Genomic DNA, 72,089 nt, shown 5'->3' with positions numbered 1-72,089 from the left:
TTGATCCACTTTTCAAGAAGACAATCTCTAACTTTATAAATTGATCCGAGAAACATCTTTCCTAAGCTTTTCGAAATGGGACAATTATGGAGAAGGAATATTAATTACAACATACTTTAAAGAGTAATGGATTAATAAATAAATTTAACATTCAGACAAATCATTTATGTTTTCTTTGTATATTTTTTAGTCTGATTTTAAACCATGACATGAGTTATCATCATGAACATACAGTATGTAGCATAACATATTACCTACTGTAGAAGTGACATGGGAGAGTAGATCAAACATTGGTTTTAAGAACAGTTAAATCTCAGTTCTACCATTTATAAGCTGTGTGACTTTGAGTGAGGCTTAACTATTATGAGTTTGAGTTTTCTCATATATAAAATAGGGATTATACATATCCCAGAATTACTCTGGTGGTTAAATGAAATGACATAAATAAAGATATGTAAAGTGACACAAGTACTGGCACAGAGTAGACTTTCGATGTATTGTAATTTATTTTCTTCTTTATCCTTTAAGTGGTATACTTGTTTGTCCAGACAAAAACAAAACAAAATGAAACAAAACAAATAAACAAAAACGTTAAGCCATGCCACCATATAGAGTTTTCAGGAACTCAGGCCAATGCTATACATATCATTTTAAATTTTAATGTTTTGAAAGTTTGAATTCTAGAACTCATCTGGAAAAAAATGTTTACAATGTACCTTTTTGCAAACCAGAGGAAAAATAAATAAATGATAATAAAATAGCATCCTGTAACGTAATACATGAAGCACAAACATAATGTTTGCTTTCTGAAGAAATCCAGAGAATAAGGAAGTCAAACAGTCAGAGGGGCCAACCAGAGACAACTATTTGAAAACACAGATTCTTTAGCCCATCTCAAACATATCAAAACAGCGTATTAGAGAATCAGTACCAGTACCAGTATGTTTTTAAAGATCTCTAAATTATTTTGATGACTAGCTTGGTTGGAAGCCACTGAAATAGGAATGCACTATAGTTAAATCTCTATACTGTAGCTCTCTATCAAATCAGATTGTCAGATGACTATATATTTAAATAATAGAAATACAGTTCCTCATGGGAAAGCCTCAATAAATACTGAGTTTCATATTTCACTTCTACTCTTATCCATGGTCACTATTGAAAGCTTATAATGATTGTTCTTGTACTTTTATTTTTTTAAATTATCTAAGGCAATGTTTTGTTGCCTAGTACTTCTTAATATGAAGAATCACACCAATACTTTACTACAAAGATGAAGGTTTAAACAGATAGTTTATCTTATCTGAAATTCTGTATTGCTTCTTTTAACTAGAGAATGGAAAGTTAATTCATTATTATTATTATTATTATTTACTTTTACTGCCAGGAAGCTAAATATCTTTCTCCCGTATCCACATCAACCTCAATCTATTATTGGTTGTTGCCTATTTTCCCTTGCTGTGATGATGATAATGCATCTGCAGCTCTTGCTTAAAGCCTACTAAAATATTTCTGAGGGAAAAATAGCAGAAATGAAATATAAATTAACTTTTTGGCACTGCAAACATCATAGACCTCACTAACTGAATTTTGCTGTATAAAGTCATGCTATGGTATTAACTTTTTGTGCTTCACTTATTTTTCTATAGAGATTGCTTGTAAACAAATGTCCTGATGGAATTTTCTGAAATTTAGAATTTCTGATACCACAATGTTATAGAACATGTTTAACAGAAGCCTATTTTTGTTTGCTCTAAAAGCCTCTTTATTAGCAATGCCATTTTTTTTAAAGAGCTTTATGACTTACTTAAAGAAATTGCCTTTGGTATATTATGATGCTATCAAGTATGCAACCAAAGAAAACTTTGGGAAATTTTGTTAAATTAAAAAAATACATATTGGTATGTTAAATACTTTTGTATATGTAATCACAGAAGTCATTTAACTTTGCTCTATATCAAAACTCCTTGACTACTTTGAGAAGAATAAACATGATATTATTTAACAGCTTAGGCCATGCCTACTTATTACCTTACACTTCAAGAATGTCATTGCTACTCTACCATTCCTTCCCTCTTCTCTCCTCTTCCCTCCCCTCAATTCTCTTCTCTCTTTTCCCCTACCACCATCTTTCTATTGTCACTCTCTCACTGCTGTTCATTCCCCTTTCTTTTTCCATTATATTCCACAATGACACTTATATTCTTTAATGAGGCTTAATACAAACTTAAGGATCAAGAGGTTTCTAACACTAACTCTAAAAGAATAATTACAAATTGAAAGTAAGCATTCTCAGGGACCTCAAATTTCCCAAAAGCAGTACTGGCCCTCTCTTGGATGTTGGGCCATTGATGTTTCTTTTCATTGTTATATTAAATATTTATACTGGAGAAATTTTGTCAAGTTCCTAATAAGCACAAAAGAAAATAAATACATTATGCTCAGGGCGATTAGTTTTACCACAAAGTCTACTACAGGGCAGCTGTTTAAGTGATCATTTTCTTGGATCGGTAAGGTAGACAGCTGTTTTTAGGGCATTTCTGTTCATTTATGTTCCTTTAAATTTTAAATATATTGCGCCATTTTCTTTTAAAATTTCAGCCTGGAGCCCACAATTCTATCATTAGAAAATTCTTCAGATCACTAGTTCAAAAAAGTATGTGTTCAAAATATGTATAACTACATATTCTAGGTATTTAAAACACATGAAAAACTACACACAATAAATTACCTTAATTCATCAGAGCTTAGGTAAGACAATTTTCAGCTCTATGTGACTGCAGTATATCCTCATAATTCCTGTGCAAGATAAATTATGGCTATTGACATACCATCATAAAACTATACAGTGTGCTTCACTTTATGCAAAATGTATATTAATGCCTGAATAGATGTGGCTAGGCATGTGAATTTCCACCCTCTGATACAATCATTAGATAGTAAGTATTAAAACATCTGGCCAACTCAATGGGAAAATTTTAAACTGGTAATTTTGTGTCATGTAGCTTAAACAGTGGGTTGATTTGACTTTCCGTTTTGCTATGGGTTGTTTGACTTTGTGTAGACAGAATTAGAAGCAATACAAGAAACACTTAAGCTTTTTTTAAATTAGATGATATGAAGCGTATTATTTTAACTAAATCAGCCAGTAAATTTAATAAACTGTTATAAGGTTAGCTCAGAACATAGCCCCTCCACATTCTCAAGAGACTGATAGCTGCCCAGCCAAAGAAGGCAGTATACAAAGAGCTTTAAGCAATGCCTACTCCCAAGGATGTTTTCTGCTGCTTCCATGGACGTTATCTGCTCCTGTAACCAAGCAGCACATCTTTCTGCCATTTGTCAGAGAAGGCAGTTTCTCCCCAATGAGAAAACCTCTCTCTCTGCTTGTATGCCTAAAAAAACTTTGCTTGCTCTTGGGCAACCCCTTTATTTCTGCAGCTTCGACCAACCACTGCTGAAACTTACCTGCCTTATGAGTAATAGATGGTTTTTCTCAACCCTCTGATCCTTTGGATGTTCTTCTGGAATATCTAAACTCAGGTGCAAGTTCCAGGCCTGGGGCTCTTGTGTTACAACTGTTAAAATAACTTACATAATGTAAATCTCAATGGATATGTGGTGATTGTTTTATAAATTTTTGTTTGTTATTTATTTTATTTTTACTTTTTACTGAAGACGATGATATTGGCATTGCTATAAAAATAACTTGTTTTTTTTCCAGGAGAAAGAGCTGGGAAAGAATTTCAACTAAGCCCTGAGAAAAAAATGGCATAGATGATAGAGGATCTGTTCACTTTCTAGAGACAAAATTAAAGTTGTGACAGAAACAAGGAGCAAACAGTAAGGAAAATCACTTGAGATCTAGATGAACAAGCCATACGACTAAAGAGAGAACTAAGAAATCACCCTGGAATGGCTGAAAGTAGGACAGGGTGAGGATGTAAGGTTGCATATTCCCAAGCGGCTGAGTAGGACAGAGGCCCTAGCAGCAGCAGCCAGCAACTGCAGATGACTCTTAAAGGGGCCATGTCTGGGAGCGGACTTTCATGGTGATGGGACTGTTTCCTCTGAGCACTAGTACTGGTTTGGCTGTGCAAGGGGCACCAAGGACTTACAGGGGGACACTGAGTTGTCTGAGGGAGGGCCAAGGCAAGACTTGCTCTGTACAGAAGTGCCAGCTGTATCCATTGTTCTTCTGCTGAGCCCTCCCTCCTCCCAGTGTGCTGACTGCATAGCAGAGACATCATCAAACTGGATAACAGAGGTAGCTCTGCCCAGAGGATTCCCTAAAGCTCCAACTCTCCCTTCTTGTAGGCCCAACCAAACCATATCCAGGTGTGTCCTCACTTAGTCAGGTGCCCCTTGTTGAGTAACACCTAGACTCACATTGGTGGCAGCTGGCCTCAGTTTCTTGTGTGGCCACTTGGGGCAACTATAAGTGCTGCATATGTGGATTGCTTGCTGAATCTTAACAGGTGTCTTCAGAGGGGTACAGGCTGGGGCTAAATTTGGCCTGCAGCTGAACCCCTCTCAGAACTGTGCCAGTAGACACCTACCATACAAAGCCACATTAATAAGACCAGGAGACTTAAGAGCTTTGCTTAGAACCTAGAAACAGTCACAGAAAGGCAACTAAAATGGGAAGACAAAAAAGCAGAAAACATATGAGAGAACACACTTGAAATCCAGATATAATGGAGTCAAGCAATCTAACAGATGCAGAGTTGAAAACACTGGTTATAAAGATGCTCAACGAACTTAGGGGAGCTGTAGAGAAATTAAGTGAGAACTATAACAAAGAGATAAACAACATAAAAATGGAAATTAAAATTATAAAAAGGAACCAGTCAGAAATGAAGAACACATTATCTGAGATGAGAAGTATATTAGATGGCATAAACAAAGTGAATAAAGAAGAGGATCAAATTACCTAAATAGAGGATGGAGAAGCCAAGGATACACAATAACAATGGCAAGAAAAAAAGAAGCCAAGGCTGTAATGATAATTTAAGGAGCCTATAGGACCCTATTAAATGTAAAAATATCCATGTCATAGGAGTACTGGAAAAAAAATAAGATTTCGAAGAGCTATTTGAATAAATAACGATGGAAAACTTCCCTAAGAAATAGACATAAGATATAGAAATGGAAATAGGAAGAAATAGACATAAAACGGCAGGAAGCTCAGAGAGTCCCCAAAACCAGGAACCAAAAGTGGCCCACGCAAAGACACATCATAATTAAAATGCCAAAGGATAAATACAAAAAAAGAATCATAAAAGCAGCAAGAGAAAGGAAGATAGTTACCTACAAGGGAGCACCCATAACACTGGCAGCTGATTTCTTAAAAGAAACTGTACAGGATAGAAGGGCTTGGCACAAAATATTCAAAGTGATGAAAATCCAGGATCTGCAACCAAGAATACTTTATCCAGCAAAGCTTTCATTTAGAATTAAAGGACAGATAAAGAGCTTCCCAGACAAAAATAAGTTTAGGGAATTTATCAACACCGAGTCGGTATTACAAGAAATGTTGGATGGACTTCTTTAAGAACAAAAGACATGTATCAAACACAAGAACAAAGAATGGTAATAACTACATTCTTATCAACAAATACCAAAAATGGAAAAGAATTAAGTGCTTTAACCAAAAGATAGGGTAGCTGAATTGATAAGAAAACTAGACCTGTACATATTCTGCCTACAGGAGACTCACTTCAGATTAAATGACATACACAGACTAAAAGGAAGGGGATGAAAAAGATATTGCCTTGATGGACCTAAAGTGTATTGTACTAAGCAAAATGTGTTGGATAGAGAAAGACAAATATTGCATGATTTCACATGCATGTGGAATCTAAAGAACAAAATCAACAATAACAATAGCAACAAAAACAGTAGTAAACTCATAGATACAGAAAAGATTTTGACAGTTACTAGATGGGATTGGGGTTTGGGGGGACAAAAAAGGCAAAGGGATTTAGAGGTCCAAATAGATAGTTGCAGAATATACATGGAGATGTAGAGTGTACCATGGGGAAGATGGTTAATGATGTTGTAATAAATATGTAAAGGGGAAGAGAGGTACTAGATTTAGTGATCTAGTGATCACTTTGTGAGTTACGTGGATCTCTGATCACTATGCTATACAATTGAAACTGGTATATGATTGTATGCTAACTATAATTGAAAAAAAACTCATTGAATTATACAATGTAAATACAAGCAACTAATTTTCTATTATCTTTCAACAAAATAAATAAAAAAGAATTTCAACAAAACTGCTCACACTTTCTTAGGAAGGTTAAAAAGCAGAAAATTAACTTTTTTAGGTATCTGATGTCTCTCTTTGTGACAGACAAAACAACTGCTGAATGGAATTCATCATTTGCCCCTTGTTATCATCATATAAACACTCACAGTTTAGGAAACAGTCACTAGAAGTGTCAACCTTAAAAAATAAAATTATTCTGTGTGTTAAAGTTCAGGTATTTCTTGTCTTATGACAACATATGATTTAAATTTAATATGTAATCATAATTTTGCTATAATATTTTGCAAATATTGGATATTTGCTCATTGTTTTCTCATAGCCAGTGGTGTTTGTTTATTATTTTTGGAAGATTAGTCTATTTTCATTAAAAGAAAGGAAATGAAAATAATATGTAATATAAAACTCCATTTCCCATAGTAGGCATATGATAAATATTTGTTAAGTATATTAATTATTCAGAATTTTGCTCAAATGTGGACTATTAATAAAATATTTCAGGAAAATACTATTGTAAATCATATTTAACAAATATGTTGATGTCTCAAGCCAAATAGTAAATTTTATACTCAAGAAAAATTCAAAGGAAAATTAATATGTGGGGCATATTAATGATGTTTTATTTGTCTTTGTTGAGTGAGTATTCTCATTTGGAGAAAAAAATAGATCAGTTATATAATTCTATTAAAAACAAATATATCTAAGCCTGTCAAACCAATATTTTCTAGAATAAAAATATATTTTGAACTATTCAGCAAAGTCTTAGTTGACTCTGTGCTTAATAAAGACAAAGAAAGTATCCCTAATCACTTTAATCTCTTACTAATGAACACATTATTGGAATGGAAGTACCATAATAGTTAATTTCAGAAATAAAATATAGAGTTTCAAATAAGTCTTTTATATTTTATTTATTAGTCATATTTTGCCTTTATCATTGATGTTAAATAATGGTTTACTGTATTTTATTATCATCTGTTTTAGGTGTGTAAGCCAGAATCCCTAGCTGGTTCATTCTCCTGGAGAGCACGATACCATCTTTTGTTTCTTCTACACATGCAAAATTTATAAAGTTTAATAAATATTGCTGAATTGAATGGCAAAAAGATGAATATTTACAAAATGTTCTCTGATTTGTACTATTGAAAGAGCACACTAGCAAATATATAAGCTCAAAAACACTAGATTTAGTTTTGTCAATAATAAAGTTGATTATTTTTCTGATGCATAGGCATCAGCTAAGACTGAGATAATCCAAAATATCCATTTAAAAATTAATTTTTAATCTCTTCAGTTGCTTTTTGAGATACGGTGATGAATAAAAAAATAATCTGATTTGTTTCAACTTATTTTCCTTGCGATTCTTGTACACTATCTTATAGATATGTTACTGAACAGTGAAATTGCCAAAGAGTGAACAATAGCAGGAAAATAAAATAGAATACATGAATAAATTTAAAAAAAAGCAAGGAGGATAGATACCTAAGAAATATTATTACCATATGAATGGGTATTATGCAGTAATGGATTTTAATTCTATAAGTTTGGCCCTATCTTTCAGTTTTCTGAAATAAAAATGCTCAGGGAAAGATTTGACCATATTTTCATCAAATAAAAAATCCATGTAGTTTTGTAAATGGAAATAACAGTTGCTTTATAACCAATGATAGTAATGTTATCTATGATTAAAACTTTATTTTTATATTAAAAATTGCAAACATAAAAAAGATAAATTTTTGGAATCAGAGAACTATTAAATTTACAAACACCATTTAATACATTGTCCTTGAAGTGAGTACAATGCCAAAACAAATATGGACAAATTCTTTCTTAGGTACCATAAGCACTACAATTAGAGATATACCAGTTTCACTATACAGAGCCCCGTATAAACACTCTTGTCAAGGTCATTTACTGCCTCCATATTAGATAAATGCAACTTCCTTCCTTCCTTCCTTCCTACCTTCCTTCCTTTCCTTCCTTCCTTCCTCTCCCTTCCCTCCCCTCCCTCCCCTCCCTCCCTCCCTCCCTCCTCCCTCCCTCCCTCCTTTCTTTCTTTCTTTCTTTCTTTCTTTCTTTCTTTCTTTCTTTCTTTCTTTCTCATCTTTTTTATTCCTCATCTTGATAAGACCCCTTGGTTGACTTTAATGGTTGGATAAAATTCTTCCTGAAATTCAACGTACTCTGGCTTAACACTATTCAAAGGTTTTACATGATGTTTAAAATAAAATCCATAATCCGTCATAAAGTCTATAAGGAATATGATTGGCCTTTGCTTACCACTAACACCTAATCTTGTGTTTCTTTCTCCCTTACTCACTATACGAGAGTCATTCTGGCCTTCTATTTTCTGAAATACAACAAGCAGGGCCTTTGTATATGATAATACATGTAGTACATCTTATTTCTACTCAGCACAGAATCTAGCACATAATGAGGTCTCAATAAAATATTTACATTTTTATTTATACTTCTTATTTATTAATATTTAATCCTCAAGTATTCTAGTCAAAATGATAAAATGAATAAATAAAGGCTGTGCATGTCTCCTCCCACAACCACATTAAAATTGCAACTAAATTATGGAACAGTGACCTTAGATAAATATATGAAGACTAGCTGGACAAACTATAACTGAGGAGATTAAGAGAAGGCCAGATCAAGACAAGGGAAACAGAAGAAAAAATAAATGAGATTACATCCAAATAAAAAGTTTTTGCAAAACTAAAATACCATCAAGAAAACAAAAAAGTAAACTACTGAATGGGAGAAGATATTTGCCATTTACACATCTGATAAGGAGTTAATATCTAAAATTTACAAATGACTCATACAACTTAATACAGATAAAAACAAGCAATCCAATTTAAAATGTGGGCAAAAGATCTGGATCGGTATTTCTCCAAAGAGAACCTAAAGATGGCCAATAGTCATATGAAAAGATGCTCAATGTCACTAATCATCATAGAAATGCAAATCAAAACCACATTGAAATATCACCTCACACTTTTCAGAATGGCTATCATCAATAAAAAAATGTGTTGGCAAGAATATATAGAAAAGAAAACCCTTGTGCACTGTTAATGTGATTGCAAATTGGTGCAGCCACTATGGAGAACAGTTTGGGGGTTCCTTCCAAAAATTAAAACTAGAACTATTTTATGACCTAGAAATTCCATTCTTGGGTATCTATTTGAGGAAAATGAAAACATTAATTCAAAAAGATATATGCACCCTTAAGTTCACGGCGGAGCTATTTATAATAGCCAAGATATGGAGTCTACTTCAGTGTCCATGAATGAAAGAATGGATAAAGAAGTGGTATGTGTTGTGTGTGTGTGTGTGTGTATATGCAAGAAAATATCAGTCAATAAAAAAAAATCTTACTATTTGCAACAACATGGATAAACCTAGAGGGTATTATGCTAAGTGAAATAAGGCAGACATGGAAAGAGTAATGCCATATGACTTCAGTTATATGTAGCATCTGAAGAACAAAAAACAAAGAAACAAAGTGGAAATAGATTTATAGATACAGAGAAGAAACTGGTGATTGCTATATGGGAGGGGGGATTTGGGAGATGGATGAAAAAGGTGAAGGGATTAAAAAGTACACATTGGTAGTTACAAAATAGTCATAGGGATATGAAATTCAGCATTGGAAATATTGTCAATGATATTGTAATAACTATATATAGTGTCAGGTTGTTACTAGAGTGATCAGAGGTATTATTTCATAAATTCTATCGATGTCTAACCATTATGTTGTATACCTGAAAATAATATAAAATAATATTGAATGTCAACTTTAATTGAAAAATAAAAATAAGAAAAAAACTTAAAAATATAAAAGCTTGTTAATAGCTAAAATAATATTTTATCTTCATAAAATTCTATGAAGTGAGTCATATTATTATTTTATTTAACAGCTAAGGAAAACTGGTGTAAAGACAGAGTGTGTAACTTCTCAGATCAAATAGCTAAGACATTAAGTCATGGGACTGGAATATAAACCCTGCAAGTGTGGCTTCAAATCCCAAACACTTAATCACCAGCCTATAATATTAGATAATATATTGATCCCTCTTTGTAGACTAAAATTATACAAGGCCACATAGCTAATAAACAACAGATAATAGTTATATTTGATTCTAAAACTTATTCTTCTTACTGGAAAAGAAAATGATGAATAATATTTATCAGCAAGAAAAATCTGTGTGGGCTAGCTTAATTTCACAAATGGACCTTAGCTAAGTAGAGAGTTTATTGAATGAATATCTATGTGATAGCTCTAAAGTTGAACAAAGGATAGATTGGTGGAATGTACGTAAACTGAACATTCTTGTTGAGGGAGATGGAATTGCTCTTACAAGCCTACAAACTACAGCTCATCCTATTCACAGTTTCACTGTGTGATTGCTTGTGAAGTTTGAAAGAAGGAATACGTTTTTACATTTAGAGTAAGGATTAAGGAGATGATAGGTATGTTGCTAATTAGCTTGCCTCTGCTTTTATAATCTGTTCTATAATCTATTATTTATAACAAGGATTACTTAGGTCTAATCAGTTGGCTGGCCATTTGGAATTCAGAAATAACAAAGCTGTCTCTTGTCATTCTGGAGATTTATGGGAATGCTGCTGCTATGTCTTCACTATCTTCCCCAAAATTGTGATGAAATTACTGTGAATTGCATTTAAAAGTTGGGGATTTGCATAGCTCATTCTCTGCATCATAAATATAAATACACTCCCCCCCACACACACACACATACACAGAAACACACGTATACACCAGCAAGCCAAAGTAAAGTTTAAAATTATCCCAATCATTATGTCTCTGAAGAAAAAGAGACATACATTTTAAAAGTACTAGGCAGGGATTTTTGCAGCTTAATGAATTTGACTCATCCCTAGAAAGCCACTGGAGGGCTTTAAGCAGAGAACTAACATTACGTGACTTAAACATTTCAACTGGTCCATTCTGACTGGTGTGAGAAACTTAGGTTGAGGTAGAGACACCAGTTAGGAGACTGTTGCGATAATATACATTCTGAATGATTGTGGCTTGGAGTAAATTCTGGTAGTCGAGGCAGGGAGAATTGTTGGATTCTGGATATACTAGTTTATTATTTACTTTGAAATGTTCAACTCCAAAGAATAGTTGAAAGAACTAAACGATAAATACTCAGCACTATTCGTTTAGATTCAGCAGCTATGACTTTTTGACATACATTTTGCTATCTTTCTTTTTCTTTACACACACACACACACACACACACACACACACACACACACTTCTGTTTTTGTTAAACCATCCAAAAACTAGGTTGTAGAAATCATAACACTTCACTACTAAACACTATTTCATCATGCATCTCCCACTAACAAAGACCATCTCTTACACAACTACAGCAGTATTACCTCACCTAAGAAAGTCAACATTAATTCAAAACATTATCCAGCATAGAGTTGCTACTAAAGTTAACCCAATTGTCCAAAAATGTACTCTATAGATTTTCATTTTCATTTATATTTCTTTGACTGAGGACCTGCACAAGTATTATACATTGTATTTGACTCTGTCTCTTTGTTCTCCCCCTATATAGATAAAGCCCTTCCACTTCCTTCTGTTTCTTTTTTTTTCTGGCATTGAATACGTTGAAGAGTCCAGACCAGTTGTCCTACAAAACATTCCACATTATGGATTCCTTTAACATGTGATTATGTTCAGGTCAAAAATTTCCAGCAAGAACACCTCACAGGTGATATTGCGTACTTCTTAGTATGAAACATCAGGGTATACATAACTGTCTGGCTAGCTCATAACTGGAGAATCTAAACATGAATTCTTGGTTATAGTCATAGCTGCTAATTCTTTACATTGAAGAGGACAGTTTTCTCCTTATAATTAATAAGTATATTATTTTTATACAATGTGAATATCCTGTATGCTAACAATATTTCACTGAATAGTTTGATCACCCGATCATGATCTTTTCACAAATTAATCATTACACAAGGAGTTACATATAAGTGGTCCTTTAATCTTATTTTTTCTGCATTTATTAGCTGTTATTCTTCAGCAAAGAAATTTCCTCTCTGCATCTTTCCTCCCCCAACCTTGGCTTTTGTTATGGACTCATTATTTTAAAATGTGATTTTTTGTCATCATTTCTCTTTTTGATATGCAAATTATCTCAAATGTATCCAGAGGGACCCACTTCAAGCTGATTTCTATCTCTGTTTAATGTAAGCATGCCCCCACATTAATTTTTAGTGCATCCTTACTTTCTGTCACAAGTTTTTTTTTGAAAAGGAAACACAGAAAGGATAAACCATAAACTAATGAAAATGATAACATAGGATGAAGGGTAGAGGGAAACTTTTTAGAGTATATCTATTTATTTTTATGTATTTTTATTTTGACAGTATATAAACTTGTAAAAAAACTTACACAGTAAAATTAAATCAAGAACATGAATAAATCAGACTCAGATTAAAAACAAATTTTAAAAAGATCATAACAGTGTATCAAATAAATAACAAGCACACAAAGGAAAAAAAATCTTTATTCAGCTAATATTTAAAATAGTACTCTGGTTGTACACTGGCAGCGATATAGTCTAAACATAAAAAAATATTTTAAAAAATCTTGAACTTCACTCATCATGTTTGTTTGAAGAACTTGTATTGATTTAGTATTCTGAAATTGTGTATACTCTAGGAAAGAGAAAATATTTATGTTATTAAGAAGGGGGTTATCAATTTAAAATAAAGGAAATACACATATGGAATGGGGTACTTTTTAGCTCTGTCCACTGAAAAATCCTAAAAGCAATGAGATCTCAGGAGTAATGAGTATATATAGTAACAAGGTCTTAGTACTTAAATTACATTCCCCCACTGAAAGAAACCAAGGTTTCTTGAAGAAAAGGCTAGGTCCAGGTTTGAGGAGAAGAAAGTACACAGTTTTGAATAAATTTTTGAGGTATAATCCACTAGATTTGCAGAAAGTTTGGTTTCAGGTTAGGCAAGAAAAAAAAGTCAATAATGAATTCTAGGTTTCGGACTGATCAATTAATGAACTCAGCTGTTTACTGAGTTCAGGAATACTGCAAGAGGAGCATATATGGATGGGGAAAACAAACATTTAGCATGGCCATGTGAAATAGTCTATGTCCATTATACCTTCAAGAACACATGTTATTTGGGCCATAAAATATGTGAATTCAGGGAAGATATGTGGGTGGAGATATAAATTTAGAAATTGTTCACATATATATGATATTTTCATTTTCACAAGTTAGGGTCTTATTTGACCACATCTAGTAGCTGGAGTGAGTTTTCCTAGTACTTGTGATATTAACTCTCACTGGTAGTAAGTTGGGTGATACTTGCTGGAGATTTGACTCAAATGAATGGGTGGGGTGTACTTTCATAAAAGCCTCCCTTTAGTATGCCCAGGAATTTGCCTTGAAGATATGGCACTTCTGTGACTATTGTGGCATATTTTGTAGGGAAGTCCCTACCCAACAACCTCCAGCATTTTAAAATTAATTATCCCCTTGATTGTCACCATAAGATATCTAAGTTCTCATAGCTAATTATTTATCTCTAATTTTGGGTTTAGTCCAGATTCTCTTGTGAAAACTCATTTTCTAGCAGCCTCTATTCCAGTGTGTACTGTAGTTTCTTGTAGTTCCTTGGCCCTGTTTCCTTTGCCAAGCTGGTCTCATCTACCTAATAATATGTAGATATTTTTTAGAGCTTCTGGTTCACTAATGCTACCTAACAAATTTCCCAGTGTTGGTATTGATTTATTCTTATTTTATACTTCTGTTCTAATTTCAATAGAATTTCAGGATATAAACTGTTTAAAAATTGTTTTAATAATAATAATAATAATAATAAGAAGAAGAAGAAGAAGAAGAAGAAGAAGAAGAAGAAGAAGAGTTAATTTTATTGAGCAACACTTTCCTCTTTTATCCCTTAAAGTTAAACTCGCCAAACTTCCTATAATTGAAAATAACAATAAAAATAATAACAGACAATCCTTATATAGTACAGTACTTACTATCTTTTAGGTACTCATTAAGTATGTGGCATATATTAACTCATTTAATCTTAACACAATCCTGGAACTAGGTTCTACTATTTTTATATTTTACAAATGAAATTATGTCCCAATATATGTATTTCAATCATTTACAAATTATACACATGTACTAGTGTACTAATTATTAAATAGATCATAAAGCTCTACAAAAATATAATTTTAAAAAAGATTAAAATTAAATATAAATTCCAATATTTTCTTTCCATGTTTCAATGGATCATATTCACCAGGCCCTGAAATGTCTTCAAGTGATTGGATACTTATTTTCCTTTTTCCCCACCCCACTCTCAGTGCTCCCATCTCCCCTTTTCATCTCTACTTCAGCATCTTGTAATTCTTTCTCCCCCATCCTGCCTCCTACCTCACTGAATCCATCTCCTCCTCTTTCCCTAAACTCTGATTATCCTCTTTCTTATTCAAGCTTCCTTCCTTCAGCTTATTTTCTCTTAACCTGTTTATACTATACCTTCACCACGATGCTACAAATTCAGCCCCTGAACTCTATAAGCTAAGTGTACAGCCCAACCTCCTCCTAGCTCAGGACTTGGCTATGCATCCTCTAGGTTCCCAGAAACAAGCCTCTCTTCTCCCCAGTCTGTGAATTCTGCTGCTATGTACCCACCTTCAATCCCAGCCCTGCACCCATCTACCTGCCTGGATCTAAGGTTATGCTGACCTCTGAAGCCTTCTGTTGAGGTTCCTTGCCTCAGGCAGCAATGAGGTAGAGCTCATGAAGGTCCTGGGCCCAGGCCCAGGCCACATCCATGTTTGGGGAAGAGAAGGTCCTGGTTGCAGCAGGGGTACTTTCACTATAGGCCATGACTGAGGACTTGATGGCATTTTTCAGCTCTGGGGATTTTGGGAAGAAGCTGCACAGTATGATCTTCCATGACATGACAGTCAAGAAGGCTCAAGTGCTCTGTCAGAACAAGTAAGTAGAAGTCAAGACATTTTGAGACTATTCTATAAGAAGTTGTAGAGTTTGTCTAAAGACTGTGGGCCTAAGAAGGCATTGAGGTAAAATACTTGGTAATTTGCGTCTCTCAGGCTTTTCTAGCTAGGTTGTCATCTGGAAAGGCTCTAAATATGATTTGTTCCTGTTTGGCATACTTTGGCAATCTCCGAAAATGTGTACTTTTTTTTAAATATGGAGTAGCCACATTACCTCTCCAAGATCACTATTTTGAATGGGCTACCACCTTGAATTCTGCAGTGTTCTCTCGATTTAATTTCCAGTCACAATGGTGAAGTAAGTAAATGTGGTGCTTGTCTCTTCTCATGATCACATCAAAATTACAACTAAATTACAGAATAACCATCATTGAGAATCACCTGAAGTCTAACTGAATAGACATCCTACAACTAAGCACATACAGAAGCCACTTTGAGAATGATAGGAGGGGCAAAGACAAGGAATGGGCTAGTACCACACCTGCATGTGGCAGATAAAATTTAAGGGGGGTATCTCGGCTATGGAGGAACCCCTTGAGGAGTGAAGGATCTTGGCCCCATACCAGGGTCTCAAGCCCAGGGTACCAGTACTGTGAAGAGAAGTGCCCACAAATTCTGGTTGTGAAAATCAGTGGAGATTGTGGTTGAGTGAGACTAAGGGTGGATGGAGTCCCAGATGCTCCTCTTAAAGGGCCTGAACATGGACTTGCTTGCTGATGGACTCCTTCACTCAGAGCTCCAGCTCTGGGGCAGCAGCATAAAAGACACCAGGGATTTATGGGGCTGAACTGAATTGTCTGGCTTTAAGGCAAGAGCTGGAGAGGCAGCTTTCTCTCAGAAAAAAAAGTGCTGACAGAATTCATTACTTCTTTGTTGAGATCTCCCCCATTCCAGGGTGTGGACACTGGTGGCCACCATATCTGAGTCTCTATCAATGTGGCTAACACCATTGGCCCCACTATGGTGATTGCCTAAGACCTCGCCCCACCCAATTTGTGGGCCCACCCCACCTGCTTCCAAAACTTTCCAATGGAAACAGCCTGTCTTAGATCATGCTGTGGGAATTACTAAAACCTCTCAAAGGGTCAAAAAATCCAAATAAGCAGCATCTGGCTTTGGCATGCCCTGTATTTCTTGCTGAGCACACTAAAGCCTGGCACTAGCGACAGCTGGCCATGGTTCATAACATGGCATCTTGAGGCACCTCCAAGACAAGTGTATGTGGTGGCCATCTTTGGATTGCTCAGTGACTCATGCCAGGGAGCTATGAGCGGGGCACAGGCTGTAGGTGAAATTGGCTTGAGGTGAGGCCCCTCCCAGGAGACTCTGGACTAAAAACCTGGTGACCAACTTCACTGTCAGCTAAAGCACCACCTAGGGCCAAATCCAAGGATGACACACCCAAAGGAGGGATGATTGGACAGGCACCAGACTCCTCCTGAAGTGAATCCTGCTCCATAAGGGCAGCCCCTGTACAAAAGCTTCTCCATTGTAGAAGTATTAATTAGAGGATATTATTATGTTAAAAATGTGTTAAGCAAGCCCAGTAAACTATGATTGGTGAAATATAACCACCTTCTCACCGGGCATTCTATGGAACAGTTTTATTTATAGGTCATATATTGTAAACCTCTTTTAAAAATCATGCCCTCTGCATTTTATTTTATTATATATGCATATATATTGTATAGTATATAGTATATAGTATATATTTAGTATATATTATATATTATGGATTATATATATTTATATGTTATATATAATGTATAATTTATTTATTTTTGTGGTGACATTGGTTAACGAAATCAAATAAGTTTCAACTGTACATTTTAACAGTAAAGCATACATATACTTACACTGTGTGTTTTTAACCTACCATAGTTAAATTTATTTCCGTCACCACATATTTGATCCCCTTTACCCCACCCACCTCCCCCTCTCCCCCATCCCCTACCTTCTGGTAACCTCTAGTCTATAGTCCATGTCCACGAGTCTCTGTTTGTTTGTCCTGTTCAATTGTTCTTTTTAGGTTTATATCACACATATAAGTGAATCATGTGATTTTTGAACTTTTGTGCCTGGCTTATTTTGCTTAGCATGATTATCTCGAGGTATATCCATTTTGTCAAAAATGGCAGCATTTCATCTCTTCTTATGGCTAAGTAATATCCCACTGTATATATGTACCACAGCTTCTTTAGCCAATCATCTATCGTAGGACACTTCAGTTCTTTCCATGTCCAGGCCACTGTGAATAATGCTGCTATAAATATCGGTGTGCAAATATCTTTTCAGATATGCATTTTCAAGTCTTTGTGGTAAATACCAGTAGAGGGATTGCTGGATCATATGGTAGATCAATTCTTAGTTTTGTGAGCAACCTCCAAACTGTTTTCCATAACAGCTGTACCGATTTGCAGTCCCACCGGCAGTGTACGAGTGTTCTTTTTTCTCTGCATCCTCTACAATTTTTGATGTGCAAAAAGCAACCAAGACTCAACAAAAACAAGAGGGCACATAAACCCATACAACAGACAACTGGAGCATCCAGTTCAGGTGACCAGGAAGACCGTGCCACTGGGCCCCACAAGACACCTATTACATAACACCACTCTACTAAGACTGAAAGACATAGCAGCAGTAGTCCTACCTAATATGTAGAAACAAACATAGGGATGAAGCCAAAATGGGAAAAAGAGAAACATGTCTCAAATGAAAGAACAAATGAAAGTTGCATAAAAATAACTAAACAAAACAAAGACAAACAAGCTACCAGATACAGAGTTCAAAATACTGGTTAAAAGGATGTTTGATGAGCTCAAGGAAGAAGAGATAAACTCAGCGAGAACATAACAAAGAGATAGAAAATATAAAAATAATAATGATATGAAACATAAAGCAGAACCATTCAGAAATGAAGAATACAGAAACTGAAATGAAGAATACATTACAGGGAATTTTCAGATTAGATGAAGCAGAAGATCGAATCAGTGATTCAGGAGATGAGGTAGGGAACACCCAATCAGAACAGCAACAAGTATCTAAAAAATAAAGGTAGTTTAAGAGGCCTCTGGGACAACATCAAGCATACCAACATTTGCCTCACAGGGCTACCAGAAAGAGAAAAGAGAGAGCAAGGCATTGAAAATTTATTTGAAGAAATAATCACATAAAACTTCCCCAACCTGGTGAAGAAAATAGATATAGAAGCCCGGTAAGGGCAGAGATTCCCAAACAAGATAAACCCAAAGAAGCCACACCAAGACACAACATAATTCAAATGTCAAAGTTTAAAGACAAAGAGTGAAAGTTAAAAGCAGCAAGAGAAAGGGAGTTAGTTACCTAGAAGGGAGCTCACATAAGAATTTCAGCTGATTTCTCAAAAGAAATTTTGCAGGCCATGAGGGGTTGACGCCCGACATTTAAAGTGATGAAAAGAATAGACCACAACAAAGACTGCTCTACTCAGCAAGGCTATCATTTAAAACGGAAGGAGAGACAAAGAGCTTCCTAGACAAGAAAAAGCTAAAAGAGTTCATTACCATCAATCCAGTATTAAAAGAAAAATGTTTTTTTATTTATTATGGTGACATCAATTTTAAAAATACAGTAAGTTTCAAGTGTACGACCCAACAATAAGTCAAATATATATTGCACTGTGTATTCAACACCCATAGCTAGATTTCTTTCTGTCACCACATATTCGACCTCTGCCTTCCCTTCCAACATCTGTTATTACTTGTCCTGCTGATTATAGCTATACTAACAGGCATGAGATGAAATATCATTGTAGTTTTGATTTTCATTTCCCTAATAGCTAGCAATGTTGGATATCTTTTCATATATATTTGTTGGCCATTTGTATGTCCTCTAGGGAGAAGTGTCTGTTCAGGTCCACTGCCCATTTTTTGATTGGATCATTTGGTGGTGGTTGTTGTTGTTATTGAGTTGTATGAGTTCTTTGTATGCTTTGGATATTAGGCCCTTATCGGAGGTATTGCTTGCAAATATATTTTCTCATTCGGATGGTTGTCTCTTTACCTTGTTGATGATTTCTTTTGTTGAGCAGAAGGTTTTACTTTGATGCGATCTCATTAATTTATTTTAGCTCTTACTTCCTCTGCTTATGAGGTCAAATTGTCTTTGTGTTTCTGTTTTCTTGAGTTTGATATAATTTTGTGGATTTTCCCTCTCATTCTTCTTGTTTTATGTTATATACTTCAGTTTTTACTTATGGTGTGTGCTTACCATTGCAAATATGAAAAAGATAGTTATATATATATATATATATATATATATACAATCAAGAATTTTCTTCTGTGTGTACCTCATCTCCTTTCCTCTTTGCAAATATGAATCTTTGAATCCTCTCCTTTTCAGTCATCGTTGTTTCAGTTTGTCCCTATGTGTGCTAAACATTTATTACTACCATGTTATAGCAATTCTCTTCTTATTATTTAAGCTTATAATGACCTGTTCTTAGAAAGGGTTGTACTCTTCTGCTTCTATTTGCCTGATAGTCACTCTACCCCTATTTGTTATTGTTGTTGTTGTTGTTGTTATTTATTTTTAGGTGACCTTTCTTCTTTCAGTATTTCCTGTAATGCTGGCCTCTTAGTGGAGAATTCCCTCAATTTTTGTATGTCTGAAAAAGTTTTAATTTCTCCTTCATATCTAAAGAAGAGCTTAGCTGGATACATTATTCTAGGTTGGTAGTTCCTTTCACTTAATAGTTTAAATATTTGATTCCATTCCTTTCTGGCTTATAAGTACTGCGCTGAGAAGTTTGAGATAACCTAATGGGTTTTCCTTTGTTAGATACCATTTTCTTTTCCCTGGCTCCCTGAGAATTCTATCTTTGTCATTGATTTTTGATAACTTTAATACAATGTGTCTTGGTGAAGGCTTTTTGGGGATGAGATAATCGGATGTTCTACTGACTTCTTGAATTCCATGTTCCAGCTCATTACTTAGATTTGGAAAATTCTCATCAACTATTTGTTTGAAAATGCTTTCTAGTCTCTGCTCCTTTTCATCACTTTCGGTAATGCCCATTATTCTTATTTCCTCCCCCCTCATGGTATCAGCTAGCTCTTTTATTTCTATTCCATTATTTTTCATTCCTCTGTTTTCTCTTCTTCCTTCTGATTTATTTCTAGAGTTCTGTCTTTGATATCCTTTTCTCCATTTGGTCAACTCTATTTCCCAAGATTGCTATTTAATTTTTCTCCTCTTGCAGTGTTTTTTGTTTTTTTTTTTGTTTATTTGTTTTTTTGTTTTATCTCCAGAAGTTCTATTTGGTTCTTTTTGAGGGTTTCAGTCTCCTTGCTCTGCTCATTTAGCTGTTTTTCCAATTTCTGAAATTGTTGATATGACTCGTTTCAGAATTCACTGAGTTTTTTTTTTTTCAGAAGTACCATCCTGAATTCTGTCACTTAAGTTGCATATTTCTCTGTCTATAAGCTTGTTTTCTGGAGATTTTTAGTTTTCTTTCTGAGATACCTTGTCACCTTGGTTGTTCATGGTGTTTAATGGACTATTTCTCCTCCTGGGCATTAATGGAAGTGTATTCTGTTGTTTTTCCATAAAGAAGATTTATTATATAAAGGTTTCTCTTTAGCTGGCTGCAAAGAAGGGTCTTTTTTTTTTTTTTTTTTGGATTCCAGTAGGTGGTGTCTAAGCTTCTTGGGTCCCTGCTTAATATGGAGCCTAAGGTCTTTTATTTTCTTGTAGGTTTTAATCACACTCACTATTCTCAGTGTCAGTCCTTGTCAGTGTTAGCAACAGTTTTGTTAGCATTGCTCAGATTTTCTTTGGGCTCTGCAGTGATCAGTCTCTGAGAGTATGGAGGGATAGGGCCTCTAGGTTGGGAGTTGGGGGCTGCAGCTCAGCCTTGATTTTGCAACTGGAGCCAGCAGAAACCAACTGCTATTTCTCTGCAGTCCATCCCACTTCTCTGCTTTCTGCCTTGATGACTGTCTCCTTCTGATGACTGAATAGAAGTCCTGGCACTTCCTGGCATGGCTGATTAGGGAAGTAACTGCACCTTCCCCCTTCCCTCTCCTCCTGCAAGGAGCTCTAGCTGCTGGGAAAGGTAGCTTCTTTATTTGTCCCAGTCCACCGCCCAACATCCTGGGTTCTGACCTGTGGTAGCTCTTATGTGCAGATCCCACTCTAAGACATGCTGGTGTGCCGTTTGGGTGTTTTTTGTTCAGTTTTTTAGATGTTCAGTTTATTGTTGTTTCAAAGAGAGAGTTCCAAGGACAGTTCTCACTTCATGTTTTCCCTGAATCCTCTCCGCTTTCTAGAACACAGCTCTCACACCTCTGTTTTCCTTTTGTGTCCTGGTCTCTGCCCTGATCACTGGATTCCACCATAGTATATGCTGGCCATTCAGGCAGGAATATTCAGGGCTACAGAGATTGCACATCACTACCTGATTCCTCCTCTCTCCCCAATTCCCACAGGGATCTCTGGGCTGCATCCCAGGCACTCATCTCCACTCCTCTTCCTTTCCTTGTCCCTAGCTCAGCCAATTTGTGCTCCTTCAGATGCTGTGACGCCCAGATCTCTCACAAGTGTTTATGTTTGGCTTGGGATCTTCTGTGGGATTATAGCTGTTTAATTTGTTGTAATTTCAAGGAGAGAGATCAAGAGGACCCCTCATGCTGCCAAGCTTCTGACATCGCTTTTTTAAAATTACATTTATTCAAGTGATATTAGTTAATGAAATTATATGTTTCAAGTGTATGATTCAATAATATGTCATATATATATTGCATTGTGTTAACCAACCAATGTTAAATTTATTTTTGTCATCATATATTTGACCTATTTACCCTTATCTACCTCCCACACTCTTTCCCTCTGGTACACTAAATTGTTGTCCATGTTTGTGACATTTTATTTGTTTTGTTTGTTTATTGTTTTCATTTTTATATCCCACATGTGAGTAAAATCATATGGTTCTCAACTTTTTTTTATCTGACTTATTTCGATTAGCGTTTTAATCTCAAGATCCATCCATGTTGTCACAAATGGCATTATTTCATCTTTTCTTATGAGTAATACTACATTGTACACATAGTCATCTTAATACTTATAAAACAGAGAAATGTGTCCTTTACAAATATAAAACAGATTATCTACTCCCTATTCCCTAAAACAGATTATCTAAAGCAATTATAAAGTGTAATAATATGTCATTTTAATGATTAATCATTACCTTAAAATCATTGCCCCAATATATATGCCTTATTCTGCAGTTGCAACATTTGCAATTGATTCTCTCAACTAGATTCTAGCTATTCAACACTATTTTTGTAGTATTCTTAAGCAAAACTAGATCCAGAGTTTCTCGATAATTATTAATTGAGCAAATGTATAATGAAGAGTCTATTAAATAGGATCATAAATCTTGTACCGACCAATATGTCTTGTGCATTTTTATTTCTATAATGTGTTTTAAACCTATGCTAAGCATAACTTATGACTCATTAGAAGATTCTTCTTATGAAATTTTTTAATGGGAACATTTCTAACTAGAGTCTTTGTAAGTTTCCAGAGAAATGACTTTTCATTCTAAACTTGCAGCTATATGGCAACTTGAATCATTTAACATTGTGCCATGGTTTTGCTTGTGTGATATTGAAATGCTTCTGTAGTACTTCTAGGACTGCATTAAATAATGAATGTACTATGACATTGTAAGGAAACACAAGGATTAATGTTGATATAAAATTGTTAATGTTTGTAAAAATAAAAACATTGCTATGGATTTCTTATTTAGTCCTTGATATTTGGAACTTTGAAAGGGCTGGAGTTTCATTTTGTAACCTTAATATGGCATGACCAATTAAGCTTAGATTTCACAAGTATGTCTTTAAGAACCTTATAGGAAATCATAACAAAGGCTTCTTAACATTATGTGTGTGTGTGTGTGTGTGTGTGTGTGTGTGTGTGTGTGTATCTCAACATTCTATCTTCTGGGACATGTATTTTATTAATGATTTAATTTCTTATTTTCTACAGGATTTGAAGTTCCAATTAAAACTTTTTGGGGGGCCATCAAATTATTGCCTTTTAGTACTTAATCTTCCCAAAAAGCATCATAATTTATTTCAAAACAAAACAAGAACAAATAACGAGAAAAGTAATGAAATGCAGCATAATACATCTTTCAAAGTAAGAGAAAGTAGCTTTTTAAAAGAATCTGAGATCAGTGACATTCAGAAATTATTTGCTGAACACTAAATTTACTCAAGTGTGGCATCTCACTTTCATGTACTCTGTCTTCTGTTATGAAATGAACCACAGATTTATTTTTTTTCCCTTTTTGTGATTCCATTAGCCTAAGGTACTAGTTATTGATATCACTGATATAGCACAAATGGTAATGTTGATTGCAAAATGAAGCTTCTGCTTTATCTCATAGAAATTCTGAGATGTTGTGGTGCTAAAATGATGAATATAATTAACTTTCTTAAATTCCATCATAAAAATATATACACAATTTTAGGGTTATCCTCATAACACATCATGTTTATTTTTGCTCAGATCATTGGGCCATACTTAACAACTTTCTGGCCAATCCATCATAATATCTTTTAAATCTCATGTTGATAATTAAACACTTTTGAAATATGTAGTCTGACAGTTCTTCAGAGTGTTATGTTGCACTGAGTAACAATGCTTATGTCAGATAAATGATATAATCAGAGGTGTCCTTTAAAGATATAATATCAGTCCCTGAATCCAAAATGAACAAAACAGGTAGATATGAAAAGAAAGTCAAAGAGTATCCATGTTTTCTCTCTGTAGTCTCTAACAATGGAATACTTTCATTAAAGTAAAAACTTGAATTAATAATGATTTGCCACAAAAGTTATATCACCTCAAAATGAATTGATATGCAATGTTTATATGCATTCTAATTGGGACTGACTTTTTGAAGATGACAACTATCTTATGAATTCTGTATTGTCAAAGTATAAACAAGTAAAGCTATGTCTCTAGTAATGGTAAACTTATTAATTTTGTTACACCTCTTAACCTTAGAGTGGACTAAACTTTTTAATATCTCTATAAATTTTGTCATGTTTGGGAAGATTGAGAGATTCTATATTCGTCTTTGAATTTCGACCTTCAATTTAGGGTCTATCAAAGTGGCTGTGTTTATTGAGTGATGGAAGGGAAGGAGTAAGGGTGTAAAGGAGAGAAAAGTTATGTTTTACAGTAGTCAGGGAATTGATGTCTTGCCCTGTGTAAGCATGGCACTAAGGATTTTAAAAAATGTATTTTAGGTTAGGATTCTGTTTCTTATATTAGTATCCACTTAAGAGTTTGTTAATGAGCTATCTCATGTTCTTCAGTAATTTATCAACAGCCTCTTTAGTGTATTTATCTTTCATTTAAGCTCCAGATTATACCTTCTGGGAACATTAATAGGGAAAGTTGAACAACCAACATACTATGCTAATTTCTATTTGAATAAGTGTTTATTTTATTTTATTTCAAAAAGTCGAATTACATTCAGATTCTCCCTAAAAGTTTACTATAACCCTTTAAGTGTTTGTATCCTAAAAAAATAAATCAATTTATGTGAAATATGACTTATTATTATAAAAAATGTTTTCAGCACTCAGATATTTATTAGATATAATGGTAATTGGTTTATGTACTGTACATTTGTATATCTAGTCTTAAGATCTCAGACTAGTTGTTTGTTTCACTAATTCTCATAATTTTCTATGAGGTAAAAATAAATGTGACTGTCTTCCCTTTAGATGTGGTAAAGGACTACCCTGAGGCTACTTCTGCATTGAATCGTTGTGTGAATTCAGTCTATCAAAATATATATTGATCACATTCCATTCCAGGAAATGTCCCTAGGTTTATAAAAATGAACAAAACATTATCCATGTCTTCTCTAATCATATAATAATTGAGGAAGCCAAGTATATACATCACTTTAATACAACCTATTGAGCATTCTAAAAGAGAAATGTGTAGTATGATATCAGAAACCTGAAGAGGGCATTCAACCAGTTTGGGGAGGAAGTCAGACCAATGATGAAATACTTGAAGAGATAATGCCTAAGTTATCAAAGGTGAGTAGAAGACAGCCAGATGTGGAACTGTATGGAAAAGCAGGAATAGGGTGTAAAAGCACAGATGTGATTAAAGTGAAGGTCACCTCTCCTAATGTATGATATGACAGTGAAAAAGGAATGTTTCCTGAAGAAAAGAGGTTTCCTAAATGAGGTAAAGGATAAGAGAAGTTTGGAAGCATAAGTATGAATGAACCAAATAAAGAATTGAGAAAGAATGTTTTCTAAACAAAATAATAACATTAAAAGATTGTGCTTATAAGTTTGTTTAATGTCCATTTGCAGCCATCAGTCAAAAAAAATTAATGGTCCTTTTTTCATACATTGTCTACACTGTAAGTAATCAATGCATTGATTTCTACCTTTTCGAACTCTGAGTAAAGTCATATAAACAAAATAAATTTATGAGCTATCTCATTCAGACTCTCATTTTCTAGATGAAGAAATTGAGCCTCAAAGGGGTGCTATGACTTGTTTAAGGACGAGCTGTGTGTTACTTTCACAGCCATGGTAAGATCCAATACCCTCTATATCAGCAGAAAAACTTAAAAACAAGTATTTTAGTATTGCTTCCTTCAATTCCAGTGTGTTGCCATTTAGGTGCAGTAAGTCTAGAGGTTAAAAGTATTTGCTCTAGAGTCAAAATAGCCTTGCTTTCACCAAATTCATGCCAGCAGCTTTAGGGAAGTGATATCATCTCTTTTTGCTTCAGATCTCTTGTCTATAAAATGGAGGATAATAATGTAAAGTGCTTAGATTAGTGTCTAATGCATTATAAGCACTCTATAAATATATCATTATTATCTGTGTTTAGGCAATCAAATAATAGCATACATGTATAGATTGTAGTATGGACACTCTCTAAATTGATTTGACTATGCAAATCAGTTTTAAAAATTTATCGTAATGACTATCCCAACACCAGTTTTAACAAAACCTTTCTAATTTATGTATTAGGACTGCCATGTACACAGATTTCAAATTATATTATTCTTAATGATTATTAATGTTAAATATTTAACTAAGAAATTAAGTAATATGAAGTAATGATTAAGGTATATTAAAATAGGAATTGGAAATCTATTAACTTGAAATGTGAAAAACATTCCTACCCTAAGCAAAACTGTCTAAGAATCTATGTTTCCTATATAAGGATAGAGCAATAGTTATGTCACCTTGTATCTGATCCCAATTTTATGTTCCAGCACCCCTGTCATTTAAAAAATGCCACAGAATAAACCTGGAAGTAAAGTGATGTGAATTTCATACTCTAGGGAAACAACAACAACAACAACAACAACAACAACAACATTATCAGTACTACCTTGCATGTCAGGTGGATGATACATCGCCTGTGTTTATTTGGTAAAACAACTTTATTCTCAAAAAGTTTTGCTCTGATATAAATTTCCTACCCAGTGGATATTAGACTTTCACTACAGAGCTTTTTGACATTAGATATCTATATAACATGAAACATCTCGATGATTCCGAAGTCATTATGTTAACTGCTAATGAATTGAAACCTTTATATTAGTAATGTGGTTCATAAATCAAAGCAACATTTTATACACATTTATGTGATCCATAGCTATGCACACAGAAATTAAATTGAACTATTCTCTTCTTAGAACAAATATGAATTTGATTTGCAATTTAAATTACAAAGACTTAAAAAATTAGTTTGCTGTTTGGAAGTGCAGGTAAGTAATTTCTAAAATACAGAGGGCATAAACTTGGAGTTTGGGAGAACACGGTGGAATGAGAGACATCCTCAGATCTCTCCCCTTGAAACGACAATAAACTGAACATCTAAAACTCAACAAAAAAATCCTAAACTGTACAGCAACAAGTCTGAGCATGGGATCTGCACATAAGACCTACCACAGGTCAGAACCCAGGGTGTCAGGAGGTAGACTGGGAGAAATGAAGAAGTTGCCTCTCGCAGCCACCAAAACTCACTGTAGGAGGAGGGGGAGGGTAGAAGGTGTGGCAAGTTCCCTGAACAGCCCTGCTTGGGAATGCTCTGAGCTCCATGTGGCCAGTGGCAGGGTGAACTCATCAGGGTAGAAAGCAGAGAAGGGGGAGGGCAGAGAAACAACAGTTGATTTTTACCAGTGAAGGTTACAAAACCTAGGCTGAGCTGCACTCGCAACTCAATGTATAAGGACCCCTCCCCCCATACACTCCAAGAACGATCACTGCAAAACACAGGAGAATCTGAGTAAATGCTACAGAAACTGCTGCTACATTGACAGGTACTGAGACTGAGGGTAACTAACTTGAATAAATATCTACCAGAAAATAAAATGGCAATGTAAAGGCTTTATATAAAGCAGGTATCCAAGAGGCTTAAACACCACCTACTGGAAACAAAAAGAAAAGCGCTTTCTTTGCAGCAGGCTAAAAAGAGACCTTTATATAATAAATCTTCTTTCTGGAAAAAAATGCAGAATACATTTCCATTAATGGCCAGGTGGAGAAATAGTCCATTAAACACCATGAACAACAAAGGCATCTCAGAAGGAAGGATAAAATCTCCAGAAAATAAGCTTACAGACATAGAAATATGCAATTTAAATGACCGAAGATTCAGAATGGTACTTCTGAAAAAAAAAAAAAAAAACTCAGTGAGTTCTGAAACGAGTCATATCAACGATTTCAGAAATTGCAAAAACAGCTAGGTGAGCAGAGCAAGGATATTGAAACCTTCAAAAAGAACCAAACAGTACTTCCGGAGATAAAAAAACACAGTGCAAGAGGTGAAAAAATTAAATAACAAACGAGAGATAAAGTTGACCAAATGGAGAAGAGGATCAGTGATATCAAAGACAGAACTCTAGAAATAAATCAGAAGGAAGAAGAAACTGGGGAATGAAAAATGATGAAAGAGAAATACAAGAAGTAGACAATAACCTATGGAGAGGAAACATAAAAATAATGGGCATTATTGAAGGCAAGGAAAAGGAGCAGGGAGTAGAAAGCATTTTCAGACAAATAGTGGACAAGAATTTCCTAAAACTAAGTAATGAGCTGAAGCTTGGAATTCAGGAGGTCAACAGAACACCTAATTATCTCAACCAAAAAGGACTTCACCAAGATACATTGTATTATAGTTATCAAAAATCCATGATGAAGATAGAATTCTTGGGGCAGCCTGGGAGAAGAAAACGGTAAATTATAAAGAAAAATCCATTAGATTATCCTCAGACTTCTCAGAACAGACCTTACAAGACAAAAAAGAGTGGAATAAAATATTCAAACTATTAAAGAAATTACCAGCCTAGAATAATGTATCCAGCTAAGCTCTCCTTTAGATATGAAGGAGAAATTATGACCTTTTCAGACATATAAAAATCGAGGAAATTCTCCACTATGAGGTCTACACTACAGGAAATATAAAAATAGGTCAGCTCACCTAAACAAAAATAAAAAGAAAGAAAGAAGGAAAAAGAAAAAAGAAAAAAAAAAGCCTAATTAGAGTAAGGAACTACCAGGCAAATAGAAGTGTAAGAGTGTAACTCTTAATGAAACCAGGGCATTATAAGCTTAAGTAACAAGAGAATTGCTATAGCATGATAGTAATGAATGTTCAACATACATAGGGAAAAATTGAGACAACAATGACTGAAAAGGGGAGGATTCAAAGATCCAAATTCACCAAAGGAAAGGAGATAAGCATGCAGAGAAGAAAATGGATGACTGTATGTGTGTGTGTGTGTGTGTGTGTGTGTGTGTGTAATTTAATTATCTTTTACATGTTCATAATGGTAACCACACATCAAATACTTAGAACTGAAGTATATAACATAAAATAAGATCCAGAGGAAAAATCCACAGAAGCCAATCAAAATAAGGAAAACAGAAACACAAAGAAAAGGAAGCAATGGAAACACTGAGCTACAAGAAAGCAAAAGATAAAATAGCTATAAGAAGACCTCATATTTCAATAATCACGCTAAATGTTAATGAATTTGAACTCAACAGTAAAAAGACACAGAGTTGCAGAATGGATCGAAAAACACAACTCAGCCATATGCAGCCTACAAGAGACACATCTCAGCTCCAAAGACAAATATAGACTTGAAGTAAAAGGGTGGAAAATAATATTTCATGCAAATGGCATTCAGAAAAAAAACAGAAGTACTAGTACTAATATCAGATGAAATAGACTTCAAAATAAAATAGAGAAAGAAAGATACTGAGGGACATTTTATAATGATAAAGGGAATCATACACCAAGAAACATAATACTTATTAATATCTATGATCTCAATCAGGGAGCCCCAAAATATGTAAAGCAATTACTAACAGAACTAAAGGGAGAAACAGATCAAAACAGTATCATAGTAGGGGACCTAAATACCCAAATGTCGGATATGGACAGATCATCCAAAGAGAAAATCAATAAGGAAATAACATCCTTAAATGACAACATTAGACCAACTGGACATAACTGACATATGCAGAGCCTTTCATCCCACAAGAGTTGCTTATACATTCTTCTCTACTACACATGGAATATTTTAAAGAATATAACACATTTTGGGACACGGAAATAGCCTCAACAAATATGAAAGGGTAGAAGTAATACCAACCATATTCTCTGATCATAATGCTTTGAAACTGGAGATCAACTGCAAAATGAAAGCGGAGAGAACCACAAATACATGGAGATGAAACAACATGCTCCTGAGGAATAACTGGGTCAGAGAAGAAATAAAAAAGATACATAGAAACAAATGATAAAGACAGTACAGCTTATCAAAACTTTTGGGATATGGCAAAAGTGGTCATAAGAGGAAAGTCACAGGCCTATCTCCTAAATAAGAATGAGATCAAATAAGCAACCTAACATTTCATCTTTAAAAAGCAGAAAAGAAGAACAAATGAGACCTAAAGTCAACAGAAAGTAAGAAATAATCACAATTAGAGCAGAAATAAATGAAACTGAAAACAGAAAAAAAGAAAGAAAAAAATTAATGCAATAAAGAGCTGGTTCCTTGAGAAGGTTAATAAAATTGACAAACCCCTGGCTAGACTCACTAACGAAAATAGAGAAAGTACACAAATAAAGAAAATCAGGGGAAATTATGACTGACACCACAGAAATACAAAGGATCATGCTAGAATGTTATGAAAAAGTATATAACACAAAATTTAATAACCTAGAAAAAATGGACCGGTACTGAGAAAAATATAAACTTCCTCGACTTAATCGAGAAGAACAAGAAATCTTAATAGACCAATGATGAGTATGGAAATGGAAACAATAATCAAAAAACTACCAAAATGTAAAAGTCCAGGACCATATGACTTTACCAGCAAATTCTACCAAACACTCAAAGATTTAATACCAATTCTTCTCAAACTCTTCTAAAAAATCAAAGAGGAGGCAGTACTTCCCAACTCATTTTACAAGTCCAATATTACTCTGATACCAAAACCTGATAAGGATAACACACACAGAAAATAAAACTACAGGCCAATATCTCTAATGAACACAGATGCAAAAATCCTAAATAAGATACTAGAGAACCGAATACAGCAACATATTAAAAAAATTAAACCATGATCAAGTGGACTTCATCCCAGAGGTACAAGGATGCTTCAACATATGCAAATCAAGTAATGTGTTACACAACATAAGCAAATTAAAAAATAAGAATCATATGATTATATCAATAGATTCAGAAAAAGCCTTCGACATGATACAGCATCCATTTATGATCAAAACACTTAACAAAATCGCTAGAGAAGCAACGTAGCTTAACATAATAAAGACCATCTATGAAAAATCCTCAGCCAATGTTATACTTAATGGTGAAAATCTAAAACTCTTACTTCTAAAATCAGGAATAAGGAAGCAATTCTGTCCACTATCGCCACTGTTATTCAGTATTACATTGGAGGTCCTAGCAAGTGCAATCAGACAAGAGAAAGATATAAAAGGGATCCAAATAGGAAACGAGTCAAACTGTCATTGTTTTCAGATGACATGATTCTCTATAACAAAAACCCAAAAGGCTTCACAAGAAAACTACTAGAAATAATAAGCAAATACAGTAAATCTTCTGGATACAAAATCAATGTTCAAAAATTCATAGTGTTCCTATACTCTAATAAGGAAGTGTCAGAAAATGATATAGAAAAAGTATTTTTTTGCAATTACACCGAAAAAGAATACCTAGGAATAAATTGAAGGAAACATGTGAAAGACCTATATAATGAAAACTACAAGACCCTATTAAAAGAAATCAAAGAAGATACAAAGAAATGGAAAGACATTCCATGTTTTTAGATTGGAAGAATCAACACAGTTAAAATGACCATGTTACCTAAAGCATTGTACAGATTTAATGCAATCCCCATCAAATATCATTCGCAATTTTTAAGGAAACAGAAAAAAAAACTTTAGATTGGTATGGAAGCACAAAATACCCCAAATTGACAACACCATTCTGAGAAAAAAAGAACAAGGCTGACGGCATTGCTCTGCCCAACTTCAAATTATACTGCAAAGAAACAATATTCAAAACAGCATGGTATTGGCAGCAAAACAGACACATGGACAAGTAGAACAAATCCGAGAGTCCAGAATGAAACTCATTTATATGAGCAAATAATTTTCAGAAAAAAAATAAAAAGCGTACTGTGGAGAAAAGAAAGCTTCTTCAATAAATGGTGCTAGGAGACAGGAAAGCCACCTGCAAATGAATGAAACTAGACTGTTGTCTATCACAACACACCAACATTAACTCAAAATGGATTAAGGACCTAAATATAGGACCTGAAACAATACAATGCATAGAAGAAAACATAGAAACTAAACTGAAGGACCTTGGACTTACATAGGATTTTATAAATTTGGCATCGAAAGAAGGGAAGTAAGAGCTAAAATAAATTAATGAGATCGCATCAAAGTAAAACCTTCTGCTCAACAAAAGAAATCATCAACAAGGTAAAGAGACAACCATCCGAATGAGAAAATATATTTGCAAGCAATACCTCCGATAAGGGCCTAATATCCAAAGCATACAAAGAACTCATACAACTCAATAACAACAACAACCACCACCAAATGATCCAATCAAAAAATGGGCAGTGGACCTGAACAGACACTTCTCCCTAGAGGACATACAAATGGCCAACAAATATATATGAAAAGATATCCAACATTGCTAGCTATTAGGGAAATGAAAATCAAAACTACAATGATATTTCATCTCATGCCTGTTAGTATAGCTATAATCAGCAGGACAAGTAATAACAGATGTTGGAAGGGAAGGCAGAGGTCGAATATGTGGTGACAGAAAGAAATCTAGCTATGGGTGTTGAATACACAGTGCAATATATATTTGACTTATTGTTGGGTCGTACACTTGAAACTTACTGTATTTTTAAAATTGATGTCACCATAATAAATAAAAAAACATTTTTCTTTTAATACTGGATTGATGGTAATGAACTCTTTTAGCTTTTTCTTGTCTAGGAAGCTCTTTGTCTCTCCTTCCGTTTTAAATGATAGCCTTGCTGAGTAGAGCAGTCTTTGTTGTGGTCTATTCTTTTCATCACTTTAAATGTCGGGCGTCAACCCCTCATGGCCTGCAAAATTTCTTTTGAGAAATCAGCTGAAATTCTTATGTGAGCTCCCTTCTAGGTAACTAACTCCCTTTCTCTTGCTGCTTTTAACTTTCACTCTTTGTCTTTAAACTTTGACATTTGAATTATGTTGTGTCTTGGTGTGGCTTCTTTGGGTTTATCTTGTTTGGGAATCTCTGCCCTTACCGGGCTTCTATATCTATTTTCTTCACCAGGTTGGGGAAGTTTTATGTGATTATTTCTTCAAATAAATTTTCAATGCCTTGCTCTCTCTTTTCTCTTTCTGGTAGCCCTGTGAGGCAAATGTTGGTATGCTTGATGTTGTCCCAGAGGCCTCTTAAACTACCTTTATTTTTTAGATACTTGTTGCTGTTCTGATTGGGTGTTCCCTACCTCATCTCCTGAATCACTGATTCGATCTTCTGCTTCATCTAATCTGAAAATTCCCTGTAATGTATTCTTCATTTCAGTTTCTGTATTCTTCATTTCTGAATGGTTCTGCTTTATGTTTCATATCATTATTATTTTTATATTTTCTATCTCTTTGTTATGTTCTCGCTGAGTTTATCTCTTCTTCCTTGAGCTCATCAAACATCCTTTTAACCAGTATTTTGAACTCTGTATCTGGTAGCTTGTTTGTCTTTGTTTTGTTTAGTTATTTTTATGCAACTTTCATTTGTTCTTTCATTTGAGACATGTTTCTCTTTTTCCCATTTTGGCTTCATCCCTATGTTTGTTTCTACATATTAGGTAGGACTACTGCTGCTATGTCTTTCAGTCTTAGTAGAGTGGTGTTATGTAATAGGTGTCTTGTGGGGCCCAGTGGCACGGTCTTCCTGGTCACCTGAACTGGATGCTCCAGTTGTCTGTTGTATGGGTTTATGTGCCCTCTTGTTTTTGTTGAGTCTTGGTTGCTTTTTGCACATCAAAAATTGTAGAGGATGCAGAGAAAAAAGAACACTCGTACACTGCCGGTGGGACTGCAAATCGGTACAGCTGTTATGGAAAACAGTTTGGAGGTTGCTCACAAAACTAAGAATTGATCTACCATATGATCCAGCAATCCCTCTACTGGTATTTACCACAAAGACTTGAAAATGCATATCTGAAAAGATATTTGCACACCGATATTTATAGCAGCATTATTCACAGTGGCCTGGACATGGAAAGAACTGAAGTGTCCTACGATAGATGATTGGCTAAAGAAGCTGTGGTACATATATACAGTGGGATATTACTTAGCCATAAGAAGAGATGAAATGCTGCCATTTTTGACAAAATGGATATACCTCGAGATAATCATGCTAAGCAAAATAAGCCAGGCACAAAAGTTCAAAAATCACATGATTCACTTATATGTGTGATATAAACCTAAAAAGAACAATTGAACAGGACAAACAAACAGAGACTCGTGGACATGGACTATAGACTAGAGGTTACCAGAAGGTAGGGGATGGGGGAGAGGGGGAGGTGGGTGGGGTAAAGGGGATCAAATATGTGGTGACGGAAATAAATTTAACTATGGTAGGTTAAAAACACACAGTGTAAGTATATGTATGCTTTACTGTTAAAATGTACAGTTGAAACTTATTTGATTTCGTTAACCAATGTCACCACAAAAATAAATAAATTATACATTATATATAACATATAAATATATATAATCCATAATATATAATATATACTAAATATATACTATATACTATATACTATACAATATATATGCATATATAATAAAATAAAATGCAGAGGGCATGATTTTTAAAAGAGGTTTACAATATATGACCTATAAATAAAACTGTTCCATAGAATGCCCGGTGAGAAGGTGGTTATATTTCACCAATCATAGTTTACTGGGCTTGCTTAACACATTTTTAACATAATAATATCCTCTAATTAATACCTCTTTCCTCAACTATTCTTGTTAATTGTCTGTATGTGTCTATGCCTGTGTTCATGTGTATGTGTATATGTGGTGTGTCTACAAGTATGCTAAGTGGAGGGAGAGAGGAGGGGAAGGAAAAATAAGAGGAGAAGGAAGTGGTGGTGGTTGTGGAATAGGAGGGCAGAGAGGGAGAGAGAGAGAGAGTGGGAGGAAGAGAGAGGAAGAACACATACGGTTTTACTAAGAATTCAAGTAAGCGAAGTAGTGAAGTACCTCATTCTGAGCCCAGCCATCAAGATACAAATTAATAGGACTCTATTAAATTTTAATTTGAGGCTATACTTGAAAAAAGTTTCTGTAGTAATTTTTCTTTCATGCCCACTAAATAATAAATATATTAATTTATTAAAAGTGTAGTTTATTTCAAGTATAACTAAGTTCTTCAAATTTGGAATAAGTTTTGGCAAATGGTTTTTATTATATCTTGACATAATTCAAATAAACAGTTTATTTTCCCTACTTTTGATTCCATTTCAAAACCCTTCTTTTGGCTATTATTATTATTATTATTATTATTATTATTATTATTTTCTGACTTGATTTAAGATTCTTTTTAGTATCTTATCAAAGGATAAACAACATTAACTTTCTTTTACTGAGAAACTAAAGTTATATCTGCATTCGAAATTTTGTTATTGGAGTATTCTCTTACTTCAGCAAATATGTTTCTATTTGTACCATTATCTGTGTCATTTAGATCTACAAAAAATAAAATGTATGCCTGTGACTTACATGTTTATTTTATCTAAGGTTTCATCATTATAATGAAATGTAATAAAAAAAAATTAGCCCCTGGATTTCTCTCACAGTAAGTAAATATAGCCATCTTTTAGTAATATTTTCAATTTTATATGTACACCCCCAAGAAGGAAATTTGTGAACAGTAATTTGTCAGACTTTGTGATTACCTATGTCTTTTTTTTTTCCATGATTACCTATTTCTTAGACCTATTTGACTTCCACCGATTTTTCTCCAGCTTTTAAGATTTATTTTTATTTTTTTTGGAGGGGGATCTATTTTATTTCATTTTATTTCATTTTATTTCATTTTATTTCATTTTATTTCATTTTATTTCATTTTATTATGGTGATATTAGTTATCAAAATCCAGTAAATTTCAGGTATACAATTCAACAGTAAGGCATGTATATATATATATATATATATATATATATATATATATATATATATATACACATTGCATTGTGTGTTTACCTCCCATAGTTAGATTTCTTTCTGTCACCATATATTTGACCCTTTTTACCTCCTCTACACTCCTCCACCCCCCTATGCCTTACTCTCTGGTAACCACTGGTCTATTGTCCATGTCCATGATTCTCGGTTTGTTTGTCCTGTTTGTCGCTTTAAGGTTTGTATCCCACATATAAGTGATATGTGGTTTTCGACTTTTTCTGTCTGGCTTATTTCACTTCGCATAATTATCTTGAAGTACTTTCACATTTATAAATGATGTGCTTGAGAGATATGTTACAAGTATTGTTATATATGCAGTAAAGTGTTTTAAAAAATTATTCACTTTGCTTATGAGGTATTTTATTGTCCTTTGTGAAAAGTAACAAGCTATTTTGTCATAGACGAAAGATTGTAATTTGAGTGTTTACAGTGCAAACTTCTTCATAACTGAAAGCTTCTAGTGATTTCAATCTTTCTATCACCCATACAAATTCCACATCTACATATAAAGTCTTATTATAATAGATAAAGATTTATTTTTCAATTATTGTAGTAGTTTCTTTATTAAATGTCTCTGTTACCAATAATATTCCATCCTTTCACATCTTCCACCCCCACCCCCACCCTCTACCCAGCTCCCATCAGAAAAATTATTTGGTAATAAAACACCATTTCAGATTTTTGTATGGACTGGGGCTCTATATCACCTAATTTTAAATTAATTCTTTGATTTTCAACATACCATCCAAGATTAAGGACATTATATATGACGATTATTAATGTTTATACATTTGAATAAATATAGTGAATTTTGAGGGTTCATTTGTGGGGTGTTCTGTCATTAATGAATAAGACAGAGTCTTACAACAGAAAAACTATACCCTTGGAGTGAGCTACTTATATTAATATTTTGGAACTACTACAGTTCCATTTAGTAAAATGTTAACATAATAGTTTCACAGCAGGGAAAAATCTGACTTAATCTTTTTCCTAGCTAAAGAAACAGATTGGATAATGAAACATTCTTATTGACAACAGGAAATACCCTGATTCTTTTGCAATTACAGCATTCCTCTTAATCCAGTATCTCACTAGGTACTATCACTCTTGCAATCTCTTATTAGCCTGTATTAATTGGAGTTGTTCTTGCTCTCATTTTGAGAACTTAGAAATGAGAAATTATTTATTTTTGTAAATTTTATGTGTCATATCCATGTTAGAGACTGAAATAAAAATTTTTCATTGTAGATGATGTGTGATGTGTTTCTTAAACAATTTGTGTCACTATTCTCAGTCAATTCTTTTAACCACTAGCTAATTGTTTACAACAAATCAATGAAAATAATTACCAACTCGAGTCTAACACAAGGAAAGCAATAATAATAGATACATAGTAGATTCATCGTGTTTGTCATTTTACAAAGTATTTTCTCACCCATTGTTTCATTTGTTTCTCAGAACAACCTTGGAAGTAAGTAAGGTAGATATTTTTACCCCTGTTTTAGAGGTGTGGGACATAAAACTCAGAGAGGTTAAAGTAGTTCTCCAAAGTCACAGAGCTAGGAAATGGAAGAGCCAGGATTCTAATGCAGATATTTTGCCTCCAAACACAGTGATCTTATACTAAAATATAGTGCCATCCAAGAACTGATCATTTGTCTCTAAACAAATGACTAAGAATTCTTGTCAGAACAAAATATCGTTTATCAGATGATTTCATTTTAGTTAAACACAATTTATTCACAAAGCTACGGATAAAAAGAAACAAAATATTTAGAAAACGTGAGAAATTCAGTTTTATCTGAATATTTATTCTATCCTGTTATTTACACTCCAATGAACTTTCATATCTGTTATTTAGCTATCTAAGATGAATATTATTAACCATATTCTATATATGAGGAAACATACTCAGAGAGGTTTAATAACTTACCTCAGATTTCAGTTTGTAACTTCGTGGAGCCAGTATTCAAACCAATGTGTCTGTCTTCCAAGGCTTTTCTCCTTCTTAAGCTGTGTAAACAATCAAGAAAAAAATATTTTCTCAATGGTGGGAACCCATTCTCAATGTATACATATACCAAGTTATCACATCATACACTTTAAATGTATTACAAATTTATTTGTCAATCGTACCTTAATAAATCTGGAAAAAGTTATTTTGTTATTATATGTTTCCTCAAATAGGCACTATTTATATATTTCAAATATAAATGTTTTTGTTAAACGTACAGCTAACTCTAAATGAGATTTCTCAGATACTTCATCTTTCATAATAAGAGGTATTTTTCAGAGTTTGGAGTTTATAGGGAGGGACTTGATAAGCTTGAGGTGTATTCATACATTTATTCTATATTTTAGAATAAATGTGGAATAAGACTTTGCTGAATATTTCTGTGAAACACCGTGCTGGGCTCTGAGGATAGAGAAATGTTTAAACCATGGTTTCTTCCTTTAAAAATCTAACAGTAAATTTATTCATTCATTTATTAACGAAATATTTATTCAGCATCTATTAGAAAGGTTAGCACAAAAACGGTGTATATCTACTTCAATAGTTCAATCACTCATAAAAATAAAAGAAGGGACTTACTTTCTGACAGTTTCTAATAATTTTAGTTTTTCATTTTTAAAGTTCCATGACACCTTAAAAATATATGTTATAGTAGAATTACTTTTCAAATGCTCTTGATGAGCAATATTGCCTTCACCTGTTCATGCTTCATAATGAATGTACAGAGTAACCATCTGCCCCAATTTTGCTTAGTGATATAGTGTTGTCAAGACTGTTAATTACCAAGGTTAGAAGGATAGATTTGGGGATAGTTGAACTTCAATGTGACATCTTGGACCAATTTACACACAACATGTAATTGAGTCTTATAATAATATATGTATGTGGCCATTTTAATTTATCCCAATAATCTCTATTTTTCTAGTCAAACAAACAAAATGTTCTATGAAATCACCTACCTTCATGTCCAGAATTTTGTAAATCAGTAAGTCAAAAGCTCAGAGGAGATGAAATTAATCCATAATAAAAGCATTAGGCTGAAAAACACCGATAAGTATCTTCTGTATCCCTCTCTCTGTATAAAATTTTAACTTTAAATCTCTATTTTGTTGGCGAAGATTGTAAAATTAGATAATTTTTATCTTTATATGCTTCTGGTAATAATTTTATTAGTATGAAAATATCGAGATGCAGTAAATAAACTTAATGACATTCTAGCTTTTTTTTTTACCTTTGCTGGTGTCAATGTGTCAATAAAAGTTGAAATGTCTGATTCCTCCCAATCCTCAAATGCTTATAAAATGACACATTTCATTTACACTTTTAAAATGCGTATTTAATTATTTTCTTCTGTGAACATAAATATTTTTCTGCTGAGCGGATGAATATTGAGTAGGGTAATTTGCCAACTCTCTGTCGGAGAACTGGGATCTGGCATCCCCTCCACTTTCAAAACACACTCAAGCAAAGTTCCTCATTCACATAGGGCTCACATTAAAAAGAAAACTCAAAATATATTCAAACACCATGAGACCCCCTGCTTTATGTACTTAACGAAGGTCAGCAATCTTTCTCATGCCAAGGAAAGCATATGATTTCAATTTCAGAACATGATTTCATCTAAAACTTGCAAATATGTTTTTATTTGACTGGAAAGTTAAAGAAGAGTTGTTGTTTGCACGTGTTAACTCAGTATGTTCAGTAACATTTCTCTAACAGCTACAAAGTGTTGCATTCTCCATGATCTGTAATGTAATATTTGAGAAGTTATTAGGCTTTCAAAATGACATTTTGTATTTTGTGATAAAAGTTTTCCTACCAATCAGATGAAGAATATTTGAAACTCCATGGTAAATAGCAGTGTGTGGGGAAAAAAAACAACTTTATGAATATATACAAGAACAGCATGTTTATGTTCTTAATTTTATTACTGCAAATTTATTTTAATTTGTCTTTGGAACTCAGCAAAAATAGAAGAGGGTAATTGCAGGCAAGGAAACAAAAATAGCTAATTTAAGTGCATAAGTTCTGTAGCTGTAAATTAAGCTCTCAGTTTCAAAGTTTAGAGATTTTTAAAGTAAATCATTAGATCTCTCTCTAGTTAACAGTGACATGTTTTGTTTTGTTTTGTTTTGTTTTATCTTGTTTTTATGCTTTCTATTTCTGGACATGCCAATTTGCACAAAGAGAAGAGACCAAAGCAAATTTTTAAAACTTCTCCAATTCCCTTTGTGTGAACCACGGCTCCTATACACAGCCCAAAAGAGAAGCAGAGTGTTCCAGTTATTTTTTTTTCCTTTTTAAAAAAGATTAAACATTCTTTTATTTCATTTCTAAATAAAATTGTATACATTTAAGGTATATAATATGATGATTAGATATACATATACATAAGGAAATTGTTACTATGATATTCATTACAGCATTATTCACATTAGCCAGCCTATGGAAACAACCTAAGTGTTTGTCAATGGATGAATGGATAAAGAAGTTGTGATATATATGTCAATTTTTCACAACTTGGAAGACATTAGACTAAGTGAAATAAGCCAAATGCAGAAAGAAAAAATGCATTATCTCACTTACATGTGAAATCTAAAAAAGTTGAATGCATAGCAGCAGAGAGCAGAACAGTGGTTACCAGGGACAGGGAGGTGGAGGGAATGAGGAGATATTGGTCAAAAGATGCCCAAAAAAGGGACTTCAAAGTGATCAGTATAATCAAAGTTTTCAGTCTAGATGCCTAGTGTTTTTTTTTTTTTTTACGACAGAATGTCTTTACCTACTTTAATCCAATAAACTGAAAAATTTTAAATCTTAAATCATTAGTATTATTATTCAAATTTATTGCATGCCTACTATGTACAGTGCAATAGAATCCACTCTAGTCATATACAATATCAAACTAGTCTGAATGCAATTTTCTTGAAATTTTTAACCAGTCGTTTTGACATAATATGGACATCACCCAAGTTCTAGAGGTTCAAATTCTTTTATCTTTTATTATTTATTCTTGAAGATTTTTTGTCCCATTAATAATTTCCTAGAACATTTAGACATAAAAAATAGGACATCTACCTTCAAGTTTCCCACATGCATAAGGAATGATTTCCCAAATCATGTAAACTCCCTGTATTTCCACAATAACTTGGACAAACAAAGTGTGTCTACTTTCAAAAAGCAATGATGTTGGATTGAAAGGAAACATGGCAGAGTGAGAGACGTCCCCAGTTCTCTCCTCTTGAAACAACAATAAGCTGAACATCTAAAACTCAACAAAAAGCACCCAAACTGCACACCAGCACATCTCAGCATGGGATCTGAGCAGAGAGCTACCATGGGTCAGAATCCCAGTTGTCCGGCGTGGACTGGGAGAAATAAAGAAGTTGCCTCTGGAAACCAAGAGATCCCAGTAGGAGGAGGGGGAGGTGAAAAAGTGTAGTGAATTCCTACTGTGACTTCCCTATACAGTATTGCCTGGGAGAGTTTGAAAGTTGCACGCAGCTGTCAGAAGGGCACAGTCATCAGGGCAGATAACAGAGAAGCTGGACAGGACCACAGAGCAACAACAGTTAATTTCTACCTGCCCGGGTTGCAAAATAGAGGCCGAGCTGCAGCCCCAACCCCCAACTCAGAGGGCCTCTCCCCATACCCTCAGAGACTGATCACCACAGAGCCCCAGGGAATCTGAGCAAATACTATCAAAACTGTAGCTAAAACTAACAGGGATGGAAACTGAGAGTAGCAAGTGTGATTAAATATCTACAAGAAAATATAAAAGACATTTAGGCTTCATACAAAGCAGAGATCCAAGAGGTTTAGACGCCACCTACTGGAAACCAAAAGAAAAGCTCCTTCTTTGCAGCAGGCTAAAGAGAGACCTTTATATAATAAATCTTCTTCCTGGAAAAAAAACAGCAGAATACGTTTCCATTAGTGCCCAGGTTGAGAAATAGTCCATTAAACACCATGAACAACCAAGGTGACAAGGCATCTCATAAATAAAGAGAAAAATCTCCAGAAAATAAGCTTACAGACATAGAAATATGTGACTTCAATGACAGAGAATTCAGGATGATATTTCTGAAAAAACTCAATGGGCTCAAAAACCAATCATATAAACAAGTTCAGGAATTAGAAAAAAAAAAAAAAAACCAGATGAGCACAGCAAGGATACTGAAACCCTCAAAAAGAACAGAATAGATCTTCTGGAGATAAAAACACACTGCAAGATATGAAAAATGAAATAGTAAGCTTAGGAAATAGAGTCGAAAAAATGGAGGAAAGGATCAGTGATATCAAAGACAGAAATTTAGAAATAAATCAGAAGGAAGAAGAGAGAAACCGAAGAATGAAAAATAATGAAAGAGAAATACAAGAAATAGATGATAACACGAAGAAAGGAAAGATAAGAATACTGAGCATTATCGATGGTGAGGGAAAGGAGCAGAAACTAGAAAGTATTTTCAGACAAATAGTGGACAAGAATTTCCAAAAGCTAAGAAATGAACTGGACCTTAGATTTCAAGAAGTCGACAGAACACCCAATTACCTCAACCCAAAAAGGCCTTCATCAAGACACACTGTATTAAATTTATCAAAAATCAATGACAAAGACAAATTCTCAAGGCAGCCAAGGAGAAGAAAACAGTAACTTATAAAGGAAACCCATTAGATTATCATCAGACTTCTCAGAGCAGATTTTACAAGACAGAAAGGAGTGGAATCAAATGTTCAAAATAATAAGTGAAAGGAACTACCAGCCTAGAATAATGTATCCAGCTAAGTTCTCCTTTAGATATGAAGGAGAAATTAAAACTTTTCCAGACATAAAAAAAGAGGGAATTCTCCACTATGAGACCTCTACTACAGGAAATTCTGAAAGAGGTCAGGTCACCTAAAACAAAATGAAAAAAAAAACATAATTAGGAGTAAAGTGACTATAGGGCATATAGAAGCATAGGAGTGCAACCCTTACTAAGAACAGGGCAGTATAAGCTTAAATAATAAGCAAATAGCTTTAGAAAGATATTAATTAATGTTCAGCATACACAGGGACAAATTGGGACAACAATGACTGAAAAAGAGAGGATTCAAAGATTCAAATTCATAAAGAGAAATAGAGATAAGGCACCCAAGAAGAAAACAGAAACACAAGGACAAGGAATCAATGGAAACACCAAAATACCAGAGAGCAAAAGATACAGTGGCTATAATAAGACCTCATATTTCAATAATCACTCTAAATGTAAATGGACTGAACTCACCAATACAAAGGCAAAGAATTACAGAATGGGTCAAAAAAACAAACCCAACCATATAATGCCGTCAGGACACACTTCTCAGCTCCAAAGATAAATATAGATTCAAAGTGAAAGATTAGGAAATGATATTTCATGCAAATGGCATTCAGAGAAAAGCGAGAATACCAGTACTAATATTGGACTAAATAGACTTCAAAATAAAAACAGTAAAGAAGATACTGAGGGATAGTTCATAATAATACATAACAATTATTAATATCTATGCTTCCAATCAGGGAGCCCCGAAATATGTAAAGCAATTACTAACAGAAATAAAGGGAGAAACAAACCGAAACACTATTGTAATAGGGGACCTGAATATCAAACTGTCAGATATGAACAGATCATTCAAACAGAAAATCAATAAGGAAATAACATCCTTAAATGACACATTAGACCAACTGGACATAATTGACATATGCAGAGCCTTCTATCCCAAAACATCTGCTCATGCATTATCTGATAATGTTCATGGAACATTCAAGAATTGACTACATACTGGGACACTGACATATCCTCAACAAATATAAGAGGGTTGGAATCATGCCAACTATATTCTCTGATCATAATGCTTTGAAACTAGAGATCGACTGTGAAAAGAAATCAGGAAGAACCACAAATACATATAGATTAAACAAGATACTACTGAAGAGTAACTGCATCAGAAAAGAAATAAAAAGAGAGATCAAGAGATACATAGAAACTAATGATAATGATAGTACAACATATCAAAACTTTTGGGACACAGCAAAAGCGGTCATAAGAGGAAAGTTCATATGGTTACATGTCTATTTCCAAAAATAATAATGAGCCCAAATAACCTAACATTCCATCCTAAAACACTAGAAAAGGAATAACAAATGAAACATAAGTCAGCAGATGGAAAAAAAAATCAAAATTATAGCAGAAAGAAATGAAGTTGAAAACAGAACAAAAAAAAAAGACAATAGAAAAAATAAATGCAACAGAGAGATGGTTCTTTGAGAATGTTAATAAAATTGAGAAACCCCTGGCTAGACCACTAAAGAAAAAAGAGAAAGAACACAAAGAAACAAAATCAGGAATAAAAGATGGGAAATCATGATGGACATCACAGAAATATAAAGGATCATACAAGAATGCAATGAAAAAGTATAAAACACCAAATTTAATAACCTAGAAGAAATGGACCAGTACTTAGAAAAACACAACCTTACTAGACTGAATCAAGAAGAACTGGAAAATCTAAATAGACCAATCAGCAGTATGGAAATGGAAAAATCATCAAAAACCTACCAAAAAGTGAAAATCTAGGACCAAATGACTTCACCAGTGAATTCTACCAAACATTCAAAGATTTAATACCTATTTTCCTCAAACTATTCCAAAAAGTTGAAGAGGAGGCAATTCTTCCCAAAGCATTGTACAAAGCCGATATTACTTTCATACCAAAATCTGGTAAGGATAATACAAAAAAAGAAAACTATAGACCAATATCTCTCATGAACACAGATGCAAAAATCCTAAATAAGATATTAGCAAAATAAATATAAAAATATATTTAAAAGATTATTCAGCACAATCAAGTGGGCTTCATCCCAAAGACACAGGGATGCTACAACATCCGTAAATTAGTTAATGTGATACACCACATAAACAAATTAAAAAATAAGAATCATACAATCATATCAATAGATGTAGAAAAAGCTTTCAACAAGATACAACAACCATTTATGCTCAAAACACATAACAAAATTGATATAGAAGGAAAGTACCTTAACATAATAAAGGACATTTATGACAAACCCTCAGTCAACATTATACTTAATTGTGAAAAGCTAAAAATCTTCCCTCCAAGATCAGGAACAAAGCAAGTTTGTCCACTTTTGTCACCGTTATTCAACATAACATTTCAGGTCCTAGCAAATGCTATCAGAAAAGAGAAAGATATAAAAGGCATCCAGATAGGAAATGAAGAAGTCGAACTGTCATTATTTGCGGATAACATGATTCTCTACATAGAGAACCCTAAAGACTCCACAAGAACACTACTAGAAACAATAAGCAAATACAGTAAATTTCTGGATACAAAATCAACGTTCAAAAATCCTCAGGATTCTTATATTCTAATAATGAAGTGTTAGAAAAAGAAGTAAAAAAATATAATTCCTTTTGCAATTGCAATAAAAAAGAATATAATAGCTAAGAATAAATTTAACGAAAGATGTGAAGGAGCTATATAATGAACACTACGAGACCTTCGTGAAAGAAAGAAAGAAAGAAAGAAAGAAAGAAAGAAAGAAAGAAAGAAAGAAAAGAAAGAAAGAAAGAAGGGAGGGAGGGAGGGAGGGAGGGAGGGAGGGAGGGAGGGAGGGAGGGAGGGAGGGAAGGAAGGAAGGAAGGAAGGAAGGAAGGAAGGAAGGAAGGAAGGAAGGAAAATAGAAGCTATTATAATTAAATATGCATCCATATATTTAAAGATATGTAAACATATGTGAACAACATATTTTTAATTTAAAAAATATATATTGTGTACCCATGGATCCTGGTAAAGTTCCTGATACATAGTAGTTATTCACATAAGTGTTTGATAAATGTGATTGTCCTCCTCTTCTGGTCCTTCCATTACATCTTTTTGTAACAACAGAATGCCAGTTCATTGAAGGGAAAGACTTTATGTCTCATAAATCTTTGTATTTCCTACCATCTAATTCCTTCATAGCACATCACAGGAATGTAATAACACTTTGATGAATAAATACAATCATTAGTTATTAATTATTTACATTGCAATTTATCTTATTGCTCTCCCATTTTGCCTACTTTTTCTCCATTTTTCTCACAAAGATATCTGTGAGCAATTCAAATGCATGTTCCATAACAGAATTCTTTTGTTAGAGGGCATATAGTAAAGTGATTGTTTCTTCAAGTTATATCCCTCAAAAATAGTACAATAAGGTCTACCTGGAGCAAATTAGGATGTGAGCAAAGGTAGTATTATGTGTTTAACCATTTCCCCCTTCTATTCATTTCTTCTTCATATCCCTTTCATCTAGGCAGTCCTTCCTATCTTTGATTCCATTAATCGTGATGATAAAATGCCAATAATACTTTAATGTATATTCATGTTTTTATTGTTCAAGAGTCCTGTTGGGTGAGGAATTCCTGAAATAATCTCTAATTGTGTTATTTTTGATATTATGGTACCTAAAGCAAGGGGAAGACTTGTAGAAATACTGAAGTTTTCTTCTTTGTCCCTTAAATTTCAATATTTCCTTACTCTATATCAGTCTATGATAATTGTAACTTTCTAACTAATGTTGATTTATTTTGTTCAGCAATCACAGGTAAAAATTCAGGCATATATTTCATATGTTTTCTTTCCACGATTGAAGTAGCTTTTAAAAATATATTTTTTAAAAAAGTCAAAATCAGGATCAAGTAAGAGAAAAAGTGGAAAAGGTGATATAGTTGCTATGATTAGGTATCACATTTTTCTTGTGCATCCTAGCAGCTAAAGGAAATAATAAATAAATCATTTTACCTTACACTGAACGCATATTAGGTACCAGGAACTTCGATAGGTGTTTTGACATTACATTTATCTTCACAACAATCACGGTGAGTAGGTATTAAAATCCTCATTTTACAGATGAAGTTACTGCGGTTGGAAAAACTATCTTGCCCAGTTTCACAAAACTCCAGTCCTAAGTGGAATCGAGATTCAAATCAAGGATTCTCTGACTTTGTATCTTTCACTCTCATGTAGTTTTGATGGTGAGACAGGAGGGAATATAATAATTCCACAGATATAAAGGTTTTTTGGAATTAGATTTTAAAAATAATCTTCTGTGTGACATTGCATAAAGAGGATATTGAGCAATATGATGAACAATGTCCTTAATAACAGATTTATAATAAATGCAGAAGGAATATTCTTATAGCTGTTTGGCTATTTTTAATGACATTTGGTAACTGCCTAAAGCATAACACTAAAGTGTAAGTGAGTAAAACTGATTCAGCAAATATTAAGCTAATATGATCTTATGATATAGTCTTCTGGTTGCTTAAGGTTATTCAAGAATAAAACTAAAAGTATGTGAATCAACCTTCAGAGTGCTATTTTATTAGCAAGGTTTTGGATAGAAGCTGAATTCATTTGTTCATTCATTCAGCAAACATGCATGAGCCATCTATATGGCAGGCATTATACTAGGTTTTGGGGATATATATATATATATATATATATATATATATATATATATATGTTTCTACTTCAAAGAGGCTTGTGGTCATGTTAGAATTAGGCAAGCCAATGACTACAATGAAGTAAGTTAATTGCTGTCATAGAGGTTTGTTCAGACTGTACCAAAGACGAAGCCCTTAAACCTATCTGGCAGAGTTAAAGAGGTTCTCACAGTGGAGGTAATGTTTGAGATGAGACTTGGGGGATGAGTATGACTTTCCCAGGCAGACAAGGGAATGGTGGACAATCTACAGATAGATGTGTTTAGGTTATATTTTCTAATGATGTCTGGAGGGGCAGTAGTATATATTGCTCATTATAGGTAGATTCATAAGCTGAAGAAGTCAGGCACTAATAATAGCTATCATTTACTAATCATTTCCTCACATTTACTAAGCATTTGTTTATTAAGCACAAATATAAAGACAAAAAAGTAATTTTTCAGTGGGTAAAGTGAGGCAATGAGAGATCAAATAAGTTGCCTAAACCACATAGTTCTTTCAAAGGGCCCATGTTACCAATGTGATAAGGTTGTCAACTTACAAAAGTTGAGAAGCTTGACCAGTATTTGCATCCAGATGAAAGGGCATCCTACTTTCTCAAGGAGGTAATATGTGTGGATATCTGCAGGGGAAACTAGACTAGACTTTTTTAGGGATATATATTCATATTTATTCTAGTTTATCTGAACAAGTGATTCCCTCAGATGCCTAAGTTCTAACAAATCATGGCATAAATTGAGTTGGCCTAGAAAAATGATCAAAACAATAGTTAATAGGCACTTCATGATGGAAGAAAATTCATGTGAAATTTGATACAAAGCTAAGTTTCTTACTGTCTTACTATAATATATTAGTTGCAAAATGCTCTCCTTCCTGAGTATGAAGTAAAAAAATGAGTTCTATGCTTCTAGAAGCAATTTTGATTGGACGAGCTCAGTTTTGAAAGAAAAGTGCCAAAAACAATGGCCTTAGTATTTTATATAAATGTTGAGACACTCTAAGCAGAAGTTTGTTAAATGAGGCTACTCTAGTTCTTGACAGTAAAACCATGCCATCAATATAGAGATAGACACTAAACTTTTTTGTACAGAACATCTGCACAGGGAGATTCAATCTATCTATAAGTGATATCAAACCATTGAGTTACACATTAAAGACAATGGCAGCTAAGACATGACATTATTTCTCTCTTGAAACATTGAACTTTCAAGGGACTATGGCAGTCTACTCTGATTATTACATGGTATTAGAGTGCCCATTTAAAGTATTAGATGCTGTGATTCTACTTTAAACTTCTACCTAGGCTGATCCTTGGAGTTATGATGATCAACCACACCTGGAAACAGTCTTATGTCATTTGGGGCGGATGTCTTCACAGCTGAAAGACAACACAGTAATGGTTGACAGTAGAGTATTCTACTTCCAATCTAATTGTGAAATGTTTTTCTAGGGCTATCACACCAATTGATCCAGAGTTTTATAGAGATAGAGGGTTAACATTTTAGAAAATAGAGTGAAATATATTTTGAATAGATACAAAGAAAATTACAACTAAAGAAACTTAAGAGTAAACGACTTTGAAAGACTAAAATGTCAGGTAGCAAAGGGTCTTCCCTCTAAGCTATATTAAATTAGAGGTGTCTGATCACATAGTATAAAGAGTTGGGTTCTGACATACCAGTTAAACAAAAATTCAGAGTCTCTAAAATTTCAGTCAGCATTATCCAATACAGATTGAGAATTTCTATGACATTCTAGACACTGGAGATACACTAGAGAGCACAGTGAACTCTGCCTCTGCCCTCATGCAGCTTCTGTTCAATCCTTTAGTAGATACAGACATTAAAAGGAGAGTAATAGAAATTACCATGCAATTTCACTTACGGTAAATTACATGAAATATAGTTAAGGGGATCTCCATGTGTAATAGATCTGACCTAGTCTGGGGAGTCAAGGAAGGTTTCCCTAAGAAAGTTACCCCTTACCTAAAATCTGAAAGATGAGGGAGGAGTTAACAAAGAATCCATGAGGGGTAAAATAAGGGAAGACCTCACAGGTAGAAAACATTTCATGTAGAGAGAACAGCATGCAAAACAAAATCTGAAGCATGAAGTTATATAATATTATTGAGGAAATTAAAAAGAGCCAGTCCATTTGGAGCAAAAAAAAGTAATAATAAGAAAGTAGAAATGTGTCTGGAGAATGTTGGTCATATCAGGCTGGGCCTTGTAGGTCATGTTAAAAATTTTGGTCTTTATCCTAAAACAATAGAAAAATATTGGTTTATTTAAATCAGTGCAGTGACATGGCCATATTTGCATTTTGAAAACATCACTCTGGCTGCAGTGTGGAGAACTGAATAGAGGAGTGCAAGAATGGTTGTAGAAAAATCAATTAGGAGGCTATTGTAGTTGTCCAGTCAAGGCAAAACTGTGGCACAGGAAAGGGTGGTAGCAGTAGAGATGGTGAGATTTGAATGGATTTGAAAAATGTTAAAGGTGAATTTTGGACCTGAAGATAAGGAAGCATTATGTATCAAGGATAATTATTAGGACTCTAGTTTACACAGCTGGATGATGCTATCCATTAAGATAGAAAAAAATATAAATGATCAGGTGGCTGGGATTTGAAATAAAAATCTTGATCTTATACATGCTGAATTTGAAGTTCTGTTTTGATATGAAAAATGTCAAGTAAGAAGTTGGACATGTCAGTTTGGGATGGAGATAAAAATAATTAAGAGGCATTGGCACATATGATATAACTGAAGCTAGGTATAAGTCAGTATCTAAGTTAGGGAAAACAATAACTGGTTATCTACATCCAGTTAAGACATTACAGAGCCTGGAATAGAAGAAGATAATGCAGTGGCTGTACATACAAATGTAGTCAAGATGTCAAAATATCTTTAAAGATAGCCTTGTTTTACAACTATATGTAATATATCATAAATTGTTATGTAAACCTATTTCTGAAGACAGGTGCTTTTATATCTGAGAGTCTGCTTTAATCTATATAAAACCTGTGTTTGTAAGATCAGTAAATTTCATAAGCATAATCTCATTCATGTCTTCCTTTATGCGCCTGCCTGAGATTAAAGCATGATCCAAATACATTTTTTCCAGTAACTTCTGGACAATTTAACTACTATCAACAAGTGGTTATTGCCCTAAATCTAAGATCTCTATTCTTATCCAGGGGCGCATATTTATATTGACATATATTAGCATTAGAAACATCAATCTGGCTAGTTCATAGAATGAAACCTTCTAAACTATGCCTTGATAATCTACTAGCATGATATAAAACAAATGTTTCAACAATACGTTCTTCCCCTATGAATATTTATCTATTATTTGGAAAGATAATAGAGATTGATGATATGTATGTGAGTAGACAAGTAGTTAACTCTCCAAATATTTTATCTTTACATGTACCAGTTTTTAGTAATAGTGAGTTAGTGTGTGTTGCATTGCAGTGCACACTCAAAAGCCCTCATTACCAAGTTGGCTTACAAGTCATCTATGTAAAGTTCAAGAAGGCCAAAGAGGGGAAGCCATTAGTGTTTAATAGAAATTTATTAAGAGCTAATAATCTTCCAAACACTGTTCTTAGTAGTATACACGTATTAACTCATTTGATGGTCAAAACAACCCCAGGGCATAGGTACTATTATTATCACGTGTTTATAGATAAATGAATAAATGCAAAGGGAGTATATCAATTGACCTAGTTCCAAAGTTAGCAAGCCAGAGAACCAGAGTTCAAACTATGGTATATGGCCAAAAAGTCCACTGTCTTAACCACTACACTATAGTGCCTTCTATAAAATATATAACCAGTAGTGAATCCACCCTCTTATTAAACAAAGCCAAGCTTGGATTCTGACACATTCCTTCCTCTTAGAGAAGATGGAGAAAGGCAGGGCAGAGAGGAGGTCACGGGGTCAAAATTGCCTCCTTTCTTACAGTTATGCTTCTAGTAAATGAAATAATGTGGTACATTTTTCTTTTGTTCCCCCACAGCTTATGCTTTTAGTGGTGCCTTTATAGAGAGAAACAGCCTGCTCTAGCAGTTTTTACATTAGAGTTTGGATGAAGCCTCTCATCTGACTACAAAGTTCACAGCTGCTTATCTTAGGAGACTTGACAAGGTCATAGCTTGAAATGGTATGATTAAGTGAAAATTCATTCAATTTAATAATTCAAGAATAGTTTGCCTGTGTCTGTTAGAAATAATATGGAATCATTATCATACGTTATTTTAAAACTAACAACTATATTTTTTTGCATCTTATGTTTAATACTTGTTGATAAAGATAATGCAAAGGCTATACATACAAACATAGGCAAGGTGTCAAAAATATTTTTGAAGACAGCCTTGCTTTACATCTATATATAATATATCAGAAATTAATTGAAGACAGGTGTCTTTCTACCTGAGAATCTGTTCCAATCTATAAAGCTTGTATTTGTAAGATCTATTTTTTATAGAAAAATGTATAAAACAAAGTTTTAGAATTGAGTACTTCAAAAAAATTTGTTACTGTTCTTTCAGTGCCTTTGTCCTGAGACTATTTTAGTTTTAAAGCTAAAAATAGTAATGTTTTCAAGAAAATTTGAATCATATTTAGTAACCAAGCATACATTTAATGATACCACAGGGAAAAAACAGATATTCTTCCTTAACCAATTTTAAATTGGTAATCTAAATTGTTTTTTGGCTAGACAGATCTCTTCCTTCATTCATAGATTAGAAAGGTAGACAGCCAGATAGATATGCATAATAATGCCACGTAATTCGTTTGAAGTTATACAGATCTATCTATAGATCACTACGAATCAATTCAAACTCTTCACTTTGTCCACTCAAGTAATTTGATTTCAAAATATCTTCTAATTTTGGGGTATTTCATTTTGTTTTTATTCTTTCATTCTATTAATTTATCAGCAGGGCAATTACAAGTTTTATAAACCATTTAGTGTGTACCTAGAACTATGTGATGGTGCAAGAAAATAGGAAACATTACCTAACCTTTTAAAGGGTTTACAATATGATGAAAAAAAATCAAATGTATTAAATAATTAAAGAATAAGATGAGACAGTTCCTTGAAACCACTTTTATAAGCCTCCATCTAATGGAGGAGAATTAGGTATAGAGGAGATAGGTAGGGCTAATAAAAACTTATCTGGGGTTATGTTGGTAACAAAAAGCAGTAATGAATACAGAAATAGATTAGTACTAACAAAATGTTTACACTCATACACACAGTAGCCCTCATAGGTAACAAGGATACCTACTGGAGACCCCGATGTTCAGAAAGCTATGCAGCCATCTAAAATTTTATCATCATGCTATTGCATCTGCTGCTTTAACAATAAATGTACTGTTTACAATTTTATGTATTAGCAGACATTGTATTTTCCTAAAAATGAAAGCAATACGATGCAAATAAAGGTTCAAAATTGCAAGCTTATATACAAAAATGTAAATCAAAGTTTCTTGGCTCTGGTCTGGAAGTTTTACATGTTTAAGTAAAAAGCTGAAGAAATTTAAAAATTTGGACATAAATAAAATGTGTTTCATGTATTTTATTCTAGATGAAATTAACATACCTCATTTAGCAATACAAAATAGTAATCTGGATACTGACTGCAAACACATTATTATACATAAATATCACATGTTTATTTAATCAAAAAAAAATGGGAAGACATAATACCAGAGTTTTTAAATGTTTTTTATTTTTTAAAAAAAATGTAGTCATATATTGTTACTTTTTGTAAATATTAGTTAAAAGGAATTTCCAAAACAAAACAAAACAAAACAAATATATCTCAGAGATCTATTTTACCTTTGTCATACAGAAGTGTTGAACATAATTTGGATTCAGTATTTATTCATTTATTTTAGGAATTGTGGCTATTTTTCAACAGTGCATGAGACATATCATCTGTAAAACTTCCATGATACAAGGTAGTTTACAAGTTTTTTGGAAAGAGGGAAATAGAAAAATGATAATTATTAAATAATAGAGAATAGTCATCTATTCTCTATTAAAGCTTTGGAGTCAGACAGGGATTTGCAACCTGACTTAACTGTTTACTAGCTGTACTACCATGAGGGAGTCATTATTCTTTCTGGGCCTCAGTTCCCTCATTTTAAAATATGCCTATAACAATAGAATCTACCTCACAAAGTTATTGTGAGGCTCACTGTACATGAAGCATTTGAAGCGTTTCGCAGAATCCTTTAGCCCATGACACAAACAGGTTCTCAATAAATAATAACTGTTACAAGAGCTACTTTTGCAATTGAAATACGTTTGTACACACACGCGCACGCACGCGTGTGCGCATATACACACACAGGTGCACACACACACACACACACACATCTAGTTAGCTCTCCCAAAACGTTCAGCTTATTTTGTTCTATTGCAACATTAAATATGTGTCATGAAGTGTTACTATATAATATCCATTTTCTGAGGTGGAATTTAAAAGAAAAGCATTGTGGTATGTTAAGGTAAAATAATTTGTAGTTCGTTATTCTCTAATAATGCCAGTTTTAATTATGTTTTTCAGCATTTTTTAAATTATCATGTCACTCCCTACCCAGTCTCTTCACCCTCCTCTAGATGTGGCATTACACATGGAAAGGTATATGGGGTAGGAGTGGGCACTGCAATGCAGCCCCTGGACTGTTGTGGTCAGAAGTACCCATGATTTTTCTACTTGGAGTTTCCATAGTTGAGGTGAAGTTGCAAACAGAGCTGGGAGAAGGGGAAGGAAAACAACAACAAAGTAATTCTCATGTTCTCCCATGATTGGCTAGAAAAGTTAATTCTACATGCACCCACTCAGAAAACTCAGCTAGAGTAGGATGGGGGGTGGTGGTGCTGAGTTGGTTATCAGCCACCAGACACTTGTATCACTGCGTAATTGAGCATGCCTGGATGTCCCTTGCCACTGAATAGTCTGCTCTGAAGCTGCAGAACTGGATATGGACCATCCAGATTGTGATACTGGTAAACCCATACTCTGAACCCTTATATTTCATCAATGTATGTATGTGGTTACATCCTTCTGAAAAGTTTTTCACTATCAATGCCTATGGAAATCCTGTGCATCCTTAGGTCCCTGCCCCAATGCCTAAGGGAGCTCCCATGCATGATGGGGCTCAGCCCAGGCACCTCAGACTGACTATTCCTTCCTTGGAGCAGAGAGATATCTCTCTCCTCTTCCACTTGCTCCATGCCTGAGGGTTCAAGAGAACTCAACACCACGGAGGTTCAAGAGAACTCAACACCACGGAGGAGCACCCTTCTATTACCTCCCAGCCTCCAACTTCTCAATCCAGTCTTCTTGGTTCCTGACCCTATCCCTGGCGGAAAGTGAAGCCTATTTAACTATATTCGGAACACACCCCAAAAGGGTTCTGGCGCAGGAGTTCAGTGACCTCAATTTGAGAATTAAGAGGGGTGGGGAGAGGTTGAAAATGTATAACAGACGCCGGCGGAGGGGATGAGACCAAAGGGGCTGCAGAACAGACCTAAGGGAGAGGGTCGCCCAGCCTCTGCCGAACACCCTCATCACCAATCAGTTTCGCAAATTGTAGCAAAGGAGCTCCCAGGATTGCACCAAGTGCACATTTGTTTCTTCGACATTGTCCGGGCTCCTTCTAGCCTCATACTTTTAGTTTTCAGATTATAGTTAGGTATTTTAAGAAAGCTGGTTGGTTATTTTCCTGGGGATAATGAAACGCCCAGAGTAGGATATCAGGTGGTCTGGGCAGGCGCACTAGTTGTGTCCACGTGGAGAAGGCTGGGGCTCCTGGAGCGCCGGCCCTGGGTGAGTCTACAAAATCCCGCTCCATCCTTTACCTCCCGCCGCCCTCTGACCCCTCCCAGCCCAGTTTGTGCTACCTGTACCTCACGCCCTCTCCCCGCCAGCTCTTCCTGCTACCTCCGCTCCCTCCCCATCGGCCCCCGCGTTGACTTCGTCTCACACCGACTGCACTCCCGCCGCGCCGTGGGCAGCACTTCCCGCTCTTGCCTAGATCAGCACTGCCGCCCTCACCGCCGCGCTCCATCCGGCGCTCGGTTCACTCTTGCAGGCGTTACCCCGGGCCACGCTGTCCTCGCCTCCCTCGTTGCTGCCGCCGCGCCCGGACTCAGTAGGCTTTGCGCTGCCCTGTCGACCCTGCCTCTTGGCCCTTGAGAGCCCGCGTTCCCGCTTGAGTGGGAGGAGCCGCTGCCACCGCGAGTGCCACGCGCCGCCGCCAACACTGCCGCCGCCACTCTCCCGTCGCCCACCATGGCCCCGCAGCAAAACAGGTAGCAGGAAACGGAAAGCGCCAGCCATCGAGGTGGCCGCCGCGAGCTCGTCGTCGCAGGACTTGAAGGCGACGAATAGCGAGGGCCCACTGCTGCCCAAGAAGCAGAAACGACCAGCAACGCGGTGCTCGCTGGTGCACTACCTGAAAGGCCGCGAGCTGGGCGCGCAGAGCCACGAGGGTCTCCCGAGCTTCGAGGGCGAGCTGCGTGCCTATGCCGTGCGGAAGCTGCCCGAGCTGCTGCGCGAGAGCCAGCTGGCCCTGGGCACCCTCAACAAGGTGTTTGCTTCCCAGTGGCTGAACGCCAGGCAGGTAGTGTGCGGCACCAAGTGCAACACGCTCTTCGTAGTGGATGTGCAGTCGGGGCAGATAACGAGCATCCCGCTCATGCGGGACAGGGGAGCTGGGCTGGTCCGGATCCAGCCGAGCTGCGGCATCCACGCCATTGAGCTGAATCCCTCCAAGACGCTTCTGGCCACCGTGGGCGAAAACCCTAACAGCCTGGCAGTCTACCAGCTGTCCACCCTGTACCCCGTATGCCTGGGTGACCGTCAGGGCCATAAGGACTGGATCTTCGCCATCGCCTGGATGAGTAGTGACACAGTGGCTGTGAGTGGTTCCCGCGATGGCACTGTGGCACTGTGGAGGATGGATCCCGACATGTTCAATGGCAGCATAGCCTGGTACAATGACGGAGGGATCCTGGTGTACGCCCACATCCGTCTGAGGGACATGGAGACCATCCCTACGAGCCCTGGTCTTCAGTGGCAAGAATCAGGAGCTGGGAGCGGTGTCCCTGGATGGGTACTTCCACCTGTGGAAAGTCAGGAGAACCCTGTCCAAGCTGTTGTCCATCAGACTGCCCTACTGCAGAGAAAATGTGTGCCTGACCTACTGCGACGAGTTGTCTCTGTTCGCGGTGGGCTCCCAGTCCCACGTCTCCTTCCTGTATCCGCGCCAGCGCCAGCATAATATTCGACCCCTTTGCTCCTGAGAGGGTGGTATGGGCGTGCGCTCGTTGAGCTTCTATCAGAATATCATCACCGTGGGCACGGGCCAGGGCTCCCTGCTCTTCTATGACATCCGCGCCCAGAAGTTCCTGGAGGAGAGGGCCTCGGCCAGCCCTGACTCCTCCCTGGGGCCGACAGGGAGAAAGCTCAAGCTCACCTCTGGCAGAGGCTGGCTCAACCATGATGACCTGTGGGTGAACTACTTCGGCGTTATGGATAAGTTCCCCAACGCGCTCTACACCCACTGTTAGAACTGGCCAGAGATGAAGCTCTTCGTGGCTTGGGGGCCTCTCCCTTCAGGTCTCCATGGGAACTACGCAGGCCCCTGGAGCTAAGGATGGCTTCTGTGTTCTCCAAAAGCCCAAATTTTCCTTCTAGTCCCCTCATTTTCCTTCTTCACAGCTGTTTGTGCTTTTTAACTCTGTGGCTTTTGTCCTCGAGATGGAACTTGCCCAACTTACTTGTGTGGGGGTGGGGAGGTAGAGGGAGAGAGGGAGGGGTAGGCAGGCAGGCAGGCATGCAGAGAGGCAAAAGTCTTTTGGGCAATCAGCTTGGCTTTAAGATTTTTCTGCACCTCTCCCAATACCAACCATCTTTTTGCCTTTTCTTACAAAGAATTTTCTCTAATCTTTAATTATGTTCTCTCTTTGAGTGATTCAGGTATGCTCTTTCTCTGGACTTGTGCAGTCGTGGTTCCTATTACAATTCATTACTTTTACCAGTATTTCAACAGTATGTTCAGGTCTATTACACATTTCTGATGTGTGTGTGTTATTTCAGGAAATGTGCTAAAATGTGTCTTTTGGACTGGTTTGAGGAACTATCCATCATCATAACGGAAGATTTTTAGCCTTGCTCCAATTACGAAATTCATTTCAAATTCAAGATTGCCATCATTTTGGGGCATATTTCATTGGTATGTCGGAAACTCAGTGTTTGTTCTTTGTATATTATTGATGGCATAAAATACTTTAAAAATATATTCTTTTAGTTAAGAAATCTTACAGTATTGTTAATTCTATTAATCACAGTTTTGATTCTTCACTAGAAATTCAGCATCAATACCCCCAGTCCCTAATTCTTGTTTAGATCTTGTTTAGAGCTTCTATATTATGTCCTGCTTTCTTGAGCTAACCAAAACTGGCCGGTGTGTGACAGGACAATCAGGGAGGTTCTTTTTGGGGTAAATGTATATCTTTAAAGTTCAGGTAACATTATCCAGGCAACCATTTACAGAGAAAGGCTGACTGTAGTACTCAATGTAGGTGCTGTTGACAATTTTTTATTGTGTACATGGATAATTTTATCTTGATTGTGTTTGTGATGTATTGCAGAAAAAAATAAACGTGTTCTACATTTTAGCAATTAAATACTAAAATTTCTGAGTACTTGAACAGGCATTTTATTTTTTCTAATTTGTGCTCCTAGAGATATATTTATCAAAGTCAAAATCTTCCAATAGAGAAACTGAAGCTTAAACATCATTATGTGTATATTACTTTGTACTTTGTTTTTGAAAAGCAAACTTATGCTACTAACATGGGTTGAGATTAAATAACATCTTGGATACAATATCTAGATATACTTGCTATAGTTTAGGACAATTAGGTCTCATCTTGTGTTTTTAAGATTATTTAACAATTTTTTTCATTTACACAGATGTACATGTGCTTATAACTTCCTACTCTCATATACTGTGTATATGTGTGTGTGTATATATTACTTCCAGTGTGAGGAAAGGCATAGATGTATAGCATTTTTCCACAGATATTTCTAATTTTTTAGACTACAGCTATCAAGACTTCCCACTTGGTCTTTATGTTTGTTTTGTTTTTACAATTTAATTTAAGTAGTACATGCACATGACCAAAACAATCATACTTTATAAAAGGTGTACAGTGAAAAGTAAGTCTCAAACCCCAGGATCTCTGATCTATTGCCCATAGATCATAAGCAGTACCTTAGTGTGTATGTCCATTTAGAGATAGTCTGTACATAATACAAGTGTATATGTGTGTATACAATTGTTATAAAAATATCATGTGGTGCACATATCTGTGCCTTTTTTATTACAAAATCTTCAAGATTGATTCTTGAAGATTGATGCTTAATTCGTCTTAATTGTATAGTAGTACCCTGTATTGTTGGAACATTATTCATTGCACTTTTGATGAACATTTATACTGGTTTTTATTTTCTATCACTATAAATTATTCCACAGTGATTGCTTAGGTGCATGCATCTTTGTGTACATGTGTAAGTTTGACTGCAGGATAAATTCCTAGAAATGGAATTGCTGGTTCAATTTTATATTTAATAGTCATTGCCAAATTACCCTTCAAAGAGGTCCTACCAACTTAACAACTCAGAAATTATGTATGTATGTATGCTTCATCACACCTTTTCCAGTAATATGTCATCAAATTCTGTGCTTTTTGCCAATAAGACATCCACTTGATCTTGATCCTTTGTATCTAAGACACTGTGGCTGAGTTAATTTGATCTGTGGTCAAAGTAGCAAGTAGGATTTGAAACAAAGATCAAGAATATGAGAAAACGAGGGCAAGGAATAAAAATACTGTCCAGCCAAAGGAAGAGAACACCACAGTTTATGCTCACATATCTGGAGACGGATTACAAAGGACCATGTTCCTTAGATACTTAGCTAGACCTAGCAGGATTTCCTGGTTTATTGCATCCTAGATTCATTTGTATCCAATGCATCGGATTTCAATGAAGAAAATTCAAGGAGATAATGGAGCTTGAACTAGGTTATTTGAGGTGAATATGGAGAATGAGGAAATTATTAGAAAAATGAGGGAAAAATAAAATGTACAAACAGTTTTCGGTATTTCATGTGAAGGATAAAGAAAGCCAAAGAATTTAGGTGGATTCTAAGGTCTGGCTTGAATGTAAATGAATAGCGATGATGATCAACTCAACTGGTGACATATTGAATTTGAGATACCTATGTGACATCAGGAGAACATGCCCAATGAAAAACTGGCTGTATATCCCAGAATGAGATTTCTCACTGTTGGGAAGGTGAGTGACTTGAAACTCCTTTTAAGGGCAAGTGTGATAGAAAAGCCTATCAAGGATCTTAAAAAGTAATGAATAAAAATGGAGGTAGGAGTTAGAAAATAAAACAGGCTTATTTTACCCAAATGCCATAACCTCATCAGCCTAAGAATAAAATATTTCTTTAATACTAATTAATTTTTGAGTCTCCACCTCAGTCACAAAGGGCAGTTTTTCTCCCAAATATCCTCTCTAAATATTTACCTACGAGCTTATATCAGTCCACTGATTAAGCTTTTTCATTGGTCGAATACTGGAACCTTCTTGGAGAATGAAAAGTCAGACCTCAGCTACAAAATAGTACTCCACAGTTGTTTTCTGGACCACTGGTCTTAGCCTGATGGTCTGAAATATCTCTAGCACTCCCAACAGCCAACATTGCCAGCAGCTTCACAAAGGTGAAGTATCACCTCATTGTCAGCTGCTCCTGGCCCATGTTTGAGTTCTCACCTCGATGTCATAGACGCTGGTCTCTGCTAATGTTCCCAGGCTGCTGATAAAATGGGTGTCCAGTGGAGGATGCTCCTTTCTTCAGCATCACAAACACAAAGTCACACAAATAATTAAAAACAAAAAATAATAATCATAGGCACAGATTTATTAGGCAGACAAATGTGTAATATGATTGAAAAAATTATCAAAAGATAGAAATAATTACAGTTTTTAAGAAGAAATAAACTAGAACAAACCATTAACCCTAGAAAATTGTGAATTTTTTATTTTTCATATTTTTAACCAATAACAACCCTTTATTATAATTATCAAGTATTATGTACTATACACAGTTGGATGTTGCTATCCTTTTTCTCCCCATCTACTTTCCCCTCTCTCCTCCCCCCTCCCTGCACCCTCTTGTACCACTAGTCTATTGTCCATGTCCATGAGTCTCTGTTTGTCTTGTTCATTTGCTGTTTTTAGGTTTATATTCCACATATGTGATATCATGTAGTTTTCAAATTATTTTGCTGATTTTTTTAATCCACCCTTTCCTCCAGGAAAGTCACACATAAACATGTAATCATAAACATAATAGGCATGTTAGGACTGATGGTCTCACAAATTATCTCACATTGTCAAAGAATATTTCATTTTGAGCTGCTTCAAAACAAAAATTTTATGCTTTCCAATATGAGGGCAGCATAATATTTATTAATGATAAACTTGACTAAAATTGTGCAAAATGAAAACTGATTAGTTTTACATTTATAGATAAGTAAATACAACTCATTTAAACAATACTGAATATAATCCTTCAGCGTATTAAGAGGAAATTATATCATGGAAAAGTAAAGCTAGTTCCTTGAATGCAGAATGCTCAGCATTTAGAAATCTATTATTACAATGTGTCATGTTAACAGGTCAAATGAGAAGACATGTGCTCATATCAATAAATTTCAATAAATAATTTAAGAAAACCCTACTACAATTTTGATAAAATCCATAGTAAATATGAGGAAATATATTCTTCATATGATGCGTGTTTGTGTGTATATGTTGTGTTGTTGTCTTTCATACCTGAACCAGAAACTTTTTTAATGGTACAACATTAAAGGAATCCCTACGAAAGTAAGGAAAAAAATAAGGATACTAAAAATCACCACAAGTATTATTATCATGAAAATTCTAGATACAGCAAGTAGAAACAATAGCAAAATAAAGGTTTAAATATTAGAAGGAAGAAAGTTATAATTATTGGCAATGATGTGACTATAAAAAAAATCCAAACATCAACTGAAAAATGTGAGAAAAAAATGAAATAATTTAGTAAGATGTTTAGTTTTGAAATTAATATGTAATAAATCAATACTTTTCTATTTTCACTTGTTTACTCATTTGGTAAATAATTCTTGAATGCTTACCATATACCAGGCACTGTTTTATGCCTATAGAGGAGCTAGAGATACTATGGTGAACAAGACAAGGAAGCCATGCCTTAATAACGCTCGTGGTCTCTTGAGAAAGAAAGAGATAATAGACATAATAAAGTAATAAATGTATGGTATGTCAGAGGGTTATCAATGCTAATAAAGTAAATCAGGGTAAAAAGAATAGAGAATTAAAATTCCAGAGGAGATAAAATGCATTTTATTATTTCTATAGAGATACAATTGACATACAACATTAGTTTCAGATGTACAACATAATGATTTGATATACGTATGTATTGTGAAATCATTACTATAAGTCTAGTTAATACCTATCACCACACAGTTACACATTTTTCTCTTGTGATGAGAACTTTTAAGATGTACTCTCTTAGCAACTTTCAAATATGCAGTACAGTATTATCAACTATAGTCACCATGCTGTATATTACATCCCAAGGACTCAGTTTATAACTGGAAGTTTGTACCTTTTGACTCACTTCACCCATCACCCATTTTTCATACCCCTCACCCCTGACCTTTGACAACCACCAATCTTCTCTATATCTATGAAGGTTTTGTTTGTTTCTTTGTTTTTTATTTGTTTCTTTGTTTGTTTTAGATTCCAAGAATAAGTGAGATCATATGGTATTTGTCTTTTGTTCTCTGACATATTTCATTTAGCATAATGCCCTCAAGGTCCATCCATGTTGTTGCAAATGGCAGCATTTCCTTCTTTTTTAATGGCTGAATACACATGCACACACACACACACACATACACACGCCACATTTTCATTATCCATCCATCTATCAGTAAAGACTTAGGTTGTTTCAATGCCATGGCTATATTAAATAATGTTGCAATCAACACGTATGTGGGTACAGATACCTTTTTATATCAGTACTCTCATTTCTTTGAATAAATATCTAGAAGTAGAATTTCTGGATTATATGGTAGCTCAATTTTTAATTTTTTGAGGAACCTCTATACTGCACCAATTTACAATCCCATCATCAGTGTATGAGAGTTCCCTTTTCTCCATATCTTTGCCAACACTTGTTATTTCTTATCTTTTTGATGATACCTATTCTCACAAGAGTGACAAGATGGCTCATTTTGGTTTTGATTTGCATTTATCTGGTGATTAGTGATGTTGAGCACCATTTCATGTACCATTTGGCTATCTGTATGTCTTTGGAAAAATGTTTAGTTCTTCTGTCATTTTATTTGGATTTTGCTTTTGCTTTTCAGTTATATGAGTTCTTTATATATTTTGAATATTAACCCCTTATCAGCAAGTAGTTTCTGCTATTCCATAGGTTGGCTCTTTATTTTTTTTTTTATGGTTTCATTTGCTGTGCAAAAACTTTTTAGTTTAATGTAGTCTCAAATCCATTCTGAGTTGTTTTTTTGTGTAAGGTGTAAGATAATGGTCTGGTTTCATTCTTTTGAACATGCCTATTCAGTTTTCCCAACACCATTTATTGAGAGACTGTCTTTTTCCCATTCTATATTCTTGGCTTCTTTGTCATACATTAATTGACCATATATAGGTGGGTTTATTTCTGGCCTCTATATTCTATTGCAAAAGAGAATAGGAGATAAAAATTTTAGGGAGATACAATTTTATTTTATTTATTTCTTTTTCTTTTTTATTTTATTAGTTTCAAGTATACAGTACATTGGTTAGACGTTTATATAGTTTATAAAATGATCCCCCTAATTACTCCTTATCTCCTCTGATTTTCCACCTAGCCAATATATTAATGCTAACTGTATTACCTGTGCTGTGCTTAGAGATATTCAATTTTAAATAAAGTTATTAGTGAAAGCCTGGTCAATAAACTGACATTTGAGCTGAGATTTGAAGAAAGTGACAAAGCGAGCCATGTAGCTGTATCGGAGAAGAGGATTTCCAGGTAGAGGGTATAGCAAATACAGTGATCTGAAGTGGGACCATGTCTGGTGTGTTAAAGGAGCAGAAAGGAGACCAGTGCGGTTGTATCAGAGTGAGTGAAGGAGGGAGTGGTATCGCTCTAAATGAGTTGAAAAACCAGGGAGCGTTTTGAACAGGGTATATATTAGAAGGAAACTTGGATGCTGTGTAAATAATATCACATAGTTTTTAGTGGGGAAAAGAAAGAAAGAGGGGAGTCAGTTAGTAGGTTACTGCAATAATCTAGATTAAGGTAATCTGCAAAATCACTTTTTTATGGTTATATGTTATATAACTATTTGTATAGCATATACAAAACTAATAACTTTAAAATTCAGTGGAACTTCTGGTTCAAAATGACAGACACCCCCTTCTAAGGATCTTATTTATAACATTAACAATGAAGTTAGTGTTATAAATAAGAAAGAGTTGCCATTATCAGATTTAATATCTTGACAATGTTCTGGAAAACAGAAAAGAAATAGAGTAACTTTGACAAATAAAGCTGAGCAGAATTACCATAAGCCTAAAATACAACTATGAGAATACTGTTATTTTATGGGAACCAATCATCATAGAGAGTCTCCCCCAAAGGTCCAAGCTATACTTTGACATACATCAGTAGCTGGAGTGATTTTTCAGGTAGCAAGCACAGTCAGAGAACTGTTCATGGAGGAAGGGCTTGGGTAATTTGGCCCTTCTCCAAATAATAAAATGGCATACAGTTGTTAAAATTCTGGAGTTGGTTCTTTATGTACTGACATAGAGAAGTAGCCTTGATCATGTTAGGTGAAATAAAAAAAGTTTCAAACCAGAGGCATATTGTAATCCAATTTTTGTTTAACCATTCAATTAATGGATTAGGGAGGAAGAAGGTGAGAGGAAGAAGCATACAGTATATATAAGAACATATACAAAAAGGTTAACTGTGTGTCTGAGATAGTATAATAGGGAACTTTCTTTATATTTTCCATATTTATGCAATGTTTGAAAAATCTATATTAACATGCACTCCTTTAGTAAACAAAAGGGAAAAACAATGAAGATACATTTTAAAAGGCCTGGTTGGGGTGGTGAGAAGAAAAAGAAGAAGGCAATGATTGATGGTGTGCAATGCAGCAAGAAACTAAAATAAGCTAAATTGAGAAAAATTTGTTTTATGTAATATGCAAGTTCAAGGAGGTCTTTTGCCAGAACAATTGCAGTAGCGACCGATGGCATATTCTCCAAGAAGGAATAAAGAATTCAGTGTGTCTCAAAATTAGGAATGGCACCCCTTGTCCCATTAACACCTGATGGGATTGTAGTTTTCTATTTCTTTTTTCTCATCTCCTCAAACCATTCAATTATGGATTAGGGTGAAATTTACATAGGCACTACCTTACAGTGTCTGTAGAATAATGACCTACATGATCCTGACTCACATGCAGAACAAAGAGAAGACGCGACTCAACACCTATCAATTTTAAGAAGTCATGTTGTTCTTTAATCTTTCTTTATATACATACATGTATGTATATATATATTATATTATATATGTATAGATTATATTATATATATGTATCTATATATCATATTATCAGAGATGAGAATAAATTTGTGTTTTATATATGTTATAATATATACTAATAATCATGATATATAATTATAATATAATTATAATATATATAATTCGTAGTCAAAATCTAGTATGAAGTACCTGTAATACTAGACACTGAATTTTTTTGCATATTCATTTTTTTCAAAACATCTCTGCTTATTCTATGACCATAGTTTTAGTTTGTCTTGGCATCTAAATGTTCTTTAATTTTCTCCAGTCCTGCATTCCCCACTATAGTTATGGTGGGGAGGGGGTGAATTTTAACTTTATATTCTCAGTCATTACTATAACACAAATCCATTCCCATGTCTAATAATAAGACTAGTCTTACATTATATTAATCTAACTGCTGACGAAAATGGGTCTCAGTTTTATTATTTATAGGAGGTAAGGAGAAAAATAATCACTCAGAACTTTATAAAGGTATATTGAGTCTGTAGCTAGAGTGGAAGAAATATTCATGAAGTCTTTTATTTTCTATATTATGACTTGAGCACTATTAATACATGGGAGAATATTTTTAGCACCTACCTTTCTCTTGTTATAAAGAGGACTTCTGAAATATAGACACTTTCACTTACAAAGGGTTATAGTCAATGCTTGAGTCTTCAATTAAATATCATAAATACTTAGCATTGGGATTATAAGGTGAAACAGATGTAATACCTAAAGTTGCTCATTTATCTTGCTTTTCACCAGGTTTTATCCAGTAATTAGTCATAATATTGACACACACCATAATAGCTGGTTGATGTAGGCTGTAAACAAATGAGTTAATTCATTGAAAAAGAATCATTCAAATGAATGACTTAGATTAATGTAGACAAAACCACCAAGTGAATACCAGTAATAATCCCCCTCACCCAACCCACCTAGTTATCTTGTATTTGGCAACCTGAGGATATAATGTTGCTCTGGAAAATCGAATAATATTCTTTATAGAATGAGATGAAAAACTGAGAACATAGATTAAATTATTCTTTTTGTAAAAAACAACTTCCATAAGTAAGGGAGCAGAGACATCCTTACAGGATCAGAACTTCATACTGAGAAGGCACATTAGATAGAGGCATATATTTGACCTTCAGGATCTCAATAGAATAATGATCCTTGTGTCACATCTATATAAGCAGTAGCCAATATTTCATCTTCACCTGCAAAAGTATTTTATTACTATGCCTACTTATTGTAGTCTCTATCTTTGTGGGTGTTCACATGTATAAACACTTGCATCCACACAGAGATAAACTATTTCAATGTGAGGAGCTCAAGATAATGTCTTATTAAAATCTTGAATCTTCTTTGTTTCACTTTAAAACTCTCCGTGGGTGACTCGCTCAGTCTCAAAAAATGAAAAACACAAGTCAAACTAATGGCAGAGCACTGCAGTCATCCACAGCATCTGTTATTGTTGTTATATTTTTTTCCAATTTGCTAGGCTGAGTATTGATTAATGACGCTACCATTCTTTGAGAGTAAACATTTAAAAAGATATTTAAGCTCAAAGCTATGTAATAACCAAGCCTTCAATTTACCTCAGTATTGTGAATGCTTCTCTGATAATAGCAATTAGCTTTGGCATTGTCAGTGTCAAACAACAAGGTACAAAGTGTATACTTACTGCTCATTAAGCTGTACTTATGAGAAATCAGGTAGGGGAAGTGATTACCTTTTGGAATATATACGAACCATTAAACTTTTCTTAACGCCACTTTGTATATCTAAAAAGTGGTAAATACATAAGGTGACTTGCTCATCTCTTATTATTATTATTTTTTAAATTTTATTTTATTGGCGAGGCAACCCTTGGTTGACCTCACAGATTGCAAGGCCTTTGTCAGTTTACAATCCCTTTTTTTAAATTTTTTATGCCTACGGCATCCGATCGTCCTAGGTGGTCTCCCATCCAAGTATTTAACCAGGCCCGACCCTCCTTAGCTTCTGAGATCAGATGGGATCCAGCTTGCTCAGGGTAGCATGGCCATAGACTTATCTCTTATTATTAACATATCTACAGAATATTTGGCCTAGAGCAGGATTAATGAATGATAAAATTGTATGGATCTATAAAGACTATTAAAGATCATCTAATATTACTCTAATTTTTAAGAATCAAGATATTTTTAATAGTGGTAATTTAAAATGTGGTTCCTGACTTTTAATTTTTAAAATAACAAAATGTAGATTTAAGGACAAAAATATGTTTTTACCACCTAAAATGAACTAAAATAAATTAATAGATGGAGTGGAAGCCTACACCGAACACTATAAATTTCCTTCTTGCCTCCCCAGAGGTAAACACTCCCTATAACATTTAAGCAAATGTCTGTACAATTCAAGATTTATATTGTTATTTTTATATTTATTTAACAAATACTAAAGTACTTAGTACGTGCCAGACAATTATTAACATTTTCCAAAGATTTGCTCATATAATCCTCATAGTAATCCACATTTTACAGATGACCATTTTACGAAAGAATAATTAAGTATCTTGCCCAAGATCATAAGAAGTGATGAGATGCAAAGCTATATCTAGAATCAGTCCATACAAATGCATGTTTTCATCTATAATGTATAGAATGACTTATTAATTTTGTGTTCTTTACAAAATTTACATAACTTACACATTGAACTTATTCAGTAGTTTGCTCTTCATTCACTGAACATTATGTGTTTGAGATCCTCTTATATGTGTTTATGTCTTATTTAGTTTGTTTTAACCACCGTGTACCATCTATTTATGAATATGCCACAATATATGTATTATATCAATGGACAATTGGGGTTTTACCAAATATTTTGTATTTCAAACTGTGTTGCAACACATACATTTAAAAATATTTTGTGATACATGCATGTGATAACTGCTCTAGATTTTTTAAATGTAGATGTGTACTCGCCATATCATAGAATGTATGCATTTTCAATTTGCTTTAAGCTGCCAAAACAGAACTCTAAGCTTGTTGTTATAACAGAAATTCTGATGACCTAGAAGATCCTGGTCCCAAGATATACATTCACTTTCTGCCAGCAACGCAAGCAATAATCTAGATGATATTGTTAAGGGATTTTGCAAATATAATTAAAATACCAAATCAGTTGATTTTATTTATTTATTTTTTTCTTGGTCATATCATGCTTAGTGTTAAAGGCAGAAAATTATCTTTTTTTTCCTTTGAGGCATAACTGATACACAACATTGTATTTGTTTCAGGTGTACAACATGATGATTCCATATTTGATTTTTAAATAGGGAGATTATCTAGGTGGGCCTGACTTAATAAGACAAACTCCTAAAAAGGACTGGACTCTTCCAGAAGAGAAAAAATATTGAAGCATGACAGGCTTTTGACTCAAAAAGATTCTTTGTTCTGGCTTCGAATATGGCGAAGTGACATGAATGGGATCTGGGAGAGGCTTCTGGTTGCTGATAGTGACCCCCAACCAACAACCAGCAAGAAAATGGGAACCTCACTCTTACATCCGCAAGGACCTGAATTCGGCCAATGACATGAACAAGCCTGGACGTATATTCTTCCCCAGAATTTCCAGACAAGAGAGAAGGCCAATATCTTGATTTCCTCTTTGTATGACTCTAAGTAGATGACCCAGGCTGCTAATCTACCTCTTTGTGAGGTAATACATTGTTATTTTTTAAGCTTCTCAGTTTGTGGTCATTTGTTAGGCAGCAATAGAAAACTAACACTGGCTATGTTAATTTTTACTTTCATAGGAAGCATATAAAATTATCTTTTACCTCATATCTTCACCAACACTTGATGTCTTTTCATATTTTAATTTTTGCCATCTGACAAAATATAATATTATTTTTTTTTAATTTGAATAGCCTGATTTACTAGCAACCGGATGATTTTATAAATGAAAGTTAAGCCAGAGTGAATGTGTTTATGTATAGAGCTAATTAAGAAACAGAAAAGAAATAAAAAATTCGAGTTAATTAAATGATATATGTCACTCTTCTGAAAACCCACTAAAAGAACTTTTATCTCTTAGTCATTCAATAATTATAAAGAGAACACGTTTTACATCTACATCAGATTTTATCATTGTCTACAGCTGAAGGACAATCCGAGAAAAAACATGGTTGAGATGAGGAAAGGGATAATGGTGCATTTCATTGCTTTTTCACAAAAGGTGTCTTGTTGACTACACTGTTACTAGTCACCAGAGCTGCCATTGTCAAAACAAACATGCATTGTTTCCTAATTTCCTTTTCATTAACAATTAAATAACAGAACACTATAACCTGAAAGAAGTATGTTCTTTGAATTCAATACTATATACAGTAGCTACTGTGTAATTGCTACCCAAGTTCCTGCTATGCTTTGCAAATACATACTAGAAAAATGTCCATCTTTGGACATTAGTGGTAGGAAGACCTCTGTAGATTACTAATTCATCAACTGAAGTTAATGTCACAGGTTTTTCCTTGATTATTTCTTCAATAAAATAATAGCACAAACATGATATGTTGTGTATTTTTTTATGTAAAAGTAAATATTGAAACCTCTGATTAAGTTAAAAATTAGGTGGTAAATACAGTGAAATATACAGATGTGTATATTGAATTGTACAGTTGAGATCTATATAATCTTATTAACCAATATCACTTAAATAAATTTAATAAAAAAGAAGTAGAGATATTATGATGTGTCTATCTAGATATATCAATTGCAACAAATGTATCACTCTGGTGGGAGAGGCCGTGTATGTATGGAACAGGGGATATATCAGAAATCTCTGTATCTTTTCAATATTTTTAAAAGTCATTAGATAAAAAAACAACCCAAATGTCCATCAACTGAAAATTAGATAAACTAATTATGTTACATTGGCACAGTTGTATTTTATCCAACAATAAATAAAAAGAAAGTATAATGCACGCTACAAATGAATGAACTTTGGAAAGATTATGCTAAGTGAAATAAGCCAGCCACAAAATTCTTTCTAGCACAGTGATATAAAATATATAAATAAATTAAATTCCCCAAACCACAGATCATGGAGCATCAAACACTGCTTAGGGTGGGAAGAGTAAAATAGCAGGCTCACTTGCCACATTTTACTCCCTTGCCTGTGGCAGAACTCTTTTGCTAATGGCACTTTCACACTGAACTGAAATATGATTTAGCAATCTATTTGTAAGAAAAGTTGAAACTGCTTTCTCATTCTGAGCCCAGGGTAATTAGGTAAGCCTTCCCAGAGGACTTGATGTTTGTACCACTAAGAAAGAATGAATAAGAAATCATTACTTCAAAAAATGAGAAGTACACTTCAGTCAGAAGAACTATTTGGGCAAGAACATAACAGTATACCAATGCATTGGGTTTTCAGGGTAAATAGTTTCATGTGTATGGAGGGTAAGGTATAAGTAGAAGAGTTAGATGAAGAAGTACTGCCAGGGACCAGACTATAAAGAAATTTGTAAATTATTTTAGTGATTTTATCTTATGGATAGGATGACCATGTAATATATCATCTGAACTAGAACACTTTGAGAGTGAAAGGTGGACCTACTAATGATAATGCCAGAACTATAAGGCATAAACTGGAATTGCCCCAAATAAACCTTATTTTAGGCAATGACGGACCAAAGAAGGATTTTAATCTGCAGAGTGACCTTGCACAAGGGCATGGAATAAAAGGTTGGTAGAAAATCAAAGGCCACTAATCCACTATGTGTGTCCATGAGTCTCTGTGTGTCATGTTTGTTTGTTGCTTCCAGTTTTATATTTCACATATGAATGAAATCATACGGTTCTCATTTTTTTTTCTATCTGACTTATTTCGCTTACCAGAGGGAAAGGGAGAGGGGAAGGTAGATAGGGGTAAAAGGGTCAAATGTCTGGTGACAGGAAGGAAATTCAACTTTGGGTGGTGAACACACAATACAATGCAATACACACACACATATGTAGTATTATTGAATTGTATGTTTGGAGTCTATTTGATTTTATTAACCATTGTCAGCTCAATAATTATTATAAAAACAAACAAAAGAACAAAACAAAAAAGAAAATCAAAGGCCTATTTTATTCAAATGTAGTTTTTCCATTGTTGATATTGTACAAATTTTTTAGATGGTCCCTGTTTTTGTTGAAGTTTTTCTCTACATTTTTGGTAATCAGAGTGATAGTTGTGCTAGCTATTTTAGATCATTGCTGAATTACTTCTGGATGAAGTGAAAAGGTATGCTTACTCCTATAATAATTAGGGCATCACAAGGTTCTATTAAGCAGGAAATTTAAGCGCAGGATAACCATAAACTTAACACACATAAAGAGTCCGGGTTATGTTATTCTGATTGGTGCAATAAATACAGACTAAAAACCAACCTCAATTCTGTGATCCTGTTCTTTTCTGTATAATTTTGTGAAATATAAATTGAATAAATAGCTGAAGTCATATAAAAATAAACAAAGGATGTTGTTCCTCTGAATAAATACCCTTTAATGAACTAACCCCAGTTGTGATATAATTTTTGATTTAACCATGTA

General features: G+C 34.6%; 1 protein-coding gene across 1 annotated transcript; it reads left to right on the top strand.

Annotated features, from left to right (window-relative positions):
• The first annotated feature begins 54,992 nt into the window (after nt 1-54,992).
• LOC107502373 (DDB1- and CUL4-associated factor 12-like protein 2) lies at nt 54,993-57,418 on the top strand. The gene is given in 4 exon segments (XM_036226559.1): nt 54,993-55,132; nt 55,466-55,589; nt 55,798-56,819; nt 56,821-57,418. Coding segments are annotated over 4 exon segments (1,884 nt in total).
• The last annotated feature ends 14,671 nt before the right edge of the window (nt 57,419-72,089 follow it).

The sequence above is a fragment of the Rousettus aegyptiacus genome, unplaced genomic scaffold (genome assembly GCF_014176215.1).
Source record: "Rousettus aegyptiacus isolate mRouAeg1 unplaced genomic scaffold, mRouAeg1.p scaffold_m13_p_9, whole genome shotgun sequence".
NCBI lineage: Eukaryota > Metazoa > Chordata > Mammalia > Chiroptera > Pteropodidae > Rousettus > Rousettus aegyptiacus.
The sequence above is the reverse complement of the archived record's forward strand: the minus strand, read 5'-3'. Positions and strand labels throughout refer to the sequence as shown.